This window comes from Acipenser ruthenus, chromosome 17 (assembly GCF_902713425.1).
Source record: "Acipenser ruthenus chromosome 17, fAciRut3.2 maternal haplotype, whole genome shotgun sequence".
NCBI classification, from domain to species: Eukaryota; Metazoa; Chordata; class Actinopteri; order Acipenseriformes; family Acipenseridae; genus Acipenser; species Acipenser ruthenus.
In genome coordinates this window covers 12,159,133-12,229,563 of record NC_081205.1, presented here as the reverse complement: position 1 = coordinate 12,229,563, position 70,431 = coordinate 12,159,133, and the positions used below count along the sequence as shown (strand labels likewise).

The following is a 70,431-nucleotide window of genomic DNA, read 5'->3' as shown; positions in this document are numbered from 1 at the left end:
TTTTGTGTAGATCGCCTCACCATTACCTACTGTCGAAGCAGTGGCCCTGGAGGCCAGAATGTTAATAAAGGTATGGAAATGGAAGTCTTTGTTCAAATATTCACAAGCATGTTTCAGTAGTTCGGGACAAACACCAATCACAAAATGTTTTAGTACAAATATTTATTGTAGAGAATGCGGAGTATGCGATTTAACAGAAGTATGCTGTATATACACATTAATTTGGCATCAAACCTAACTTGGTTTGAGGGTTCGCTGCCTGACCAACTGGACGAGGCTGAGACCCCCATTTGATAAAACATAAAAACTGTTATTAGGAAAGGTGGAGATGGGGAGGTGGTGGGTTACGATGAAATAAAAACGCAACTGAGAGATAAGTGAAGAGGGTATTTATAGTGCTAACAATTTAAATTAGCTAATGTGTAAATTGAATGATTCAATTTGGTGATGCGGAGATTGGTGTCTGACCCTCCTCCCGAACTTTAATTATAAATTTTATTTCAGTAGTTCGGGACAAACACCAATCACAAAATGTTTTAGTACAAATATTTATTGTAGAGAATGCGGAGTATGCGATTTAACAGAAAAGTATGCTGTATATACACATTCATTTGGCATCAAACCTAACTTGGTTTGAGGGTTCGCTGCCTGGCCAACTGGACGAGGCTGAGACCCCCAAAAAGAACAAGCCGGTCTCAATGCCACAGTTAGAATTGAATATAGCCCACTTGAAGGTTTAGCCAACCTTTAACAAATGATCATCAGCACGCAGGAGAGGAAAACAAAACCCATTTTTGGAAATAAACCTCTGGGAATCCATGGCTGATTCGATTGCCCTTCCTCCAGGCAGGTTACTAACACTTAAGAGCACATTTCTGTAAAAGCATTTTTAGGCTCCATAATATTTGTTATAATATAAACTTGGTAAGCACTGGAGGATCAACGACCTAACCGTTTGATAACAGAGTCTGGAACTCAGTGGGAAAAAGCTGCTACGATTCTGAAGGAAGGACCGGAAAACTGCTCAGCTGCGAATCCGGACCTGGAAATAAATCAGGTGAAAGAAGAACAAATGTTGGGTGACGATTGTTCAGTTTTCGTTAATAAACAGCGGGCCTGAGGGTGATGCGCCCTGAGAAAGATGGAGATGGACAAGAGAGAAAGGGGTCATATGGGCCAACATGGGAGTTTAATTTATAAACAAAATTGAAAAGCTTTCTCTAATCTTCCTGGTCCGTTTTACTTCTTTTGAGCAGGAAGGAAAGGGTATCAGATGAGGGGATTGCTAGGTCAGAGATTAAGGGGTGAATCTGGGGGTTGAATTTGAGAGCGATGTAGACTCCCAGCACCTATGGGAACCCAAGAAGGCTAAGAGAAAGAGCTGTAAGGTTTTATCTAAAACAGGCAGGAGTAGCTGGAGCAGATGAGAGGCACCAAGAGAGTACGTTGATGGCAATAGGTAGGCAAGCAGGAGGAGAAAGAGATTCTGATAGTTGAAGCCCTTTCAGGATTAGTGAAATTTGTGAGTTGCAGAGTGTAGAGCTGGGACAGTGAAATTGAGTTGAGTTTGTAGAAAAACTTTATGCTGGAAATTCAAATCTTATAGCTCTGTTCTTAAGGGACATAAAACAGGATGACACTACGGGCACTGAAAATGATGGAAAGGAATGTTGAATGCAAAGTGAAATTTTAAAGCAATTCCAGGATGACCGGTACATTTGCAGTGAGCGGGGAGTGATGCTGAGAAGAGTTGTTTCTTGAGCCTGCAGAAATCAGGGAATGCAGCAGGTGGCTCACATGAATGTCAGGTCTGAAAAATGAGGAATCTGAGTTTGCAGGAGGTCGTCTTCGGAAGCCAATGCTCTGAATCTCTGCGTTTGGAAACAAGAAAGAGAATCAATTATATTCAGGTGGCCGAGAATGTGTTGAGCTCTGAAAATGAACTGATGAGTAACAGATAAACAGGTAATCCTTCTGAATATTCTCATTATATGGTGGGAGAATGAACGATCTTGTTAAAGATTTAGACTGAAGGTGAATTGTGAGTGGAGAAGAATGGATTTTGAGCCCAGGAAGACCCCCAAAAGGAGTGCGGCTACAGCAAATGGACACACTTTGCGCAATGACGAGGAGTGATCGGTTATAGGAATAATGCTGAATTCGTTGGGCCATGGAGCAGAAAACCAATTTTCCCTTGTAGTATCCTCCAAAGCCAAGAGAGGGAGCTGCATCTTTGAACGGCTGAATGTCTTTGTGCAGCAGGAGACAGTTGTCGTAAAAGAAAGTACTGCCATTCCTTTCTTTTAGTAGGAGCACCCACAGGCGGAGTTCCTTGCGAAAAAAAAAAAAAAAAAACCAAACCATAAGTATGACATCATTGAGGGAATCGACAGAAAGGATCAAATAGAGAGAAGGTAGGAGATAAAAGCTCTGCCTCGAGGATTTATCCTCATTGCGTACAAATTGCAAAGCATATGACATGGTTTATTTAAAATTTCCAGAAAGCTTTTGACAAAGTCCCACATAAAAGATTAATTTCTCAAACTGAATGCAGTAGGGATTCAATGAAATGCATGCACGTGGATTAGGGAGTAGTTAACATGTAGAAAACAGAAGGCCTTCAGAGTATGCAGTATTGCGGCCCTGACTGATATTCAAAGAAATGGGAATGGTTTTGAAAGTGTTTGAATAAACTGCCGGTAAGCTGAAAGAAGAAAAGCATCTCACAGAGAAGAGACCACTATGGGGTCGTGCTGGACACCCATGGCGGCCGGGGAGGTCACTGCAGGGGCCTGCTGAATGCCTGCAGTGAGGGGAGGGTAACCTAAAAGGTTACATTTGGAAGACCGCGGAGGTAAGGAATAGAAGGGGGCAGTGGGGCCCTGTTGAAGCTCGCAGCTGGTAGAAAACCGTTTGACAGAGAAGGGAGCACTATGGGGGCCTGCTGGACGCCCATAGTGGCCAGCGAGGTCACTGCAGGGGCCTGCAGTGATGGGGGGTGGGGAATGCGGGAGCAGCCGCACCCAACTGTAATTACTGATTAGAGGAGACATCAAAAATAGAGCAATGTAACCAGTGGTGTATTACAGGGATCAGTATTAGGTCCTCTGCTATTCCTAATCTACATAATGATTTAGATTATGGCATAGTAAGCAGACTTGTTAAATTTGCACACAACACAAAAATAGGTGGAGTGGCAAACACTGTTGCAGCAGCGAAGGTCATTCAAAATGATCTAGACAGCATTCAGAACTGAGCAAGCACATGGCAAATGACATTTAATAGAGAAGTGTAAAGTACTGCACACAGGCAAGAAAAATGTGCATTATAAATATCATATGGAAGATACTGAAATTGAAGGAATCTTTGAAAATGACCTAGGAGTTTATGTTGACTCAGATATGCCTTCATCTAGACAATGTGGGGAAGCTGTAAAAAGGCCAACAAGATGCTCGGATATATTGTGAAAAGTTTTGGGGGGGGGGGGGGGGGACCGGACAGAAAAGTGGAAATATAAAAAATACAATCCCCTGAGGACAGGCTCAATGGGCATGATTTTAAATGTGTTTGATATATTGGCTTTAGCCAGTCATGCGTTTTTCCCAGCAATTTTGATTAAGAATATGGCGTGGTCGATTTGCATATTGCAGGGAGCAATCTTCGTGAGGGACTGTTGATGCTGGATGTGATGGAGTTACGGTGAGCGGAAATGAAGGAAGTTACAGGCAGAATAGCACAGGTTCCTTCAATGAAGTTATTACAAATCTGGCAAAACAATCTCTGGATACAAATGCTCAAAACTGCCGATGAGCAGTGAGGGAAGGGAACCAGAAAGGTTAGGGAACCTGCAGTGAGGGAAGTGAACCAGAAAGGTTATAGTTAGAGGTGAAGGGAGCACTATGGGGGCCTGCTGGATGCCCATAGTGGCCAAAGAGGTCATTGCAGGGGCCTGCTGGACGCCTGCAGTGAGGGAGGGGAACCAGAAAGGTTATAGTTAGAGGTGAAGGGAGCACTATGGGGGCCTGCTGGACGCCCATAGTGGCCAAAGAGATCACTGCAGGGGCCTGCTGGACGCCTGCAGTGATGAGGGGGTGTAACCAGAAAGGTTACAGATGCATATTATACAACAGTGGCGGGTGTCGAAACCCCCAGGATAGATCGCGGGAGCAGCCGCTCCTAACTGTAAAAACAATCTCTAGAAACAAATGCTCAAAACTGCTGAAGCGCAGAAAGAAAAGCATTTCACAGAGAAAGGATCACTATGAGGGCCTGCTGGACGCCCATAGTGGCCAAAGAGGTCACTGCAGGGGCCTGCTGGACGCCTGCAGTGAGGGGAGGTAACCTGAAAGGTTATAGTTGGAGCCAGAATGCTCAGGAACTGCTAAATGAGCCTTTGATTGACAGGTGCGATGGTCCTGCTTTCGGATTTTTCCGGTAGTAGAAGCGCTTCGTGGAGATGCAGTCGGTGCGGGCGAGGTGTTTCAAGTCCGCTTATAATACGCGGAAATTGGGCTAGCTTCTTGAGTCGCGGGTTGGAATTTGTAAAACACCCATACTGACATGGGTTGGGCTTGTTTTGTCGTTACACTTGGCAACACTGGGTAAAGCAACGATCAGTGCTGACGTCATAGCGCCTGCGACGGGAAGGATGAAATAAAGTAAACAAATTCTCCTTACGTGCTGTAGATTTGAATGGGATGTTGTTGCTACGAAGATAAAGCTGGATCCGGGAGATCGTCCAGTCTCTGATTTCAGGAGTTGCGGAGGAACAGTGGCCAGGCGGGAGCCACAGCAGACAGGAGAAGCTGACATCTGGGCAGAGAAGTTTGGAGTGGTAATACCGCCGACCAAAGTTGTGGTGGAGTTGGCCCGGGAAGGGCTGGTTGAACTGGTTGCGTGGATCTCGGCTCCGGGGAAACAGCAAACAGATCGTCATCCGTCGAAACGGAATAATCCAGAATGCAGACCATGATGCGTGCATGTACGATGAAATCAAAACGCAACTGAGAGATAAGTGAAGAGGGTATTTATAGTGCTAACAATTTAAATTAGCTAATGTGTAAATTGAATGATTCAATTTGGTGATGCGGAGATTGGTGTCTGACCCTCCTCCCGAACTTTAATTATAAATTTCATTTAATGTACAGGGTGATCAGGAGCACTGTTGTGGGGAAGTATTCTCCACAGAGTTAACTAGACAGGCAACAACATCACAGGTTATAGAGAGTCAGCTACTTTTGTGTTATAGTACATTTTTCACATTTTGTTCTAGTAAACACAAAAGCTGAAGTCCGGTTCCACATACAAACAGCTGATTGGATTCCTGAAGATGTGCGACAAAAGAGTATTTCTCAGGTAACATCAATACTAAGATTACATATTCACTTGAGCTGACTGCTAATAACATTGAAGAAATGTGAAAGTTAACTAACAGCTGGTGTGTAAAGGGTAAATATTTTAACTTGTAACTGAAATGAAAGCTTAACAAAAAACACCTCTATGAATCTGTGCTATACGATGAAAACATGAATAAAGTCAGACATTGGTCTAATTAGTTTGTTATAAGGCTATGATTTTGATGCAGTACTTTTTAGTTCGTTTTACTGGCAAGGTGCGGCAAAAAAACAAGAATTCACGGAAAGTTGTCCAAATGTAGGTTTAGCTACATCAACATACACAAGAGCATTTAAATAGTACACCAGAACCAATAATATAAAGACTTGCTTTTGACTGCTGGCAAGTTTAAATGTTACTTTAGAGTGAACCAGGATTTCGAGTTTTCCACGATTCGGAAATAGAATGTTGTAAAAAGAGCCTCTAAGTTGGAAAACTTCTGTTCTCCGATGCATTGTTGTTCTTTCTTTACAGAAAACAGCTCTCACAATTGTTTTTCTTTTAGCTGTCACCAATTTACATACTTGCTCGCTCAGTTATCTCATTCGCTGACCTACACAGCTACACATAAATGCTGCGTGAATACACAACCAAACAATTTACAGACACTCGCAGATTAGTATTTTCAGTACATTTTTTAAAGGAAATAAAGGAAGCGCCTCATCAAATGTGTTTCACATCCATTTTCAGGCGTCCAAGACTACATTCAAATTCACGATTTTCAGGATTTCCATGACCTCTGTGACAAAATCGTAGCCTTAGTTTTACTTACAAAAAAATACCATGAATTGCATACATCAGGGGATAGCAGCGTGACATAGTACACAGCTGCGTGACACTGGAACATTTACAAAATTGAGGAGGTGTGTGAACTTTTTTTTTTTGTAAGTAAATAAATATCAGGGACTTTAATATGTTCTACTGTTTTGAGCACTACATGTAATAGGTCAGGCCTCAGAACTGGCTGTTAAAACCCTGTTAGTTATGTTTTTATTTATTTATTTTGCATCTCAGCATACAAACCGAATAAACAGAAGTGGGGAGCTGATCGTCACCTCGGAAGTGAGCCGGTACCAGATGCGCAATCTGTCTGACTGTTTGCAGAAGATCCGAGACATGATCGCTGCTGCCAGCGTGAAACACAAGCAGCCTTCCCAAGAAGACGTGGCTCTCCGACGCTACAGGTAATCTTCCTGTGACACCAGGATCTGATCAGGGCTGCCAAGAGCTCATTTAAAACTGGGATCATTACCTTGTACCACGACACAGCAATGCACTAGCCCTCAATTATACTATTTCAGATGCTGATCCTTCCCGTAGCAAACAATCTAACCGCACTCTGCTCTAAGAGGGTTGTGATATTGGCGTCACTTCTTGGATTTTGGATGATAACAGATATTAGCTTCATGCTCATTTTCCCATATCCAGTTGTCTTCATGTTTACAAACTATTTGATCAGAGATGCCGTAACCTTACAATTTGCCTCCAGAGCAAATTAACATTGTTTCTCTTTTCAGGATGGACAAAATGAACCGAGAACGCCTGCAGCAAAAGAAAATGCACACTGCAGTGAAGCGAAGCCGACGCGAGGAGTTTGATTGAAGGTGATGCCAGGATATGAAGGCTGGCTGCATTGAAGCAATCTGTAAAGAATAAATGAATGACTTGTACAAAGTGTTGTTTGTTCCTCGTTTATTTTAATTTGTCGGCTGGTTTTGCTGGGTTGGGTAATTGGAAGTTATGAATAGTTTTCTAAATAGTTACTCGGATGTACCACATGTGTAAGAGTTGATCAGTTGAAAGAGGCATGATCAGTATGACTCTAAAATACTGGCTGGCACAGTGGACTGTAAATTAACATCTTAAAATACATCTGCACATTGCTGTGTGTTTACAATGGTTGTGGTGTTGGAAAGTTAGGTTACTTGTTTGCTGAGCAGTGTCAAAGTAGCCTCCTGACATGGTAATGGTAAACTGAGTGCGTGTTTCACATTTTTTTAATGCGTACAAAAGGCAGATAAGCAGCTTCTCTGGACCGCTGGTTTTCGTTCTCAAAGGGATTTATTTTAGCAAAGGGAAATTGGAAGTGTACATTAAAGCTCAACCACGCCTTCACCAATACCCAAGATTACCATATAACTCCATGTGAAACTCAAAATGGAGCGAGGTAACCAGTGGTGTACCACAGGGATCAGTATTAAGTCCTCTGCTATTCCTGATCTACATTAATGATTTAGATTCTGGTATAGTAAGCAAACAAAAAGTTAAATTTGCAGACGACACAAAAATAGGAGGAGTGGCAAACACTGTTGAAGCAGCAAAGGTCATTCAAAATGATCTAGACAGCATTCAGAATTGGGCAGACACATGGCAAATGAAATTTAATAGAGAAAAGTGTAAAGTATTGCATGCGGGCAATAAAAATGTGCATTATAAATATCATATGGGAGATAGTGAAATTGAAGAAGGGAACTATGAAAAAGACCTAGGAGTTTATGTTGACTCAGAAATGTCTTCATCTAGACAATGTGGGGAAGCTATAAAAAAGGCTAACAAGATGCTCGGATATATTGTGAGAAGTGTTGAATTTAAATCAAGGGAAGTAATGTTAAAACTCTGCAATGCATTAGTAAGACCTCACCTAGAATATTGTGTTCAGTTCTGGTCACCTCGTTACAAAAATGATATTGCTGCTCTAGAAAGAGTGCAAAGAAGAGCAACCAAAATTATCCCGGGTTTAAAAGGCATGTCGTATGCAGACAGGCTAAAAGAATTGAATCTATACAGTCTTGAACAAAGAAGACTACGCGGCGATCTGATTCAAACATTCAAAATCCTAAAAGGTATAGACAATGTCAACCCAGGGGACTTATTTGACCTGAAAAAAGAAACAAGGACCAGGGCTCACAAATGGAGATGAGATAAAGGGGCATTCAGAACAGAAAATAGGACGCGCATTTTTTACACAGAGAATTGTGAGGGTGTGGCACAAACTCCCCTGTAATGTTGTTGAAGCTGAAACCCTGGGATGCTTCAAGAAGCTGCTTGATGAGATTCTGGGATCATTAAGCTACTAACAACCAAACGAGCAAGATGGGCTGAATGGCCTCCTCTCGTTTGTAAACTTTCTTATGTTCTTATGTTCTTATAGAAACGTCAGCTCGATGAAACACTTTTTAATATCTTAAGAATAATAATGCTAAAATGATTGTCCTACGGGGATTTGAACTCAGATCACAGGATTGAAAGTCATGAGTGATAACCATTACACCATGGAAACCATATTTATGTATCGGCCACTTAACTGTAATAAATACATCATTTTATTATTATTCTATTTTTTGTAAGCGTTTCTACTGCTGTTGTTTTAATTTGATACGTTTAGGTTATATTTTAGACAATTTGGTGGATTCTTGATCTCCTTAGTTCGATCTAGGCAGTGGTGAAGAACTTCAGATATTTTCCACAAGGGGGCGATACACCATGGCAGCGGCTAACCACAGTAGTATTGGTGTGAACCAAGCAGAAACTCAATATTTTTAAAAGCGTGAATATGAATTTACAGAAAAGAACTTTTCCAAAATATATAAATGAAAAAAGATAAATTGGTTGGCCAAGAAATAAACTATGGTATGCATTCTCTAGATTGTGGAACATTCATAGAAATAAACTTCCTGCTGATTTCCAAATTTCCTGAAGGAATCAGAGCCAGACAGAAGCACCTGCCATCAACCAAGTGCCTGAATCAGCTCCCTGCACACTGTATTACATTCCTCCATTTCCCAGCCTGGGTCAGCTCTCTGCACACTGTACTGCATTCCTCCATATCCCTGCCTGAGTCAACTCTGTGCACACTGTACTGCATTCCTCCATATCCCTGTCTGAATCAGATCTCTGCACACTGTACTGCATTCCTCCATATCCCTGCCTGAATCAGCTCACTGCACACTGTACTGCATTTCTCCATATGCCTGCCTGAGTCAGCACTGCACACTGTACTGCATTCCTCAATATCCCTGCCTGAATCAGCTCTGCACACTGTACTGCATTCCTCCATATCCCTACCTGAATCAGCTCTTCACATTTTACTGCATTCCTCCATATCCCTCCCCGAATCAGCTATGCACATTGTAGTGCATTCCTCTATATCCCTGAATGAATCAGCTCTGCACACTGTACTGCATTTCTTCATATCCCTGCCTGAATCAGATCTTTGCACACTGTACTGCATTCCTCCATATCCCTGTCTGAATCAGATCTCTGCACACTGTACTGCATTCCTCCATATCCCTGCCTGAATCAGCTCACTGCACACTGTACTGCATTTCTCCATATGCCTGCCTGAGTCAGCACTGCACACTGTACTGCATTCCTCAATATCCCTGCCTGAATCAGCTCTGCACACTGTACTGCATTCCTCCATATCCCTACCTGAATCAGCTCTTCACATTTTACTGCATTCCTCCATATCCCTCCCCGAATCAGCTATGCACATTGTAGTGCATTCCTCTATATCCCTGAATGAATCAGCTCTGCACACTGTACTGCTTTTCTTCATATCCCTGCCTGAATCAGATCTTTGCACACTGTACTGCATTCCTCCATATCCCTGTCTGAATCCGCTCTCTGCACACTGTACTGCATTCCTCCATATCCCTGCTTGAATCAGCTCTCTGCACACTGTACTGGATTCCTCCATATCCCTGCTTGAATCAGCTCTCTGCACACTGTACTGCATTTCTCCATATCCCTGCCTGAATCCGCTCTCTGCTCACTGTACTGCCTTCCTCTATATCCCTGCATGAATCAGCTCTCTGTACACGGTAATGCATTCCTTCATATCACTGCCTGAATCAGCTCTCTGCACACTGTACTACATTCCTCCATATCCCTGCCTGAATCCGCTCTCTGCTCACTGTACTGCCTTCCTCCATATCCCTGCATGAATCAGATCTCTGTACACGGTAATGCATTCCTTCATATCCCTGCCTGAATCAGCTCTCTGCACACGGTACTGCATTCCTCCATATCCCTGTCTGAATCAGCTCTCTGCACACTGTACTGCATTCCACCATATTGCTTCCTAAAACAGCTCTCCACACTGTACTGCATTCCTCCATGTCCCCGCCTGAATCAGCTCTCTGCACATTGTACTGCATTCCTCCATATCGCTGCCTGAATCAGCTCTGCACACAGTACTGCATTCCTCCATATACCTGCCTGAATCAACTCTGCACACTGTACTGCATTCCTCCATGTCCCAGCCTGAATCAGCTCTCTGCACATTGTACTGCATTCCTCCATATCCCTGCCTGAATCAGATCTCTGCACATTGTACTGCATTTCTCCATATCGCAGCCTGAATCAGCTCTGCACACTGTACTGCATTCCTCTATTTTCCTGCCTGAATTAGGTCTGCACACTGTACTGCTTTCCTCCATATCCCTGCCTGAATCAGCTCTGCACACTGTACTGCATTCCTCCATATCCCTGCCTGAATCAGCTACCTGCACACTGTACTGCATTCCTCCATATCCCTGCCTGAATCAGCTCTGCACACTGTACTGCATTCCTCCATATCCCTGCCTGAATCAGCTCTGCACACTGTACTGCATTCCTCTATATCCCTGCCTGAATCAGCTCTGCACACTGTACTGCATTCCTCCATATCCCTGCCTGAATCAGCTCTGCACACTGTACTGCATTCTATTTCCCTGCCTGAATCAGCTCTGCACACTGTACTGCATTCCTCCATATCCCTGCCTGAATCAGCTACCTGCACACTGTACTGCATTCCTCCATATCCCTGCCTGAATCAGCTCTGCACACTGTACTGCATTCCTCTATATCCCTGCCTGAATCAGCACTGCACATTGTACTGCATTCCTCCATATCCCTGCCTGAATCAGCTCTCTGCACACGGTACTGCATTCCTCCATATCTCTGTCTGAATCAGCTCTCTGCACACTGTACTGCATTCCTCCATATTGCTTCCTAAATCAGCTCTGCACACGGTACTGCATTCCTCCATATCCCTGCCTGAATCAGATCTCTGCACACTGTACTGCATTCCTTCATATCCCTGCCTGAATCAGCTCAGTGCTCACTTTACTGCAATCCTCAATGTCCCTGCCTGAATCAGCTCTCTGCACACTATATTGAATTCCTCCATATTGCTTCCTAAATCAGCTCTGCACACGGTACTGCATTCCTCCATATCCCTGCCTGAATCAGATCTCTGCACATTGTACTGCATTCCTTCATATCCCTGCCTGAATCAGCTCTCTGCACACTGTACTGCATTCCTCCATATCCCTGCCTGAATCAGATCTCTGCACACTGTACTGCATTCCTTCATATCCCTGCCTGAATCAGCTCAGTGCACACTTTACTGCAATCCTCAATGTCCCTGCCTGAATCAGCTCTCTGCACACTGTACTGGATTCCTCCATATCCCTGCCTGCATCAGCTCTATGCACACTGTACTGCATTCCTCCATATCCCTGCAAAGGGTAAATATTTTAACTTCTAACTGAAATGAAAGCTTAACAAAAAACACCTCTATGAATCTGTGCTATACGATGAAAACATGAATAAAATCAGACATTGGTCTAATTAGTTTGTTATAAGGCTATGATTTTGATGCAGTACTTTTTAGTTAATTTTACTGGCAAGGTGCGGCAAAAAAACAAGAATTCACGGAAAGTTGTCCAAATGTAGGTTTAGCTACATCAACATACACAAGAGCTTTTAAATAGTACACCAGAACCAATAATATAAAGACTTGCTTTTGACTGCTGGCAAGTTTAAATGTTACTTTAGAGTACAAAACTTTACCGTACAGACTTCAGACTCCGACATCATTTCTTGTAAGAGTCGAGGGTCTCAGTGCGACAAATGTTTGAAATTCTCCCTTTCGGGTTTCCCTGTTGGTTGAGAGGACGGATGTACCAACGATGTCGCTTTTAAAACCTCTTGATAAGAGGTACAATCTCAGCACATTTACTTTAAATGTAAATGTATCCAATTTTGCGAATGCAATCTGTATTTAAAGTGTGAACAACAGCTGTGACCACTTTGCGCAGTCAAAAGTGCTGCGACACGACGCGTCCCGTACAGCAAATAGTGAAGCTGCACAGCTTGTAGTTGATTCATCTGCGATAGATTAAGATTTCCATTACACGAGAGTAGATGTTAAAAATTCATGCTGATTTGAACTCGGCTCTCGCCAAGATAAGCACCAACTAAGACGTAGCTTTACAGTAAACTAATGTGATCCATATGCGTCTCCATCCATTTACGTTTCCTTCCATATGATGATGTAGATATCCTTCTGTCTGGTGTTAATGGCTGAAGTGTAATGCTGGCTCCAGGGATCAGCTTATTTTGCCTCCCTGGCGCATCAGCACACACAACGGCTGCGATGCTGGCTCCGGGGATCAACCAAAGTGCGGCCTCCCCAGCGCATCAGCATGACAACCGTCTGGATTGAGCTAAGTAGGGTACATCTCTGGGGTTTTCAAGTGGGCACCTTCCATCCTCAGTGTTTCGTCGACTAGCCCACGACACCTCAAGAGGGCTCGACGGTGATTCTGGCGTCCCAGCATCACCCCCCTCCGTCCCCCACTCAACTCAGCCCAGCTTACTTACCTGTCCCCAGCCAGAATCTTTCCGTCTCAACCACAGCCAGTTGCTGGTCCTCTCTGCTGCTTCAGATAAGTTCTTCACTGTGCGACGCAACTCTTGGCCACTGAATCCGACGTCTCTGAGAAACCGGGTTGTAGAGTGTGCCACAAATCCTCGACAACCCACTTCCACTGGGTAAACCCGAACTCTCCATCCTCGCTGTTCCGCTTCAGTGGCTAGTTGAGCATACCGCAGTTTCTTCCTCTCATACGCCTCATCTACAGCATCCTCCCATGGCACTGTTAACTCTACCAGGTGAACAAGGCGTGCTGATCCAGACCACAAGACAATATCTGGTCGAAGGTTAGTGGTGGCAATCTCAGGTGGAAAAATAAGCCATTGACCAACATCTGCCAGCATTTTCCAGTCTCTAGCAGCATCCAGTTGTCCTGGGCGAGGATTGGTTTTAACACCTTTTCTTGGTGGTTGCTCTCCTGGGCGGAGGAATGTTGTCTTTTGTGTGTAATGTTTTGATGGAACAGGTGGCAACTTATTGGTCATGTTACGCTTGTCTTCCAATGCTAAGGCCAAACATCGCAGCACCTGGTCATGGCGCCAAGTAAACCGTCCTTGGCTAAGAGCCACCTTACATCCTGTCAAAATGTGCCTTAATGTTGCAGGTGATGAACACAAAGGACATGAGGGATCCTCTCCTACCCAGAGGTTTAGGTTCTGTGGTGATTGGAGAACATCATATGTTGACCTGATGAGGAAACTGATCCTGCTCTGTTCCATTGACCATAGGTCTTGCCAGCCAATCTTGCGTTGTTCCACACTCTCCCATCTCATCCATTCTCCCTGTTTGGCCTGGGAAATGGCCTTTATACACCTCATCCTCTCCTCCTGCTTTTGCACCTCGTTGACTACCAGCTTCCTTCTTTGAGCTGGGGCCGCCTTGTGCCATGTAGGAGGAGTTGAACTGAAACCAAGACCCCCTCTTCCATGCTGAACTTGCCCCATGATATCACCAATTCGAAGGGCAGCCTTTGCATCTTCCACAGCTTTCTTTGCCGCCCACTTTCTTCCAGTTTTCAACACAGGTGCTGCCTCCCTTACGCATTTATCGCGTGACTCTACTAATGTCATTTCCAATCTGACCTTGGCGCACTTAAACTCCTCGGTTAGAGCAGAGACTGGTAGCTGCAGTATTCCTTTACCATAAAGTCCCACTCTGCTGAGGCAGCGTGGAACTCCCAACCATTTCCTGATGTATGAACTGATTAAAGCTTCCAGCTTCTCTACTGTTGTCAAAGAAACCTCGTACACAGTCAGTGGCCACAGCAACCTCGGCAGTAGACCAAACTGAAAGCACCAGAGTTTTAGTTTACCTGGTAGAGCGCAGCTGTCTATGCTCTTCAACCCTTCCACTGCTTGTTGTCTAACTTCTCCCACACGAACTGTGTCCTTTAGATCCCCGTCGTACCATCTCCCAAGACTCTTCACTGGCTTCTCAGACACTGTTGGTATTGCCTCACCATTAATGAAGAATGTTTTATCTACTACTTTGCCTTTAATTATAGAGATGCTCCTTGATTTAGTGGGCTTGAATTGCATTCGTGCCCATTCAATGTTATTGGTTAATTTGCCCAATAATCGATTAGTGCAGGCGACTGTTGTAGTCATGGTTGTCATGTCATCCATGTATGCTCGAATTGGTGGTAGTCGCATTCCAGAAGCCAAGCGCTCTCCTCCTACTACCCATTTTGATGCCCTAATGATTACTTCCATTGCCATGGTAAAAGCCAGCGGAGAAATGGTGCATCCTGCCATTATTCCAACCTCTAGGCATTGCCATGTAGTGCTGAATTCTGAAGTTGAAAAACTGAATTGCAAATCTCCAAAATAGGCTTTCACTAAATTTGTTATTGTCATCGGTACACTGAAAAAATCAAATGCTGCCCAAAGTAGTTCATGTGGCACTGAACCATATGCATTAGCCAAATCCAGGAATGTCACATGGAGCTCCTTCCTCTCCTTTTTAGCTGATTGAATTTGTTGCCAGATCACATTGATGTGTTCGAAGCAACCTGGGAAACCTGGAATGCCCGCTTTTTGTATTGAAGTGTCAATGAAGCAGTTCTTTAATAGGTAAGCTGACAATCTCTGAGCAATAATGCTGAAGAAAATCTTGCCTTCTACGTTTAATAGGGAAATGGGACGAAACTGACTGATGCTTGTAGAATCTTTTTCTTTAGGTATAAAGACTCCACCTGCTCGGCGCCATGCTCTTGGTACAACCTGTTTTTCCCATGCCACTTTCATCAATTTCCACAGAATTCGTAGAACTCTTGAAGCACTCTTGTACACTCTGTACGGAACTCCATTAGGCCCTGGAGATGATGAAGCCCTTGCTTTTTTCACAGCTTGCTCTATTTCTTTCCACTTAGGTGCACAGTCCTCCATTTGGTATTCTGGTGGATTGATAGGTGGGATGTCTGACGGAATTGACATAGGCTCCTGCCTTTTTGAATCTGTATGTGTTTCCTCCAAATATCTCTCCAGCTCAACCTTAGATACTTTTAGTGTGCCATTCTTCTCACTGGTGAATAACTTCTTTACAAATTTGAATGGGTCTTTATAAAAGTTAGCTCTCGCACGCTCCTTCTTTTTGTAGCGTTTCCATAGGCGCTCAGCTCTGCGCAATGTTGCAAGCTTATCTTTTATGACCCTTTGTAAGAGATTGAGTCCCTCCTTCTGACTTTGTTCTGCTCTTCTCCATTGGTTCCTCAGCTGTCTCCTTTCTCTAACTAAGCGTTCAATCTCCTGCTGCCGTCTAGACTTTCCAGGAATAGTTTGTACTTTTTCCTTCCTTTTTTCAACTCCAAACCTCTCACTTCCATATGCGTAGATGATGTCCCCAAATTTATCCAGCTTCTTTTCAACTGTTCCACTTAATCTTTCCAATGCAACGCAGAGATCTGTGTTTACTGTGTCCCATGCAGTTTTCTCACAAGCTCTTGGCCATTTAACTCCAGGCTTGTGCCCGTTGAGGTTCTTTTCTCTCTTATGCTGGTTTGTCTGACCGGGTTCACAAGGATCATTATGTTCATCACTAACTGTGTCCATGCAAGTCCTCCTCACATCTATGACAGGGGTGCTGATATCCTGCGAACTGTGGTTTGCTTCCTGTCGCTGGATTTCATTCGACTGACTTGACTGACTTCGTAAGAAGTACTGATCAATGCGAGGCCCTTGTCCCTTCTCCCTCAAGCATTTCATTCTCCCTTGATGAATCTTCAAACCCCTGACCGTTGTCGCCTTGCTCCAGCCGCAGACACAAACCTGGAGTTCCATGTCTTTGTTAACTGCAGATCTTGAACTAGTCTTTTGTGAAGTACTCTCCATACTCATATCTGTTTCCGTTCCTAAGTCATTAACCGTGTTGTCCAACGTTGAGTCATCTTCCGCCCCAGCTCTCGCAGACTCTAGGGGTATTTTTCTCTTTAATTTCTTAGAAGCCTTGGGCGGGTGTCTCCAGCATCCTGTAAACACAGAGCTGGATACTGCCGACAAGGGTAGCTAACCCTTACCAGCCCCAATGGGGTCTCTTTCCTCCTGTCAGCTGTCTCTCCAGGCTGTCACAAGGTCTTTCCCTTGTTGCCAGCTGCACTATTCACAGCAGTCACTGGACGTATCCAGATCTTCATGATTTCCATTACACGAGAGTAGATGTTAAAACTTCATGCTGATTTGAACTCGGCTCTCGCCAAGATAAGCACCAACTAAGACGTAGCTTTACAGTAAACTAATGTGATCCATATGCGTCTCCATCCATTTACGTTTCCTTCCATATGATGATGTAGATATCCTTCTGTCTGGTGTTAATGGCTGAAGTGTAATGCTGACTCCAGGGATCAGCTTATTTTGCCTCCCTGGCGCATCAGCACACACAACGGCTGCGATGCTGGCTCCGGGGATCAACCAAAGTGCGGCCTCCCCAGCGCATCAGCATGACAACCGTCTGGATTGAGCTAAGTAGGGTACATCTCTGGGGTTTTCAAGTGGGCACCTTCCATCCTCAGTGTTTCGTCGACTAGCCCACGACACCTCAAGAGGGCTCGACGGTGATTCTGGCGTCCCAGCATCACCCCCCTCCGTCCCCCACTCAACTCAGCCCAGCTTACTTACCTGTCCCCAGCCAGAATCTTTCCGTCTCAACCACAGCCAGTTGCTGCTCCTCTCCTCTCTGAAGGAATCTACGTAAGGAATTGATCATTTGACATATACTGGACTATACATTAGGTACATTTCTAACGAGATCACACTGATGTAGAACATATTTCTATATTTAAGTTAAATTATTTTCCTTACCACACTAAAGGAAAAGAGCCTATATCACTTTTTAAAACGCAGAAACATGTACACTGACTTACATTGTATTATTTGATCTGAAATACAAGTTACACAATTAATAAATAAAATCTAAAATAAAAAACCGACCACGAAGGGACTCGAACCCTCAATCTTCTGATTCGAAGTCAGACGCCTTATCCATTAGTCCACGCGGTCTTTCACCGAAAGAGAGCTTTTCCGTAAATACTTTACTCTATAATTAGCGTAGTTTGTTCATAACGAAGCAAACAGATACAGCACTACCACAGTCCCAAAGAAGTACGGAATTAAAAAAGCAGCCAGTAGCCCCGCCCATACCCTAAAGCTATGTGCTTACCCAATTGGCGCTGCCTCTTGTCTGTTATTTTCCTATTGCTGAGTGATGCCCCGCCCCTCGTACTCAGGGCACAAATGGAATTGACTGACGCTTCTGTGATGTAATGGTTTTATAAACAATACATACCGGTATGTGATTGTTAATATGAAATATATATAAAAGCGGCTGAAATACAAACTGACAAAAAAAATCTAGCAGAGGATGGTTTCGATCCATCGACCTCTGGGTTACGGGCCCAGCACCTTCCGCTGCGCCACTCTGCTTTTGCTCAGTTGTCAAATGTTTAATAAGATACTGTTAAATTAATTAATATAATGGACTACTATTTAATCATAGCGGTTAACGTTACTTTAGGGTGGTAAGGTTAAATTGCCTTTACCAGACACCGTGTTTAAATGGTTACTGACGCTAACCATGTTGAAATATATGTTTATTTATTTTGATGAATAATAGCTGAAGAGAGGGGAAACGTCTGGAAAGTTTATTATAAAACAGTCGTGAGAAAAAAAAAACATACACGTTACACCCCAGATGGGACTCGAACCCACAATCCCTGGCTTAGGAGGCCAGTGCCTTATCCATTAGGCCACTGGGGCTCCTAAAGAAAATGCCGTTCTTGCTCATATTTGTGTACCTGACTATCGCTAAATACAGAATGGAAGGTAACCCAAAAAAAAAATATATTAACGCTTTACCTTTTTACCTGTACTGTACTCTGCAAGCTTTTTATGGTCACCTCGGATTTTTCAGTACAGGTTGCAAAAGCAGACAAAAGCAAATAAAAGTATTTCTGAGGGTTTTATACTTTAGATTTTATGGCTAAAAGTGCCATCCCACACCTTTGCAGTGAATTTCTCAGGATTTATTATGATAGAAACGTCAGTTCGACGAAACACTTTTTAATAACTTAAGAATAATAATGCACTGAAACGAAGGTCCCACCGAGATTTGAACTCGGATCGCTGGATTCAGAGTCCAGAGTGCTAACCATTACACCATGGAACCCATATTTACGCCGTGGCCACGTAACTGTAATAAATACATCATTTTATTATTATTCTTTTTTTTTGTTGTTGTTGTGTGTGTAAGAGTTTCTACTGCGATTGTTTTAATTAGCATTAATCTTGGACTACCTTACCCAGGGTAACATTACACAGTCCAAGATTGGTTTTAATCGGGCTGTGAAAGCAGCCGAATATGTTTACAATGACTTGGATCCGGGAATCCAGAGCTTTAAAAACTGTAATAAGTCCAGACTAGTTTGGAAAAGCTTGTCTTCGTTCAGACTGTATCACAATCCCCCATCCTTCACTGCTATGACATAATAGTGTTGCATTGAATTGCTACTTTTTATAAAGCATGTTATTGTGAAGCATGTTTACTGACGTGCACCTTTTGTTTTTGTGTAGATCGCCTCACCATTACCTACTGTCGAAGCAGTGGCCCTGGAGGCCAGAATGTTAATAAAGGTATGGAAATGGAAGTCTTTGTTAAAATATTCACAAGCATGTTTAATGTACAGGGTGATCAGGAGCACTGTTGTGGGGAAGCATTCTCCACAGAGTTAACTAGACAGGCAACAACATCACAGGTTACAGAGAGTCAGCTACTGTTGTGTTATAGTACATTTTTCACATTTTGTTCTAGTAAACACACAAGCTGAAGTCCGGTTCCACATACAAACAGCTGATTGGATTCCTGAAGATGTGCGACAAAAGATTATTTCTCAGGTAACATCAATACTAAGATTACATATTCACTGGAGCTGACTGCTAATAACATTGAAGAAATGTGAAAGTTAACTAACAGCTGGTGTGTAAAGGGTAAATATTTTAACTTCTAACTGAAATGAAAGCTTAACAAAAAACACCTCTATGAATCTGTGCTATACGATGAAAACATGAATAAAATCAGACATTGGTCTAATTAGTTTGTTATAAGGCTATGATTTTGATGCAGTACTTTTTAGTTCGTTTTACTGGCAAGGTGCGGCAAAAAAACAAGAATTCACGGAAAGTTGTCCAAATGTAGGTTTAGCTACATCAACATACACAAGAGCTTTTAAATAGTACACCAGAACCAATAATATAAAGACTTGCTTTTGACTGCTGGCAAGTTTAAATGTTACTTTAGAGTACAAAACTTTACCGTCCAGACTTCAGACTCCGACATCATTTCTGGTCAGAGTCGAGGGTCTCAGTGCGACAAATGTTTGAAATTCTCCCTTTCGGGTTCCCTGTTGGTTGAGAGGACGGATGTACCAACGATGTCGCTTTTAAAACCTCTTGATAAGAGGTACAAACTCAGCACATTTACTTTAAATGTAAATGTATCCAATTTTGCGAATGCAATCTGTATTTAAAGTGTGAACAACAGCTGTGACCACTTTGCGCAGTCAAAAGTGCTGCGACACGACGCGTCCCGTACAGCAAATAGTGAAGCTGCACAGCTTGTAGTTGATTCACCTGCGATAGAAGGAATCTACGTAAGGAATTGATCATTTGACATATACTGGACTATACATTAGGTACATTTCTAACGAGATCACACTGATGTAGAACATATTTCTATATTTAAGTTAAATTATTTTCCTTACCACACCAAAGGAAAAGAGCCTATATCACTTTTTAAAATGCAGAAACATGTACACTGACTTACATTGTATTATTTGATCTGAAATACAAGTTACACAATTAATAAATAAAATCTAAAATAAAAAAAACGACCATGAAGGGACTCGAACCCTCAATCTTCTGATTCGAAGTCAGACGCCTTATCCATTAGGCCACGCGGTCTTTCACCGAAAGAGAGCGTTTACGTAAATACTTTCATCTATAATTAGCGTAGTTTGTACTACAGTATCAACGAAATATTTTTTCATAACAAAGCAAACAAGTACAGAACTACCACAGTCCCAAAGAGGTTCGGAAATAAAAAAGCAGCCAGTAGCCCCGCCCATACCCTAAAGCTATGTGCTTACCCAATTGGCGCTGCCTCTTGTCTGTTATTTTCCTATTGCTGAGTGATGCCCCGCCCCTCGTACTCAGGGCACAAATGGAATTGACTGACGCTTCTGTGAAGTAAAGGTTTTATAAACAATACATACCGGTATGTGATTGTTAATATGAAATTTATATAAAAGCGGCTGAAATACAAACTGACAAAAAAAATCTAGCAGAGGATGGTTTCGATCCATCGACCTCTGGGTTATGGGCCCAGCACGCTTCCGCTGCGCCACTCTGCTTTTGCTCAGTTGTCAAATGTTTAATAAGATACTGTTAAATTAATTAATATAATGGATTACTATTTAATCATAGCGGTTAACGTTACTCTAGGGTGGTAAGGTTAAATTGCCTTTACCAGACACCGTGTTTAAATGGTTACTGACGCTAACCATGTTGAAATATATGTTTATTTATTTTGATGAATAATAGCTGAAGAGAGGGGAAACGTCTGGAAAGTTTATTATAAAACAGTCGTGAGAAAAAAAACATACACGTTACACCCCAGATGGGACTCGAACCCACAATCCCTGGCTTAGGAGGCCAGTGCCTTATCCATTAGGCCACTGGGGCTCCTAAAGAAAAAGCCGCTCTTGCTCATATTTGTGTGCCTGACTATCGCTAAATACAGAATGGAAGGTAACCCCAAAAAAAAAATTAACGCTTTACCTTTTTACCTGTACTGTACTCTGCAAGCTTTTTACGGTCACCTCGGATTTTTCAGTACAGGTTGCAAAAGCAGACAAAAGCAAATAAAAGTATTTCTGAGGGTTGTATACTTTAGATTTTATGGCTAAAAGGTGCCATCCCACAACTTTGCAGTGAATTTCTCAGCATTTATTATGATAGAAACGTCAGTTCGACGAAACACTTTTTAATAACTTAAGAATAATAATGCACTGAAACGAAGGTCCCACCGAGATTTGAACTCGGATCGCTGGATTCAGAGTCCAGAGTGCTAACCATTACACCATGGAACCCATATTTACGCCTTGGCCACGTAACTGTAATAAATACATCATTTTATTATTATTCTTTTTTTTGTTGTTGTTGTGTGTGTAAGAGTTTCTACTGCGATTGTTTTAATTAGCACTAATCTTGGACTACCTTACCCAGGGTAACATTACACAGTCCAAGATTGGTTTTAATCGGGCTGTGAAAGCAGCCGAATATGTTTACAATGACTTGGATCCGGGAATCCAGAGCTTTAAAAACTGTAATAAGTCCAGACTAGTTTGGAAAAGCTTGTCTTCGTTCAGACTGTATCACAATCCCCCATCCTTCACTGCTATGACATAATAGTGTTGCATTGAATTACTACTTTTTATAAAGCATGTTATTGTGAAGCATGTTTACTGACGTGCACCTTTTGTTTTTGTGTAGGTCGCCTCACCATTACCTACTGTCGAAGCAGTGGCCCTGGAGGCCAGAATGTTAATAAAGGTATGGAAATGGAAGTCTTTGTTAAAATATTCACAAGCATGTTTAATGTACAGGGTGATCAGGAGCACTGTTGTGGGGAAGCATTCTCCACAGAGTTAACTAGACAGGCAACAACATCACAGGTTACAGAGAGTCAGCTACTGTTGTGTTATAGTACATTTTTCACATTTTGTTCTAGTAAACACACAAGCTGAAGTCCGGTTCCACATACAAACAGCTGATTGGATTCCTGAAGATGTGCGACAAAAGATTATTTCTCAGGTAACATCAATACTAAGATTACATATTCACTGGAGCTGACTGCTAATAACATTGAAGAAATGTGAAAGTTAACTAACAGCTGGTGTGTAAAGGGTAAATATTTTAACTTCTAACTGAAATGAAAGCTTAACAAAAAACACCTCTATGAATCTGTGCTATACGATGAAAACATGAATAAAATCAGACAATGGTCTAATTAGTTTGTTATAAGGCTATGATTTTGATGCAGTACTTTTTAGTTCGTTTTACTGGCAAGGTGCGGCAAAAAAACAAGAATTCACGGAAAGTTGTCCAAATGTAGGTTTAGCTACATCAACATACACAAGAGCTTTTAAATAGTACACCAGAACCAATAATATAAAGACTTGCTTTTGACTGCTGGCAAGTTTAAATGTTACTTTAGAGTACAAAACTTTACCGTCCAGACTTCAGACTCCGACATCATTTCTGGTCAGAGTCGAGGGTCTCAGTGCGACAAATGTTTGAAATTCTCCCTTTCGGGTTCCCTGTTGGTTGAGAGGACGGATGTACCAACGATGTCGCTTTTAAAACCTCTTGATAAGAGGTACAAACTCAGCACATTTACTTTAAATGTAAATGTATCCAATTTTGCGAATGCAATCTGTATTTAAAGTGTGAACAACAGCTGTGACCACTTTGCGCAGTCAAAAGTGCTGCGACACGACGCGTCCCGTACAGCAAATAGTGAAGCTGCACAGCTTGTAGTTGATTCACCTGCGATAGAAGGAATCTACGTAAGGAATTGATCATTTGACATATACTGGACTATACATTAGGTACATTTCTAACGAGATCACACTGATGTAGAACATATTTCTATATTTAAGTTAAATTATTTTCCTTACCACACCAAAGGAAAAGAGCCTATATCACTTTTTAAAATGCAGAAACATGTACACTGACTTACATTGTATTATTTGATCTGAAATACAAGTTACACAATTAATAAATAAAATCTAAAATAAAAAAAACGACCATGAAGGGACTCGAACCCTCAATCTTCTGATTCGAAGTCAGACGCCTTATCCATTAGGCCACGCGGTCTTTCACCGAAAGAGAGCGTTTACGTAAATACTTTCATCTATAATTAGCGTAGTTTGTACTACAGTATCAACGAAATATTTTTTCATAACAAAGCAAACAAGTACAGAACTACCACAGTCCCAAAGAGGTTCGGAAATAAAAAAGCAGCCAGTAGCCCCGCCCATACCCTAAAGCTATGTGCTTACCCAATTGGCGCTGCCTCTTGTCTGTTATTTTCCTATTGCTGAGTGATGCCCCGCCCCTCGTACTCAGGGCACAAATGGAATTGACTGACGCTTCTGTGAAGTAAAGGTTTTATAAACAATACATACCGGTATGTGATTGTTAATATGAAATTTATATAAAAGCGGCTGAAATACAAACTGACAAAAAAAATCTAGCAGAGGATGGTTTCGATCCATCGACCTCTGGGTTATGGGCCCAGCACGCTTCCGCTGCGCCACTCTGCTTTTGCTCAGTTGTCAAATGTTTAATAAGATACTGTTAAATTAATTAATATAATGGACTACTATTTAATCATAGCGGTTAACGTGTCTTTAGGGTGGTAAGGTTAAATTGCCTTTACCAGACACCGTGTTTAAATGGTTACTGACGCTAACCATGTTGAAATATATGTTTATTTATTTTGATGAATAATAGCTGAAGAGAGGGGAAACGTCTGGAAAGTTTATTATAAAACAGTCGTGAGAAAAAAAACATACACGTTACACCCCAGATGGGACTCGAACCCACAATCCCTGGCTTAGGAGGCCAGTGCCTTATCCATTAGGCCACTGGGGCTCCTAAAGAAAAAGCCGCTCTTGCTCATATTTGTGTGCCTGACTATCGCTAAATACAGAATAGAAGGTAACCCCAAAAAAAAAATTAACGCTTTACCTTTTTACCTGTACTGTACTCTGCAAGCTTTTTACGGTCACCTCGGATTTTTCAGTACAGGTTGCAAAAGCAGACAAAAGCAAATAAAAGTATTTCTGAGGGTTGTATACTTTAGATTTTATGGCTAAAAGGTGCCATCCCACAACTTTGCAGTGAATTTCTCAGCATTTATTATGATAGAAACGTCAGTTCGACGAAACACTTTTTAATAACTTAAGAATAATAATGCACTGAAACGAAGGTCCCACCGAGATTTGAACTCGGATCGCTGGATTCAGAGTCCAGAGTGCTAACCATTACACCATGGAACCCATATTTACGCCTTGGCCACGTAACTGTAATAAATACATCATTTTATTATTATTCTTTTTTTTGTTGTTGTTGTTGTGTGTGTAAGAGTTTCTACTGCGATTGTTTTAATTAGCACTAATCTTGGACTACCTTACCCAGGGTAACATTACACAGTCCAAGATTGGTTTTAATCGGGCTGTGAAAGCAGCCGAATATGTTTACAATGACTTGGATCCGGGAATCCAGAGCTTTAAAAACTGTAATAAGTCCAGACTAGTTTGGAAAAGCTTGTCTTCGTTCAGACTGTATCACAATCCCCCATCCTTCACTGCTATGACATAATAGTGTTGCATTGAATTACTACTTTTTATAAAGCATGTTATTGTGAAGCATGTTTACTGACGTGCACCTTTTGTTTTTGTGTAGGTCGCCTCACCATTACCTACTGTCGAAGCAGTGGCCCTGGAGGCCAGAATGTTAATAAAGGTATGGAAATGGAAGTCTTTGTTAAAATATTCACAAGCATGTTTAATGTACAGGGTGATCAGGAGCACTGTTGTGGGGAAGCATTCTCCACAGAGTTAACTAGACAGGCAACAACATCACAGGTTACAGAGAGTCAGCTACTGTTGTGTTATAGTACATTTTTCACATTTTGTTCTAGTAAACACACAAGCTGAAGTCCGGTTCCACATACAAACAGCTGATTGGATTCCTGAAGATGTGCGACAAAAGATTATTTCTCAGGTAACATCAATACTAAGATTACATATTCACTGGAGCTGACTGCTAATAACATTGAAGAAATGTGAAAGTTAACTAACAGCTGGTGTGTAAAGGGTAAATATTTTAACTTCTAACTGAAATGAAAGCTTAACAAAAAACACCTCTATGAATCTGTGCTATACGATGAAAATATGAATAAAATCAGACAATGGTCTAATTAGTTTGTTATAAGGCTATGATTTTGATGCAGTACTTTTTAGTTCGTTTTACTGGCAAGGTGCGGCAAAAAAACAAGAATTCACGGAAAGTTGTCCAAATGTAGGTTTAGCTACATCAACATACACAAGAGCTTTTAAATAGTACACCAGAACCAATAATATAAAGACTTGCTTTTGACTGCTGGCAAGTTTAAATGTTACTTTAGAGTACAAAACTTTACCGTCCAGACTTCAGACTCCGACATCATTTCTGGTCAGAGTCGAGGGTCTCAGTGCGACAAATGTTTGAAATTCTCCCTTTCGGGTTCCCTGTTGGTTGAGAGGACGGATGTACCAACGATGTCGCTTTTAAAACCTCTTGATAAGAGGTACAAACTCAGCACATTTACTTTAAATGTAAATGTATCCAATTTTGCGAATGCAATCTGTATTTAAAGTGTGAACAACAGCTGTGACCACTTTGCGCAGTCAAAAGTGCTGCGACACGACGCGTCCCGTACAGCAAATAGTGAAGCTGCACAGCTTGTAGTTGATTCACCTGCGATAGAAGGAATCTACGTAAGGAATTGATCATTTGACATATACTGGACTATACATTAGGTACATTTCTAACGAGATCACACTGATGTAGAACATATTTCTATATTTAAGTTAAATTATTTTCCTTACCACACCAAAGGAAAAGAGCCTATATCACTTTTTAAAACGCAGAAACATGTACACTGACTTACATTGTATTATTTGATCTGAAATACAAGTTACACAATTAATAAATAAAATCTAAAATAAAAAAACCGACCACGAAGGGACTCAAACCCTCAATCTTCTGATTCGAAGTCAGACGCCTTATCCATTAGGCCACGCGGTCTTTCACCGAAAGAAAGCGTTTACGTAAATACTTTCATCTATAATTAGCGTAGTTTGTACTACAATATCAGTAGTAATAGTACTATAGCTTATGTCAAAAGTCTAATTTATGACCCTTTTGACTTTTTTTTTTTGACCTTATAGGTATGAATTTATGAATATATAATGAGGGGCATGGATTTATGAATTTATAAATATATAATGAGGGGCGGGGATTTTATGGTTGTTACAAGACAGATATGCTTATTGAATATAGGTTTATATATATATATATATATATATATATATATATATATATATATATATATATATATATATATATATATATATATATACCTATAAACTTATGGCACATCTTTTTATAAGATATGGACAAAAAAAATCATGTTTAATATGTTTATTTATGTAATCGGAATAGTGGGATACCCATGTTTTTATAAATGCTTATGTTAACTTATGCTTTGTGCAGACAACGTTAAAGTTTTTTTTTTTTTTTTTTTTTTTTTACATAAGACACACATAATGAAAAGAAAAAGTTTAAAAAGAAATTATTAAAAAACATAAAGAAAAAACAAAAACAAAAAGAAAAGAAAACACATTATTCCCCCCTTTAAAAGCATGTAATCAAACATTATACACAGTAAAACTTGGAGTGTTTTGGCGTTTTAAAAAAGGGGTCACAGAAATACAATATATTTATATATAGACAGTTTATGAAAAGAGAACGTTTAAAAAGAGGGTATTAAAAGCATAAAGAAAAACAATTTATATTTAAAATGCGTTTAAACATTACACATATAAATCACGGAATAACTGAGCATTAGTCGTTTTGAAAGTGTATCGCTAAAACAAAATAAATTAGATATTAAATTAAATATTTATAAAAAAGAACAAAAAACAAAACAAAATCTACCCGAGGACAAGTTCTGAAAAAAAGCTCTTTCTCTCTCTCTCTCTGTCTCTTACCGTTTTCAATAAAAACTCCCCAGGACAAACGCTTAAGTACAGTGTGAATTCTCTCCCTCGCAGACAACCGCAACCAACCGCACTCATCAAACTTTAGCAGAAGAATGACTTCAAACTCGCTCTATGACTTAAATAGGGGGCGGATCCTTTGGCTTAGAACATGCGCACACCGTCCTATAGGTACACTTACATGCACGCGCACATGACCACAGGCAAGGGGTCCTCCCCCAGCCCCCACAGACACAGACACTCACAGACCCTTAACCACCCGCTATGAACAGACAAGCGTCTCGATGTAATAAAAAGCACCGATACCTATTTGTTAGAGGAAGGTCCCCTGCAGAGAAGGCTTGTGAAATGTGTGATTTGTAATGCCTTAAGGTTTGTTCTCAGCATGGTAGACACATCTAGGACTATTTCAAATGAATATACCGTCTTTATACTTCTGTTAAGATTAAAAGTGCATACTTCTGTTAAGATTAAAACCTGGAATCAATTCTATAAATAAAAACTGTTTATGCGTGTTTGGTTGTTTGTATGCTTTTTTTTAAAAAGATAAATGAGAGCCTTTTTATCCTGACGCTAGTAAAATTAAAAATGCTCAAATGAAAGACGTATTAAAAATATATTGCATGAACATTTTACGCCTGTAATACAGCGTAAAGAAAGTATATTTAACTAAGCATACGTTCACCTATAAACAAACAAACAGGTATGAGTATATGCTTGATTATTCGCTCCATACCAATAAAACTTCAGGAATTGCATATAACTGAATAAAACAAAAAATAATGAATCTATAGGAAACAAATGAGTGAAAATTAAACACTTATGTAAATGAATAAAACAGAGTTAAACATGTCTTAAGGAACAAGGGTTACGGTTTTTGTAGGGTATTTTGCGTGTCTGAAAAAAACCGAAAATCATTTGTGAGGTGAGAATCGTGGCACCATTTAGTCTAATTCTTTAACATATCAGACTTAGGTTGGCTGTATGGCTGCTGATGTTGGAAAGCACGATGTTATCTCAATGTGAACATATATATATATATATATATATAGGGGATAAATATTTTTTATTCAATTTTACACGTTAGGAGCAGATTGGAGCCCCTGGTGTATTAAAAGTACAGATAGCACATGTTAGAGGAAGACACCCCGCTGAGAAACATGGGTCGCTGATCACAGCGGCGTCATGTAGTCTGCTAGGGGCAATAAGACTCCTGGTATTTCAAAACTGGATATATTTTGGGGCATGACGATTAGAAAATAAAATAAGAGAAAATTCTGTGTTATATTGCAAATAAAATAAGAGAACCTATTTAAGTGCTTTATCAATGCCCATTTTTGAATAGCATACCTTCAGGATAATCTCCAATAACTTCTCATACACGGGCAAACTATTCTGACGATCGTTCCATACTATTCGCCGCGTTGTATAGGTAGCGCTCAGGTGTCGTGTTTATCTCCCATAGGATAGTTTTTCCTGATCCGGCCCCCTGTCGTTACAAAAGCATTTACCGCGATCTTTGAGAGTATAAATCGTTCACATACAGAGCTATGTATTACACTTCTGGAAAGCACGCTTCCTCTCAAGAAACCTTATCCCGTAAGAACCACTTCAGCTAAATGGACGGAGAATCAAGCCACAACAATGAGGATCTAAACGGTAAGGCCTATGTTTAATGTTTGAAACGCTGTTTATTTCTGTTTGAGCGAACACTGTGCGGCGTGTCTGTGATGTAAGGTAATCGGTGGTCTTTTTTTTTTGTTGTTGAACGGTCTGTTTTTAAAAATGGCGGTTAAGGGTCTATGTACTGTAAAATGTTTGAAACGCTGTTTATTTCTGTTTGAGCGAACACTGTGCGGCGTGTCTGTGATGTAAGGTAATCGGTGGTCTTTTTTTGTTGTACGGTCTGTTTTTAAAAATGGCGGTTAAGGGTCTATGTACTGTAAAATGTTTGAAACGCTGTTTATTTCTGTTTGAGCGAACACTGTGCGGCGTGTCTGTGATGTAAGGTAATCGGTGGTCTTTTTTTGTTGAACGGTCTGTTTTTAAAAATGGCGGTTAAGGGTCTATGTACTGTAAAATTTTGAAACGCGGTTTATTTCTGGTTGAGCGAACACTGTGTGGCGTGTCTGTGATGTAAGGTAATCGGTGGTCTTTTTTTTTTTGTTGTTGAACGGTCTGTTTTTAAAAATGGCGGTTAAGGGTCTATGTACTGTAAAATGTTTGAAACGCTGTTTATTTCTGTTTGAGCGAACACTGTGCGGCGTGTCTGTGATGTAAGGTAATCGGTGGTCTTTTTTTTTGTTGTTGTTGAACGGTCTGTTTTTAAAAATGGCGGTTAAGGGTCTATGTACTGTAAAATGTTTGAAACGCTGTTTATTTCTGTTTGAGCGAACACTGTGCGGCGTGTCTGTGATGTAAGGTAATCGGTGGTCTTTTTTTTTTTTTTTTTGTACGGTCTGTTTTTAAAAATGGCGGTTAAGGGTCTATGTACTGTAAAATGTTTGAAACGCGGTTTATTTCTGTTTGAGCGAACACTGTGCGGCGTGTCTGTGATGTAAGGTAATCGGTGGTCTTTTTTTGTTGTACGGTCTGTTTTTAAAAATGGCGGTTAAGGGTCTATGTACTGTAAAATGTTTGAAACGCTGTTTATTTCTGTTATTACTGTTTAGGAATGAGGCCCTATGTGCGGTATGGATGTGATGCTGGTTTTATTTTAAGAGTTAAGATGAGGCATGTAACTCAGATATATGATCACTATAAATACACATTTTAACACGGTGAATTTTAGGCATGTATTTTATTTTATGTGGTCATTAATATTATTTAAAATTATATATTTTCATTTTTACAGATATCCAGGAATTTATTGAAGAACATTTAATTTCACATCAGGAGGAAGTAATTGAGCAGCCTCCTATGCTCATTCCCCTCTCACCTATAATCATTCCATTGTCCCCAACATGTTTTTTGGAGAGTCAGAATGGTGAGTTTTTTCATTTGCTAAACCAAAATATTGCGATGTTTTTTTTATTTATTTATTTATTTATTTATTTATTTATTTATTTTTTTTCTGGTCAAACTATAAATACCTCCATTTAAATTGCAGATACAATCCCGGGTCATAGCATTTCCCTTGAGCTACCATGCGATCTAATCGTGCCTGAGGACTTTTTAAATAATTTCTCAGTGATACCAGAAACGCGTGAAAGTGAGTAAAATAGTAGACATATTTGTCTGTTTGTTTTATTAATAACAAATACATAAATGTACTTATGATATATATATATATATATATATATATATATATATATATATATATATATATATATATATATAGTGCATGAATGATATTACATGTTAGACATTATTTTTTATCTTATTATGATTTCCTTTTAAAAACATAACTGATTCATTCTGTTTTTAGAAGCTGAATATATTGAAGATTCTGAGCTTTTGGAACAGTACTTCAAGACATCATTCAGCGACCTAGCGTCAGACTCTGAATTGTCTAAAAGTATGAACCGTATTGTTTTTTATAGATTAATAAAATATGTTTGAGCGTTTTTCATAATATTAATTATTTGTAGGTTAAAACATTCATATTCAACCGTTTATTATTTTAGATCTTGAAAAAGCCGAAAGGAACGACGTGGCCTGTACTTCGGAGGAGGGACAGGTTATACAGGCGTATACCCCCTTGGAGCCTCACAATAAACCTCAAAAATCTGCAAAAAGACCTCTCAAAAGTAAGTGTATTTAAAATGAAGTTTGTTTGTTTTTTTTTTTTTTAAAGTGTGTTAAATATTTCAAACATCTGTTAAGGCATTTTGGGCTGATTGTATATTTTGGCATATTTTCATTTAGAACGGCCCACTAGACGTACACTTCTTGTGGAAAGCGAATCTTCCGAGGACGACACCTCCTTCAGCAGAGACCCAAAGTCTAAAAGGCCGCGTAAATTTTCCGAAAGGTTTCATACTTCGCTACAATCAAGAGGCACCCCCACCGTCTCCAAAGTATCACAAAGGCTAAAACCGACGCGCCCCTCAACTTCAACTACTGTTAGGTATCACAGCTCTGAGCTATTGAAACATGTACATCTGACTATAGAGCAGATCATTTACAGACACCCCGCTATAAGGGCCCTCGTTTCTGACCCTGAAGTGTCTCAGAATATACTTACATTAATTACCCTATTGAAAACGCTGGGTTTCTTAAAACAGTAACAGTGTATTTGTAGAGCTACAATGGAACCACATCGCAAAAAAACATGTAAAAGGAAACACATTGAAATTACTGTTGATGATTCTGACAATGATGAGGCTGTGAATGGTGTTCGAAAAAATAAAAAGGGTTCAATTGATCTGAGTCAAACTGTGTCAAATTCTGTGTTTAATTCTAGAAGCGTCCCCCGAAATACCTTAAATTCTGTTCCCTCAATAGGTTCCCATACACATAGTATGTCTCCAGACCCCTGTTGCATACCACATACTGTTCACCCCCAAAATTTAAACGGTTTTGAGAATTTTGACTATCTAGACAAACTACTAAATGATTTAAATTATAATGCAGATATTTTACCGTCAATCAGGGCTCTGATTGATGAAATTTCTACAGTTTCTCCCCCTATAAATGACAACTCCACTAATACCGACACCAATAATTCCCAGGGCCCAGGGTTTGTTAATGATGCTAAATTGACTCAGATCAATTTTGACTCTTTGGATATGCTTTTGCATGAAATGTATAGAGAGAATCATGATACTCTAGAGAGTGTAGGTGCTATGGAAAAACAAATAGGGGGAGGCTTAAACGAAGGGGGTTGCCTTGATGATTCTTTTAGCATAAAAGTCCCGGGGGGTGGAGTAATACATGATGATCAAGTGGCGGGTCCTTCTGGTTTACAGGACCCTAGTGATAGTGACGGTGGTAGAATTGGGGGGGCAGGTGTACAGCGTAGACATAGACATATGTTTAACAATTTCGAATTGAAGCAATCTCTTAACTTTACACATCTGTATGATCTGGATTCCTACGCTGAAGTTTTTACTGTGCTGCATGAAACGTTAGAGAATATGTTGAGTGAGGTTTCTAGAACGCTAAGACCTGCAGACGTAGTTCAGCTTGAATTACGAGCAGGATCCTTAGATATACCAGTGTATGTAAAAATGACTGGAGACAATTTAAGTCTAGACGATTTTCTCAGTCAGATTGAAGCTCTCCTTCAAAGTCATAGTGAAATTTTAGCTGATGACTCTTTGATGTTGATTGTCCAGGTTGTTAGGTGTCCAGAAGGAGGTGGTGTTAGGAGAGGTTTGCAGACCTTAATGAAAAGTGAGCTTATTAGAAAAAAAGCCAAGCATCTGATTATATGTTACAACAGAGACAATCAATTATGTTTTGCCAACAGCGTTCTGAGCTTGTTATTTCCAGAATTTAGGGAGGCCAATGATACGTGTATGGCTGAGGCTTTAAAACTTCAACAGAGTGTGGGATTAAGTGAACATCAAATGGTTTCGTTTGTAGACATAGATAAATTTGAACAGGTCCTAGATGTTAAAATTGTGGTGTGGTACAGATGTCCTCAAAAGGATGTGTTCCTGAAACATCAAACAGATACTCGAGCAAAAAACAAAACTGTATTTCTGTTTCTTCATGAGAATCATTTCTATGGTATTGTTAACTTGAAAGGTTTTCTGGGTGTTGCCTATCTATGTAATTACTGTTACACAGCCTACAGTAACCGATCTGGACATCGCTGTGAAGGACACTGTAATGTGTGTTTTTCACCAGCCTGTAACAGCGAGTCACCTGTAAAGGTAAAATGTAACGACTGCAATCGTTATTGTCGATCGCAGCTCTGTTATGATGAGCATAAGATTCTCCGAGATAAAGCCAACAGTGAAAAACAGGTTTCTATGTGTGACATTTTAAAACTTTGTACAAGGTGCTATTCTCTCTATAAATGTGACCCGACAAAGCCCCAGACTCATAAATGTCTTACTCCATACTGTAAGCTATGTAAAGCCGTGTTGTTACCTCACAGTGATCATAAATGTTTCATTCAAACGCTTAAACCTAAGGAACCCACAGACAAATATGTGTTTTATGATTTTGAATGTCGGCAGGAAGCTGGTGTGCACATTCCTAATTATTTGTACTGCATGCATATGGGTGGTGAATCATGGTTTTGGGAGGGCGAGGAATGTGTGAAAAAAATTTTTGAGCGGTATCGTAGACCTTGTTATGCAGGATATACTTTCTTGGCACACAATGCAAAGTCTTATGACAGTTATTTACTGATGAGTTATTTAGTAACCAATGGAATTAACCCAAATATCATAGCTCAGGGTAGCAAGTTGATGTGTTTTACAGACGAGGCTTTTAAGATGCGTTACATTGATTCCTTTAACTTTTTGCCTATGAAGTTAAGTGCCCTGCCTGCAGCTATGGGGTTTGAAGCCAGAAAAGGATATTTTCCTCATTTTTTCAATACTGCTGAAAACCAGAATTATGTGGGGATATATCCAGAACCACGCTACTATGGTGTTCAGCAAATGATGTCTAAAGATCGTGAGGACTTTTACAAATGGTATGATTCGATTAAGAATGGTGTTTTTAATTTCAGAGACGAAATGGCGTTCTACTGCAAAAATGATGTTGAAATTTTGAGAGAGGCATGTATCAAATTTCGTACCGAGGTTTATGCAATAGGGCAGATAGACCCCTTCCAATGTACAACCATTGCTTCACTGTGCATGGCTATGTATAGAAGTAAATTCCTGCCTAAAGACACAATAGCTGTCATTCCTCCCGACAATTACAGTGCCCAGCAAAAAAACTTTTCAAATGCCTCGATACAATGGTTAATGTATGTCGCAGAAACTGAAAATGTTTTCATTCAACATGCTTTAAACTACGGAGAGCTTAAAATAGGCCTCTTTTTCTTGGATGGTTATGCTGTGATTAATGGTAAGCGTACGGCTTTTGAATTTGCAGGGTGTTTTTTTCATGGATGTCCCTTGTGCTATGATTCGGCCGATGTAAACCCCTTAAGCAAAGTTTCGTGTGGTACGATGCGGCATCACTTTGATGAAAAGATTGAAACATTGCAAAAGGTTTACGGGTTGGAAGTCAGAGTTATTTGGGAACATGAATGGAACACACTGAAAAAACAGCCTAAAGTGCACGATTTTCTGGTTCGTTCTGATTTTCCAGAACGCATCAGTCCTCGCGAGGCTCTGTTTGGGGGCCGTACAAATGCCATTACATTACATTATGTGGCCCAGGAAAATGAAAGGGTGGAATACTTTGATTTCACTAGCTTGTATCCTTTTGTTAACAAGACAAAATTGTACCCAGTAGACCATCCTACCATAATTTACCATAATTTTCAAGACTTGAGCCAGTACTTTGGATTGTTCAAATTAACTGTTCTGCCTCCTAGGGGTCTTTATTTCCCTGTACTGCCTGCCCGCATCTGTGGTAAATTAATGTTTACCCTCTGCCGTTCATGCGCGGAAACACTAAACCAGACGGGGGTGTGTAATCATACCTCTGGAGAAAGAGCCTTGACCGGGACATGGTGCAGTGTAGAGGTAGTCAAAGCTCTTGAGAAAGGTTACAAAGTGTCTAAAATACACGAAGTTTGGCACTTTCCTCAGAAATCTGACACTCTCTTTACAGGTTACATTAACAGTCATCTCAAGGGGAAACAGGAAAGTTCAGGTTACCCGGCTCATTGTACCGATGAGGAGCGTAAAGAGCGTTATATTGCTGAATATTTTCAGAAAGAGGGGGTTCAATTAGATCCTCAAAACATCAATGTTAATCCTGCTAAAAGACAAATCTCCAAACTATCCCTCAACAGTTTATGGGGGAAGTTTGCCCAGAGAACTAACCAGCTCTCTACAAGCTTGGTAAAGGATCCTGACCAGTTTTTCCATTATCTCTTTTCAAAAAGATATCAGGTTTCGCATTTTTGTTTTGTAAGTGATACTGTGGCTCAGGTTCAATGGCGTTACGCTTCTGATACCTATACTCCCACAGGTAATGTAAACGTATTTATAGCGGCATTTACAACGGCGTACGCCAGGCTAGAGCTTTATAACCTCTTGGATCGGCTGCAGGATCGATGTCTGTATCATGATACGGACTCTGTAATCTTTGTCAGCAGGCCCCAGGCTTGGCGTCCCGAACTAGGCGATTATCTTGGTGACTTAACTAGCGAGTTAAAGCCGGGGGAATACATTACCGAGTTTGTGTCAGGGGGCCCTAAAACATATGGTTACGTTACAAACAGCGGAAAAACATGTCTCAAAGTAAAGGGGATTACCCTAAACTATGAGAATTCCAAATTAATTAACCTCGCTTCGTTAAAAGACCTTGTACAAAACTTTGTGAATCATGATAGAAACACCCCCACTGAGCATATCATGATTCGCGGCTCCCAGATTCACCGTAATAAAAAAGAATTTCAATTGGAAAACAAACCACTCCAGAAAACCTTTCAAATAGTATACAATAAGCGAGTCTTGCGTTCTGATTTCACATCGCTTCCTTATGGATTCTGAAGAAGGTTTTGATATTAGACTAGCCGTGCCTTTTGCAGCTATAATATCGGGACCCTCCAATTCAGGCAAAAGTTACTTTGTGAAGCAGCTTTTAGAAAACTCTCAACAGATCTTTTCCAAACCCCCTGAGAATATCATTTGGAGTTATAGTTGCTGGCAGGGAATATACAATGAATTGTCACTTAAATTTAAAAATATCAAATTTATTGAAGGCATACCAGATTCATTAACCGATGATAATTTAATGCCTCCTAACAAAATCAATTTACTCATTATAGATGACTTGATGGAAGCAGCTAGCGAAAATGATGAAATACAGAAAGCTTTTACAAAATACGTTCATCATAGGAATTTATGCGTACTGTATTTGGTTCAAAATTTTTTTTTTCAAGGAAAAATGAGCCGCACAATAAACTTGAATGCCAATTACCTTATTCTGTTTAAAAACCCTCGAGATAAACTTCAAATCAACACACTAGCCCGTCAGATGTACCCCGGGAACTCCAAGTTTTTCTTAGAAGCGTTTGAAGATGCGACAAAAAAACCCTATGGTTATCTTTTAATAGACTTAAAGGCCCAAACCCCTGAAGCCTTTCGTCTAAGAACTGGTTTATTTACTCCTGATTGGCCTGTTGCGTACATCCTGAGAAATACCAAATCAAAACACCTATAAACGGCCGGTTATTGCTCTAAAACTTTTATTTATCTAGGCTATGCAACAGCGCAGCATGTCGGCTAGAATAAAACGTAACCTCCATCTCTTAAAGAGCATAGTTCATAGCTCTGCTCATCAGAGAAGAGCAATTTTACGAAACGCCTCAGACGATTTTATCAAATCGATTGGGGAAATAGCCTTAAATGCCTTAAAGGGTCACATCCCCTTAACTTCGAGTCAGTTAAACACTCTCAAAAAGCAGCGACGTGTTATAAAGAGCCTATGCAATAAGAAGCATTCAATTAAAAAGAAGAAAAAAACTGTGAATCAGAGTGGTGGTTTTATCGGAGCTTTAATAAGGATTGCATTGCCTTTTTTATCAGGACTCTTATCGCATCAAAGTTAATTTGTAATAATGACTCACTCCCAGAAAATGTTTCTGATACCCCAGCATCAACTTGATAGACTTCGGCAGCCTGAGCCCCAAAACCCCGAGCCTATTAAAAAAGCCGTTGAAAGCCGACTTGACTCTGAAATGAAAAGCATTCTACTTAGAAGCGACATCAGTGACCATGAGAAAGTTAAGCTATACACCAACTCCTTACAGAGATATCTAACCCTGCTTAAACAGAGTGAAAAAGAGTTTAATACCCTGTGGCAAAGTGCCCCGCCCCTGTGTGCATTTGTGTGTTTTGTGTATGTATGCGTGCGTATGTTAATGTTGGTGTATAGATTGGTACACGGGATATAAACAGGTCTGTGTTTCACGTGTGTTTAAAGTGTATATTTGTATTTAGGCACGGGATTGCACATCACGCACGTGCATTTAAAATATAATATGTGAACACGGGGTTTCACGTAATGAATTCACGTGCTGGGATTCAAGTGAATAATTAATTAGTAATTGAATCCCAGCACAACAGTATATATAGATGCACGTTTAGTCACTCGTGGTTGGTGTTCGGTGAGTGGAGAACGGGTGTGGAGAAGGAGAAACTAAATAGTGAAAGAACGTAAATATTAGTGTTATCTGCTCACCGTGTTTTGTTCGTCTGTCTGTGCACTGTCTAGTCCGTTTTGTTCGTCTGTTTATTTTGGCGTGTAGTGCCGTGTCCCGTGTTTTCTGTTTAAACCTTTTATTTTCTGTGCTGTTTTATTAAATGCTGAGCGAAACCATTCGCTCAGCTCCACCAAACTCCAAGTCTCTGTCTGTTTACTCCCTGCTTCTGGTCTGACGCCACCCACTCCGGCCGTCTTTGTGACACGTGGTGTCTTCGTGGGATAGCCGCGCCTCCAAACGTCAGACCAGGAGGGGTCTGGATTACAAAAAAAAAAAAAAAAAAAAAAAAAAAAAGTAGTAAGAGCAAGAAGAGGTATGGGGAGAAAGAGCTGCAGGAAGCAGCAGAAGCAGCGGTCACCCCAACCAGCAGTAGCCACCCCACTGCCACCGGGTTCCCCACCGTCCCGAGAAATATGGGACTGGTTGGTGCACCCCGAGGGGAAAATGGAAGGCTGGAGAGACGGCTGCCGGGACCTGGAGGACCTCCTCGGGGCCCTCGAGGACCAAGGCTGGTGCATGGCCTGTGGGGTCCAAGGACACACGGTGGCGATCTGCCCCTTCCAAGGTGAGGAGGAGGAGGAACAGCAGTCCGGGTGTTACTGCTGTGCTGAGCCTGGGCATTCCCGCACCAACTGCCCCTGGTACCCCCTCGGACAGCTACCCCAACGATGCCCCATCTGCGGAGGTGAGCACTTCGTGGCCCACTGCCCTGTCCATCAGGAGAGGGAGGAGCAGGGGTCGCCTCAGTCTCCACCACCAGCAGGGGGAGGTAGACTGCTGCTCCCACCGCCCCAACCACAACTGCAACAGCGGCCAGAGGAGCCAGAGAACCTGTTCCCCTGGTGCACCTGGTGCGGAGAGGTGGATCACCGCTGGAGGGACTGCTCCGAGGTGCCACCGAGCTGGTGCGGGCGATGTGAGGAAGGGGGACATGACTGGTCAGGATGCCCCTATGCCAGCTCGCCAGTGCCCAAGCGGAAGGAGCCTGAACGTCCTACGCCTGAGTGGGAGGAGCCCGAACGTCCTACGCCTGAGTGGGAGGAGCCCGAACGTCCTACGCCTGAGTGGGAGGAGCCCGAACGTCCTACGCCTGAGTGGGAGGAGCCCGAACGTCCTACGCCTGAGTGGGAGGAGCCCGAACGTCCTACGCCTGAGTGGGAGGAGCCCGAACGTCCTACGCCTGAGTGGGGGGAGCCCGAACGTCCACAGCCTGAGTGGGGGGAGCCCGAGCGTCCACAGCCCAAGAGGGGGGAGTCGGTGCGTCCACAGCCCAAAAGGGAGGAGTCTGTGCGTCCACAGCCCAAAAGGGAGGAGTCGGTGCGTCCACAGCCCAAAAGGGAGGAGTCGGTGCGTCCACAGCCCAAAAGGGAGGAGTCGGTGCGTCCACAGCCCAAAGGGAGGCAAGTCGGGGCTTCCACAGCTCTGGGACCCAAGCCACCAGCAGAGGGAAAATGCCTGCTGGTTCAGCCCCAAGAGCCGGAAGGGGAGGGGTTACAGGCCCAACCCCCTGGAAATTTTTGGGGGGGAGAGGGGCAGGAGGCTGGTGTCCCCCAGCAGCCTCTATTCATGCTGCTGAAGGCAGCATGGCGCGCACCAGCCCAGCCGCCACAGCGGAGGGAGCCAGCGCCGCCAGGAGCAGAGGAGCTGCCTCTGCCTCCGCCACCTCCACCGCTTCCTCCACTAGGAGCAGAGGAGCAGGAGCTGCCTCTGCCTCCACCAGGAGCAGAGGAGCAGGAGCTGCCACTGCCTCCACCACCGCCAGGAGCAGAGGAGCAGGAGCTGCCTCTGCCTCCACCACTTCCAGGAGCAGAGGAGCAGGAGCTGCCTCTGCCTCCACCACCGCCAGGAGCAGAGGAGCAGGAGCTGCCTCTGCCTCCACCACTTCCAGGAGCAGAGGAGCAGGAGCTGCCTCTGCCTCCACCACCTCCAGGAGCAGAGGAGCAGGAGCTGCCTCTGCCTCCACCACCGCCAGGAGCAGAGGAGCTGGAGCTGCCTCTGCCTCCACCACCGCCAGGAGCAGAGGAGCTGGAGCTGCCTCTGCCTCCACCACCGCCAGGAGCAGAGGAGCTGGAGCTGCCTCTGCCTCCGCCACCGCCCGGAGCAGAGGAGCAGGAGCTGCCTCTGCTGCCCGTACCTCCGCAGGGAGTACGGTGGCCGGAGCCCCAGAAAGGGGAGCTGCCGGCCACGAAGAAGGGGGAGGAGGTCTGGAGACCCCTTTCCCCAGCAGCAGTTTCGCTGCAGGAGTTCTTGTGGCCGGAGCCCCACAGGAGGGAGCTGCCGGCTACGAAGAAGGGGGAGGTCGGGGGACCACCTGCCCCCGCAGCTTTTTTGCTGCAGGACGGGACCAACAGGCTGTCAGCCGTGCCACTACCGGCAGGGGTGCTGACAGCATTGCCAGCCAAGGGCCCACTGAAGCCTCCCTTCCCAGCCCGAGACTTTGTCCTGGACTGCTGGGTTTTTAAGGGGGGAGGTGGCCGTTGAGGCCATGTGTGCTGTGCACAAGGGGGGGTATATGTGGCAAAGTGCCCCGCCCCTGTGTGCATTTGTGTGTTTTGTGTATGTATGCGTGCGTATGTTAATGTTGGTGTATAGATTGGTACACGGGATATAAACAGGTCTGTGTTTCACGTGTGTTTAAAGTGTATATTTGTATTTAGGCACGGGATTGCACATCACGCACGTGCATTTAAAATATAATATGTGAACACGGGGTTTCACGTAATGAATTCACGTGCTGGGATTCAAGTGAATAATTAATTAGTAATTGAATCCCAGCACAACAGTATATATAGATGCACGTTTAGTCACTCGTGGTTGGTGTTCGGTGAGTGGAGAACGGGTGTGGAGAAGGAGAAACTAAATAGTGAAAGAACGTAAATATTAGTGTTATCTGCTCACCGTGTTTTGTTCGTCTGTCTGTGCACTGTCTAGTCCGTTTTGTTCGTCTGTTTATTTTGGCGTGTAGTGCCGTGTCCCGTGTTTTCTGTTTAAACCTTTTATTTTCTGTGCTGTTTTATTAAATGCTGAGCGAAACCATTCGCTCAGCTCCACCAAACTCCAAGTCTCTGTCTGTTTACTCCCTGCTTCTGGTCTGACGCCACCCACTCCGGCCGTCTTTGTGACATACCCTTACATTAATTACACCCCCCTCTGAGGAAACGGACCAACCGGCAGCAGAATCTGAATCTAAGATAGTGACTGCTGTTATGAGTAGTGTGCCCTCCAGATCTAAGAAAAATGCTAATTTTATTTTAAACGCTATGTCTCAGAATGCTTTGGTTACCTCATGGAATGATCAAGGGGAATTCCTTCTTAGGGGCAAGAACATTAGAGGGTCGCATATGGTTGATTTAATCAGGCCTGCAACGGGGCATACCCATATCCCTGAACATAGGTTGCCTGTAGGATGGTCCGAATTCATCAAAGGTTTGTCTGTAATAAATGTCCCCTATTCTACAGTACCTAATTCTCAAACACGACAACTCATAGAAGCTTATAAAAAACGACCCTTAGAGACTCCCATGCAAAAGAAGCAGAAAAAAAGACAGCAGTTATGGGAAAGTTATTAAGATGTTACTGTTTTTATTGAGTTTACATATTTGTACATTTTGTTGTATATTCATGCATATGTTGTGTAAATATTGTCTGATACATTTTGTTGTATATTCATGCATATGTTATATAAACAATGTCTGATATATTTACAGCAATAAAAATATTTATTCACCATTTACAATGTCATAAGTTTTTTTTTTTTTTTGAAGATTAACATGTATAACATTTTTTAAAATCATGATGAGTCTTGACACACTGCACACATGAAAATATATTTATACAATTCTGTTTTTTAGGGTTAGACATACAATGTATAAATTGGGACACCATCAGATCATTTTTGTTTAAATCAGAGCTGTAGAGACCCATAACCTCAGGGTAAGTAAGTCCTTTGGATCGATGATGTACAAAGAAAACACAGTGATGGCCGCATGTCGTGGTCATAAGACCTTGTAGAGGCTGATTATTGTACACTGTTTGTTTGACGTTGTTGTCTAAAAAGTTTGAGATAGTCTTAGGAAAATAAATAAAATCTGGGGGGTTACCGTAAGAATCAAAAAACTCTCCCTTTCCCTCTTCTTTTAGATAAATCCCTAGCCAGTGTTCTCCCGGATAATTCTGGGGGTCCGTGTTGACAATGAGTATTGCAGGCAATTTTTTTATTTTTCCTTTAGGTAGTTGATCACTAGCTAGAACCCCATAAAAATACTTTGCAGTCAATGGGTTGCTGGTTAGCAGCGCTGTAAGCTGAGTGGTATTCATTTTAAAAGGATCAATGTTGTATCAAACTTTTCAGTAATCAAAGAGAACAGCTCTTTGGTGGGAAACCTCAATCACGTTCTCAAAAACAGCATATACAATCATATTCACCGTCTCTGGCAGAGCATTGGCAAAACGCATTTCAAGGCGCATATTACCATTTTTCACTAAGGAAAAATGATCTCCACATTCTTGATCAGGGGTCAAATCAAATGCATAGAGCGTATAGCCTCTAATAAAGTCTGACCTATCAATTATCAGCGGTTTGTCTTTGAGATGTCTACCTGTGGCCTGTATTAGACTGTAATATTCCCTGACTGGGTTGTGTCTTGCTGTATAGTGGGGTTGTAAAGGTTTTGAGGGGACTTGTTCACCATCGACGTACATAGCTATAAAGTTCCCAGCAAAGTGTTTAAAGTTAAATGGGTTTTTAGCGTAGGAACCACTAAATGCATCATTATCTGTTAAACCAATAACCACAAACTTTGGTAGCTGCCCCAGAAACAAATTCTCCTGATTACAGACCCTACTCCCTCTAGGAATACTAAAAACTTTCATAGACACTCTATCAATAGGATATCGGGCATTAGAGGTCATCAAGGCCTGAGCTTGGGCAATTCTGACCTCAGGGGACACTTTTACTTTTTTAATATAGAGAGATGCTTCTAAAATTTTAAGTTTGAACTCTTCTGCAGCATCAGACATTAAACAGAAAGTGTCATTGGCCCTCACCATTTTAATTTTCAGGTCAATCCCATTCAGCATGAGTTTCTCTTGAAAAAATATATCCGCATGCAGAGGTCCTAAAAGTTCAACAGTATGACTCATTCTGGTAAACGCATGCCGTTTAACTAAACCTTCATTAGCCCCTGCAGGATCAGTCTCATCCATATGTCCTGGGGTATCTTTGTAAAACAAGCCGGCAGTGAACTGTGATTCTAGAGTGTCCTTACTAAAGTTTAGCATTGCTTCTATAATGCTTCTGTAAGGATAAGTATTACTGCTTTGACTGATTAAGCGATTTCCTGAAGTTACATCCACTTGTGAAAACATGGTAGCTACAGGGTAATTGATAATACCGACTATACTACCTCCAACTAAATCGGAGCCATCAGCCCTAGTAATTTTGCATGAAAGTCTTAAAAGAGTATTATTCAAATCAAGATAATCTTCCCCATTTCCCGCTATGTAAAATTCGATGGGGCCCGTGTCAGACAAGGCCGACAGGGGGGGAATTTCCACATAAAGGTTTTTTTCAATACTTGTCTGGGTATAAGGTACAGTAAACAGATCCAATTCTGATTTCACACATTCTTGAGACATATGATGTACCAGCGTCATGATTTAAAAGATGTTTCTCTTTTTCGCTGTTCTGGGAGTCTTTGGTTTCTTACTCCTTCTCCGGTTACCCTTACTAAATGACCTCAATGTAGCTGGTTTAGAATTTTTGTGTGGATGATAGCGAGATCCTGGGGGTTTGCTACGTTTTCTCTTGTATCCTCATCAAGCCCTCACCTGACTGGCTCTTGTTATGGCTATGAGGGTTATGACTTGTTAGGACATTTGACACCACGTCACTAACAATATTTTTAGCTGCTGATTTAAAATGAGGTTTAACTATTTCAAAACCCCTTCTAAGTAACGGTAAAGCTTTTCTGAAAAGACTTCTAAAAATACCCCCTATACCCGCCCCATACATTACTGGAGCTCCAGAAAATCCTGGCAATCCATTACCAGTCTGATTTTTGTAATAATTAATATAAGGATTGACATATCCATTAGGGCCCATTTTCAATTATGTGTAAAAAAGAGGCTTTACAGGTCGGAAATGCAACTTCACTACAACCTTCCCAAAATGGAATGGCACTAACTTGTTTTGGTCCGTCTTAATTTGTATAGTTAATGTGTCAAAGGTGGTCTTGCTGAGTGGCACATAATGAGGTCTGTCGTAAGTTACCGTGATTATATCGTTGTTTTTGCCTTTAATAGGAACACATCTTAGAAGAGGCACGTAACTATCTCCAACGGCTTGATGTGTAATGATATCAGTATAGACATACAGGGTATAAAATCCCGCTCTGATGTCAGCTGGGTAGTTGGTCCTCAAATAAGCAGAATACACTTTAGCCTCAATAGGACCTAATAGGCTAATAGTTTCACCCTTTATAGTCTCACGAAATCCCAACATTTGTCCGAGGTGTTCTTTGGTAAAAAGCATATACGGTTTAGTACTTTTTATATAAATTCGTCTTTCTATAGGTTTATAGAATAATTTCAAATCATTATTATTTTGTTCATCGGGAGTCTTGTCACCTTTCTGATCTAGTCCTTTTCCGAGCAGGACATCGTTCATGGTCGTTATTACATCCTGAAGGGTCTCATAATATCCTTCTGGTATAGTATATTCACGTTTTATCGCATTTTCTATATCATTGGTAATAAAAGTGCTGTCTTTAAGGCTAATATTATCCCAGGTATGGGGATATTGAATCTCTGCTAAGCAAACTTCCCATTTTCCCGGTAGATTCAATGTTTTAACCAATTTGATAGTAAAATTTGATATTGCATTTTTAGGGAAAACCTCCTGTGAAGCATTACTAGGCAGAGTTACATAAAAAGAGTCTTGAGACATCTTGAATAATGTTTTAAGTGTAATTAAATACACTCTGTACTTGTTAACTCTTTAGATCCACCACCTGCTGCTCTGCGACCCAACTGTTAAATTTTTCAGGCCAACCGGCCCATTTTATGAGATAAGACTTTTTACCATTTTCCTTTTTCTCGGCAACTATCTTCTCTATCCTAAACAGCCTATCAGTCTTAACATTTATTTTCTGTAATTCTGGTTCATAAAATGTGCCCATTATAGGCTCTCCATCATAATCACATAGTTTATACACCGGTGGAAATCTTGGTATACATTCTGTTATAGTAAAAATCTCTGATGTAAACGTCTGTTCATATCCTTTTATAAAGGGAGCTCTTAACTTTGAAATTCTTACGCTGTCACCGACGGCAAACTTAAACTTTATATGTTTAGGGCTTTTCTTCTTAGAGTATAAAGTTTTAAACACTTTAAATGAATTATCTTCATTAACTTCTGAAGGTTTCATTTGAATACTACGGTGGAAGGAGTTGTTATATGCATGTACCATTTCTTGTAGTTTATCCATATACTTATGCGTGTTAAAAGCGGTGAAATATTTCCACATTCTTGTTTTAAGAGTCCTGTTGTATCTCTCAACAATAGATGCTTTTAGTTCATTCCCCGTGGTAAAGTGTAGAATATTATGTTTTTTAGCATGTTCTGAAATGCTTTGTTTAGAAATTCGGCCCCTTTATCAGTTTGTAGTTTTTTAGGTTTCCTACCAGCGCCGATGATCCTCTTGAACGCCTCTGTCACCATCTTAGATGACTTATTTTTCAATGGTAAGACCCATGCATATTTGGATAAGATATCTATACATGTTAACATGTACTTATAACCTCCATTTTCTTTTGACAAGCTAGACATATCCACTAAATCAGCTTGCCACTGTGTGTCGATATTAGATACAAATACAGTGTTTCTTTTAAAGGTTATTTTAGAGGGCTTATGCAACGTATATGAGTCTTGCTCTGATAAAAAGTCAGTTACGACCCTCTCAGAGACTTTAGGTCCATCAGACCTCAGAGCTCTTTGAAGAGTCTGTAAACCCCCTAAACCTCCAGGATTTGAGGGATCGTAGTATATTTTTTTCATACGCTGGTGTGTCATCTTTAACCAAAATAACACAACTGAGAACAATATGACTTTCAAAAAGTTTTTTATTCAAAGGTTATCATAACACTTCAGAGACATGTGGGACGTTCAAAAGTTTTATTCACAGTTTATCAAGAAGATTAGGACATTTTAGAAGAGCTATAAAGTTTTTACACAAACATTCATGATTAGTCACTAAATAATCCACGACATTTTGCACAACTATTGATATATCTTCATCTCTTAAAAACCTGGCCATGTTATAAAAACATACATCAGTCACATAAGCATACAAAACAAGGATATGTGTACATTTGCAATCTTCTATTTCATCAAACATTATAGGTAATATATTCATAAAAAATGCATTTAAGGGTTTACAGTGTTTTACATGGGTAATTACCAACTCTGACCATTCTTTAGTATCAATATCTTTACGGATTAAATCAGTTACACTTTTTAAATTGCTAAACATTTTTACATTTACGGGGATCAGGTTTTGAAAGAGTCTCTTGCAAGCCACTTTCTCAGCTAATAACTCAAACAACAGCCCCTCCATGGTTTTCCTCAGTTTTGCTGGAGTCTGGACGTTCCCCATTTTCAAAGTCACAGGCCCCGTAATATGCTAATGGCGCGCGCGGGTTAGTAAAACTGCGATGGTAGAAAGCTTTGGTAATTTTGTTAACAATGTCTCGGGTCTTGTCATCCAGGGTTTCTTGTAGATGAATCAGTTTACGTCTAATGCTGTGTTCTGGTCTTAGCTCTGTTAAAATATCTTCCACCAGTTTCTGAAGTTTTGTTAAAGACGGATGAAAATTGAAACACGCTAGAGCTTTAGCTATCAGAAGCTTCAGCCACGGGATGTGTATTTTTTCTAGTATTTCTTCAAAATGTTGATCAAAATAATTGGGGGCCGCATCAAAAAGGCAGCTGTGTCTCAGTTGGCTCGGGTGGTCAATTTCACAACCCCGGCAATTTTTCACCATATCACGGTCAATGATCACTTCCAATAGAGAAGCCACGAGACCCATAGAGATCTTTAATACTTTTTCAAAAGAGATGCCTAGGCCCCCGTCAACGTCGTCAGACTCTGCAGGATTGAGGAGCGGGACATTTTCAAAGTCTTTTATAAGCTGTGTCATTTCTTCACTGGTCCAATCCATCTCAAGATCGCAAGGTTCAAGAACGGCATTTTCAGAGAAGTATCTAAAGTTTGCAGAAGCCATGGTGTCAGACTCCTTCAATCAAAAGGACATGTGGGGAGCCCCTTTAGTATGCTCCCCAAGATTATTTTTCGGCCTATGAGGGTGTTGACGCCTCAGGCACCGCGGGGGATCCTTTGAGATGACCTATCAGAGATCCTTGAATGGGTGGTCCTTGAGGCGCCGCCCCTGTGGGCGTTTTCAGATTTACCCTATTACATCCGCCCCTCTCTCTCTCTCATTGATGTTTGTTTTCAGTTCAGTCCACAGAGGAGATTGTACAGTACACAGACGATCCTTGGGAAGAATGCTTGAAGGCCCCATGCTTGGACTCTCTCTTGAAACTTTTTTTACAAGCCGTAGTTTCTTTTGTATCTGTGGAGGGGCTAATGTGCATTTTTTTAAAAGCTTTTATAAGTTCAGACATTTCCCAATCCTCAAGATCCACTTTCTCTGAGCAGCAACTAACAACGGTATGAGACATCTTGTGTAACACTCTAATAAGTTGGCAAAATATTTTCCTCCTTTTTATAAGGTCTGAAAAACATGCCCAGACATGCCCCTTTAAAAAAAAAAAAAAAAAAAAAAAAAATTATAAATATTTAATGTTTATAAGCACTTATTAAATACAAAGGGCTGATTTATATATATATATATATATATATATCATTACCCATATTCCAAATGTTTATATAAAATCCCCGCCCCTCATTATATATTCATAAATCCATGCCCCTCATTATATATTCATAAATTCATACCTATAAGGTCAAAAAAAGGTCAAAAGGGTCATAAATTAGACTTTTGACATAAGCTATAGTACTATTACTACTAATATCAACGAAATATTTTTTCATAACAAAGCAAACAAGTACAGAACTACCACAGTCCCAAAGAGGTACGGAATTAAAAAAGCAGCCAGTAGCCCCGCCCATACCCTAAAGCTATGTGCTTACCCAATTGGCGCTGCCTCTTGTCTGTTATTTTCCTATTGCTGAGTGATGCCCCGCCCCTCGTACTCAGGGCACAAATGGAATTGACTGACGCTTCTGTGAAGTAATGGTTTTATAAACAATACATACCGGTATGTGATTGTTAATATGAAATATATATAAAAGCGGCTGAAATACAAACTGACAAAAAAAATCTAGCAGAGGATGGTTTCGATCCATCGACCTCTGGGTTATGGGCCCAGCACGCTTCCGCTGCGCCACTCTGCTTTTGCTCAGTTGTCAAATGTTTAATAAGATACTGTTAAATTAATTAATATAATGGACTACTATTTAATCATAGCGGTTAACGTTACTTTAGGGTGGTAAGGTTAAATTGCCTTTACCAGACACCGTGTTTAAATGGTTACTGACGCTAACCATGTTGAAATATATGTTTATTTATTTTGATGAATAATAGCTGAAGAGAGGGGAAACGTCTGGAAAGTTTATTATAAAACAGTCGTGAGAAAAAAAAACATACACGTTACACCCCAGATGGGACTCGAACCCACAATCCCTGGCTTAGGAGGCCAGTGCCTTATCCATTAGGCCACTGGGGCTCCTAAAGAAAATGCCGTTCTTGCTCATATTTGTGTGCCTGACTATCGCTAAATACAGAATGGAAGGTAACCCCAAAAAAAAATTATTAATGCTTTACCTTTTTACCTGTACTGTACTCTGCAAGCTTTTTATGGTCACCTCGGATTTTTCAGTACAGGTTGCAAAAGCAGACAAAAGCAAATAAAAGTATTTCTGAGGGTTTTATACTTTAGATTTTATGGCTAAAAGGTGCCATCCCACAACTTTGCAGTGAATTTCTCAGCATTTATTATGATAGAAACGTCAGTTCGACGAAACACTTTTTAATAACTTAAGAATAATAATGCACTGAAACGAAGGTCCCACCGAGATTTGAACTCGGATCGCTGGATTCAGAGTCCAGAGTGCTAACCATTACACCATGGAACCCATATTTACGCCTTGGCCACGTAACTGTTATAAATACATCATTTTATTATTATTCTTTTTGTTGTTGTTGTGTGTGTAAGAGTTTCTACTGCGATTGTTTTAATTAGCACTAATCTTGGACTACCTTACCCAGGGTAACATTACACAGTCCAAGATTGGTTTTAATCGGGCTGTGAAAGCAGCCGAATATGTTTACAATGACTTGGATCCGGGAATCCAGAGCATTAAAAACTGTAATAAGTCCAGACTAGTTTGGAAAAGCTTGTCTTCGTTCAGACTGTATCACAATCCCCCATCCTTCACTGCTATGACATAATAGTGTTGCATTGAATTACTACTTTTTATAAAGCATGTTATTGTGAAGCATGTTTACTGACGTGCACCTTTTGTTTTTGTGTAGATCGCCTCACCATTACCTACTGTCGAAGCAGTGGCCCTGGAGGCCAGAATGTTAATAAAGGTATGGAAATGGAAGTCTTTGTTAAAATATTCACAAGCATGTTTAATGTACAGGGTGATCAGGAGCACTGTTGTGGGGAAGCATTCTCCACAGAGTTAACTAGACAGGCAACAACATCACAGGTTACAGAGAGTCAGCTACTGTTGTGTTATAGTACATTTTTCACATTTTGTTCTAGTAAACACACAAGCTGAAGTCCGGTTCCACATACAAACAGCTGATTGGATTCCTGAAGATGTGCGACAAAAGATTATTTCTCAGGTAACATCAATACTAAGATTACATATTCACTGGAGCTGACTGCTAATAACATTGAAGAAATGTGAAAGTTAACTAACAGCTGGTGTGTAAAGGGTAAATATTTTAACTTCTAACTGAAATGAAAGCTTAACAAAAAACACCTCTACGAATCTGTGCTATACGATGAAAACATGAATAAAATCAGACATTGGTCTAATTAGTTTGTTATAAGGCTATGATTTTGATGCAGTACTTTTTAGTTCGTTTTACTGGCAAGGTGCGGCAAAAAAACAAGAATTCACGGAAAGTTGTCCAAATGTAGGTTTAGCTACATCAACATACACAAGAGCTTTTAAATAGTACACCAGAACCAATAATATAAAGACTTGCTTTTGACTGCTGGCAAGTTTAAATGTTACTTTAGAGTACAAAACTTTACCGTCCAGACTTCAGACTCCGACATCATTTCTGGTCAGAGTCGAGGGTCTCAGTGCGACAAATGTTTGAAATTCTCCCTTTCGGGTTCCCTGTTGGTTGAGAGGACGGATGTACCAACGATGTCGCTTTTAAAACCTCTTGATAAGAGGTACAAACTCAGCACATTTACTTTAAATGTAAATGTATCCAATTTTGCGAATGCAATCTGTATTTAAAGTGTGAACAACAGCTGTGACCACTTTGCGCAGTCAAAAGTGCTGCGACACGACGCGTCCCGTACAGCAAATAGTGAAGCTGCACAGCTTGTAGTTGATTCACCTGCGATAGAAGGAATCTACGTAAGGAATTGATCATTTGACATATACTGGACTATACATTAGGTACATTTCTAACGAGATCACACTGATGTAGAACATATTTCTATATTTAAGTTAAATTATTTTCCTTACCACACCAAAGGAAAAGAGCCTATATCACTTTTTAAAACGCAGAAACATGTACACTGACTTAGATTGTATTATTTGATCTGAAATACAAGTTACACAATTAATAAATAAAATCTAAAATAAAAAAAAAACCGACCACGAAGGGACTCGAACCCTCAATCTTCTGATTCGAAGTCAGACGCCTTATCCATTAGGCCACGCGGTCTTTCACCAAAAGAGAGCGTTTACTTAAATACTTTCATCTATAATTAGCGTAGTTTGTACTACAGTATCAACGAAATATTTTTTCATAACAAAGCAAACAAGTACAGCACTACCACAGTCCCAAAGAGGTACGGAATTAAAAAAGCAGCCAGTAGCCCCGCCCATACCCTAAAGCTATGTGCTTACCCAATTGGCGCTGCCTCTTGTCTGTTATTTTCCTTTTGCTGAGTGATGCCCCGCCCCTCGTACTCAGGGCACAAATGGAATTGACTGACGCTTCTGTGAAGTAATGGTTTTATAAACAATACATACCGGTATGTGATTGTTAATATGAAATATATATAAAAGCGGCTGAAATACAAACTGACAAAAAAAAGCTAGCAGAGGATGGTTTCGATCCATCGACCTCTGGGTTAAGGGCCCAGCACGCTTCCGCTGCGCCACTCTGCTTTTGCTCATTTGTCAAATGTTTAATAAGATACTGTTAAATTAATTAATATAATGGACTACTATTTAATCATAGCGGTTAACGTTACTTTAGGGTGGTAAGGTTAAATTGCCTTTACCAGACACCGTGTCAAAATGGTTACTGACGCTAACCATGTTGAAATATATGTTTATTTATTTTGATGAATAATAGCTGAAGAGAGGGGAAACGTCTGGAAAGTTTATTATAAAACAGTCGTGAGAAAAAAAAAACAACATACACGTTACACCCCAGATGGGACTCGAACCCACAATCCCTGGCTTAGGAGGCCAGTGCCTTATCCATTAGGCCACTGGGGCTACTAAAGAAAATGCCGTTCCCTTTCACGTCGAAAATAACCATCAACATGAGATATTGCCGTCAGGCAGCACTGGTAGGCTGAGCTTTTATAGCAATATAGCTGCAGTGTAAGCCCGCCCCCCTGGGAGCTTACTTAACTGCGCGCGCGGGGATGCACTTCCTCTTTTGTCTTCAGCCTTGATACGGTAGGTAATAGATAATAGAGCTTGTTAACTGATTGTACTCGATAATCTTTACGCTTGAGAAGCTGGTTAATTACCCCTTCTCTGAGTTTATTTCAGTTATTGTGTTATTAGGATTATATATATTTCTTTTATATATATTTTCCTTTCGCTTTGCTTTGGCATCGCGTCTTCGTGGTCTCCCGTCTTCCTTTTCTTATTGTTATTATTATAATATATAATTTTATTATATTTATTATTTGGGTTTTTTGTGTATATATATTGTTATATATATTTTTTATTGTATATTGTTTGGGACGCGTGTTGCGTTGGCCTTAGGCCACGCGCATTATTGCAGCCTCGGTCTTGCTTAGGCAAGACCGCGTGTGTGTGTGTGTGTGCGTGCAGCCTGCATTGCAGTCTCCCCCCCCACCGCGGCGCGTTCTACCCCCACGTGGCTGCTATTGAGTATAGCCCCACTGTTTTACACTATACGTAGTGTCTGCTGCAGCGTCCAAACAAAAGAAAAAAAAAAAAAAAAAAAAAGTTTTTTTCCCATACAGTATAAGGAAGACGACCACCAAGTGCATTAACTGTTGCCCTTATAAGCAACACAACACCTTGTCTTTCGAGACTCAGACACACAGACACTTTCGGTGTCAGCGCTTAGGCGCCTGGTGTAGCGCTTCGGCGCCTAGTGCTTGGGCTCAGTGCACGCAACGCACCTGTGCACGCACCTCGACGCTCGGTGCTCGGTGCACGCACCTCGACGCTTGGTGCTCGGTGCGTCTGTGCACGCACCTCGAAGCTCGGTGCTCGGTGCCTCGGTGCACGCACCTCGACGCTCGGTGCTCGGTGCCTCGGTGCACGCACGTCGACGCTCGGTGCTCGGTGCGTCGGTGCACGCACCTCGACACTCGGTGCTCGGTGCCTCGGTGCACGCACCTCGACGCTCGGTGCTCGGTGCCTCGGTGCACGCACCTCGACGCTCGGTGCTCGGTGCCTCGGTGCACGCACCTCGACGCTCGGTGCTCGGTGCCTCGGTGCACGCACCTCGACGCTCGGTGCTCGGTGCGTCGGTGCACGCACCTCGACGCTCGGTGCTCGGTGCCTCGGTGCACGCACCTCGACGCTCGGTGCTCGGTGCCTCGGTGCACGCGCCTCGACGCTCGGTGCTCGGTGCCTCGGTGCACGCGCCTCGACGCTCGGTGCTCGGTGCCTCGGTGCACGCACCTCGACGCTCGGTGCCTCGGTGCACGTACCTCGACGCTCGGTGCTCGGAGCCTCGGTGCACGCACCTCGACGCTCGGTGCTCGGTGCACGCACCTTTGGTGCACGCACCTCGACGCTCGGTGCTTCAGTGCACGCACTTGGCGTTTGCCTTTTCAGTGCTTGGTGCACGCGCCTCAACGCACCTTAAAGCTGTTCGCTTGGTGCTCAGTGCTTAACGCTCGACGCTCCTATTACTGGCACGGTACGCTTCGGCATACAACGTGCTGCACCATGTCATTTCACCGCTGTGTCACCTGTGGGACGAAGTTACCGGCTAATGACCCGCATGAGGACTGCGTGTCCTGTCTGGGGCCGGAGCATGCGGCATCTGCTTTGGCAGACAAAGCCTTTTGCACGTTATGTGCAAGCTTTCAGACGCGCACTCTGCGTCATAGGGCGAGGAGAGCAGTCGGGGATCGCTCCCCTTCATCTGGGTCGTCACACACCCTTTCCGCCCCGCAGCCTTCTTTGGCTTCCCCGCCAGCGAAGCTGCCTTTTTCCAGGAGTTCGCCTTCCCAGGTTACCCCTGGTCAACGATCTCCTGACGTTAGGCGCAAGAGAGACCGCTCCCACAGCCTTTCTGTAAGGCGAGGCCCTTCTCCTCGCGGCGAACGCTCCCGTCAGATCTCGAGATCCCGCTCTAGATCGCCCCAAAGGAGAGGACGTTCCCGTTCTCCTCGTCGCGACAGGCGAGGTGGTGTAACTGAGCTTACTAATAAGATGTCTCAGTTTATGGACCTTATGATGGGGCAGCAATCGCTGCTCATGTCCCTGGCCACAGCTCGGGCCGCAGAGGAGCCAGTCAGACCAGCTGTCAACCAGCCGATCATCCTACCACAACCCCTGTCCGTTCCAGTTGCGCAACAGGACGCATGGGACGTGGATGCTATCTCTCGAGATGCATCAGAGGGTGAGCCTCTCCACGGAGAGGATAGTGTGGAGGCAGAGCTCACGTCCCACCACTCAGAGTCTGAGATGGAGGTAGGCGTAGATGACTCTTTATGGTCCCTAGTAGAGCGGGCGACTCGCCACCTGGGCTTAGAATGGCCTGCCACTGAAGAACCTAGGCGCTCTCTTTTTGAGTCGCCTTTGGCACAGGGCCAGCAGTCTAGGATGCTTCCGGCCTTCCCAGACTTTGTTAAGGAGGTGATGTCCACTTGGGGGACTCCAGCCTCCGCCCCGGCAACCTCGCGTAAGGCGGCTGCCTTTACCATGCAAGGTGCGAGTGAAGCGGGTCTGGCGTCATTTCCGCCAGTTGGCGCTGCGTTCGCAGCGTTGGTGAAGTCACCAACACTCTCTGGGTTGGTGAAAGACCCCACCTGCCCTAACAAGCAGTGCAGGATCACTGAGGTGCACCTCAAGAGGGGCTATTCGGCGGCTACAGAGGCAGTTAGGCTGTCCAATCTGGCCAGCCTCCTCTCAGTTTATCAGGCTGCGCTAATAAAGGATCTCCCAGACTACCCTTCGGTGTCTCTGAGAGTGGAGTTGGGGCTAGTTGCCCAGCTGCTGGTCAAGCTAGCCCAGCTTAACGCGCGGGCCCAGGGCAGGAGCATCGCGTCTCTGGTGGTGGCCAGACGACAGCTCTGGCTCTCGCAGGCGAGAGTCGAGGAGCATGACAAAGCTCCCTTGTTGGATGCCCCAATTACACTGGGGCACACATTTGGCACAGCGGTGGAAGAGATGCTGCAAAGCTCAGCTAAGGCTAGAGAGGCATCACAGCAGTTGGCTACAATATGGCCGCGTAGGCCTTTCCAGGTCAAACGCCCACAAGAACATCAGTGGCGTAGAACACCACCGCAACACCAGCCCCGTCCAGGGGGTACTAAGACCTCCCCGGCGGATACAGCAGCGCGTGGCCAAATCCCAAGGGGACGACTGCAGCGCACAGGGTGGCGACCTAGAGGAGGCGGCAGACCACGCCCTCGTGGCTCTGGCCAGGCCCCTCGTGAGCGAGCGAAGCCTAAGCAGCCCTGAGAAAACCAGGCAGCCATTAGCCCAACCCTACACTGTTCCACAGCTTCTGTTTTGGCAACAATGCACCAGCGATATCTGGGTGCGCAAAACTATACTCACCGGGTACACCCTTCAGTTCCGGTTAAACCCCCCCCCCCTTCAGGGGGGTGGTGGTAACTGTGGTGAAGGACGTGGTTCAGTCCTCAGCTCTGAATGTGGAAATACAGGCATTGCTCAGGAAGCGTGCCATTCAACTAGTAGACCCTGCTCTGACCGACCAGGGGTTCTACTCCAAGTACTTCCTTGTGCCAAAGAAGGACGGCGGGCTCCGCCCTATTCTAGACCTGCGTGTACTGAACAAATACCTACGGGTGTTGTCGTTCAAGATGCTCACGCACAGGCACATTGTCCAGTCTGTCCGGCAGGGCGACTGGTTTACCACCATAGATCTGACAGATGCGTACTTTCACGTTCCCATCTATCCGGGTCACACGAAGTATCTACGATTCGCATTCCAGAGCAGGGTCTACGAGTTTTGCGTCCTGCCATTCGGCCTGTCTCTAGCTCCTCGAACCTTTTCGAAGTGTATGGACGCCATTTTAGCTCCTTTGCGGGCTCAAGGCGTCCGACTGCTGAACTATCTGGACGACTGGCTCGTCTGCGCGCAGTCAAAGGAGCAGCTGGCACAGCACACAGTGATGGTTACAGACCATCTTCAGCAGCTAGGTCTGAAGGTCAATCCAGACAAGAGCCGCCTCGTGCCCAGCCAACAGACCGAGTTTTTGGGTCTGCATCTGGACTCAGTGTCCATGGCAGCGACCCTATCGACACAAAGAGTTGCCTCATTAGAGCGGTGTCTCTCCCTATTCAGGTTGAGAGAAACAGTCAGCATGGAGCTCTGTCAGCGCATGCTGGGGTTGATGGCTGCCGCCTCGCAAGCCCTTCCTTTGGGCTTACTACACCAGAGACCTCTGCAGGCCTGGTTCAATGCCTTCGCGTTGCACCCGCGGAGAGACAAGCACCGCAGGTTGAGGGTATCCCGAACCTGCTGGGAAGCATTACGCTGGTGGAAAGTTCAGTCGAACATCCGCCAGGGCGTGCGCTTGGGTCCCATCTTCCGAAGGGAAGTTATCACGACCGACGCTTCCAACCAAGGTTGGGGGGCAGTCTGGAACGGGACAGGGACCCGTGGAGTGTGGTCAGGACCCTGGAGGTCAGCCCACATCAACGCTCTGGAACTCAGAGCAGTGGACCTCGCCCTTCGGCACTTCTTGCCAGTGCTTCTAGACAAGCACGTGTTAGTGCGGTCAGACAACACCACAGTAGTGGCGTATATCAATCGCCAGGGCGGATTGCGGTCCACCGGTCTTCACCGGATGGTAACGCGGCTGTTGCTCTGGGCTCAACCGCGTTTAGCCTCTCTGCGTGCAGTTCATCTGCCGGGCAGAGTCAATTACGCAGCGGATCTCCTGTCCAGAGGAGGTCCTCTTGTGGGCGAATGGCGTCTTCACCCTCGGGTGGTAGAGCGCATCTATATCGACCATCCAGAGTGCGAGAGTGCCCTCTACTAGGTCGCAGTATGCGTATAAGTGGCAGTTGTTTCAGAGTTGGTGTCTGGCTGAGAGCCACGACCCAGTCTCCTGTCCTATGGCAGTAATATTGCAGTTTCTGCAGAAACTGCTGGATGAAGGGAAATCTCCTTCTACACTTAAAGTGTATTTAGCCGCCATTTCGGCTTGTCATGTACGCATTGACGGTTTATCACCTGGTTGCCATTTTTTGGCATCTCAGTTTCTGAAAGGCGCAAGACGCTTGCGGCCTCCAAGAACGACCAGTTTACCGTCGTGGAGCCTTGATGTGGTGCTAGAAGCCCTTACCAAGGCACCGTTTGAGCCTCTCCACAGCGTGGATATGAAGCTCATATCTATTAAGACTGCATTTTTGCTGGCTGTGGTATCAGCAAAACGCGTGAGCGAGTTACATGCACTTTCAGTGCATCCTTCTTGTACTCGTTTTGCAGGAGACGGTTCTAAGGTCTCCATGCGCCCTAATCCGGCCTTTTTACCAAAGGTTATATCCCCGTTCCACATGAACCAGTCAGTCGAGTTGATGGCGTTCCATCCTCCTCCTTTTTCTTCCCCAGAGGAAGAGCGGTTACACATGCTCTGCCCCGTGAGGGCATTGAGGTGTTATATTGACCGTACAAAGACTGTGAGGCAGACAGAACAGTTGTTCATATGCCATGGTTCTAGATCTTTGGGTCAGCCGCTGTCTAAACAGCGCCTTTCCCACTGGATAGTGGATGCTATTAAATTAGCGTATGAATCTGCAGGCCTTCCACCACTAGGGCAGTTGAAGGCGCATTCTACCAAAGGTATGGCGACATCCTGGGCCCTCTTTCGAGGGGTGCCGGTGTCTGATATTTGCACGGCAGCCAGTTGGGCTACGCCGCATACTTTCATGAGGTTTTACAGGTTAAATGTACTGGATTCCTCTGCTCCACTGTTTGGAGCATCTGTTTTACACTCTACGACGCCTCAGGATGCGGACGTATAGAGTGGTTGATAGCATGGTGTTGACTGTTCCACCTTTAAGACAGGTGTCATTACGAGCATAGACGCTGAGGCGCAGCTCCGCATATGCCTAGATGTACTGCCTACGCAGTTGCGTAATGACGTAAGTCTGTCCTACTGCCGAGAATCCTCCCTCGCGACAGCTAGGGTTCACTGTATCCCATGTTGATGGTTATTTTCGACTTGAAAGGGAACGATAGGTTGCGGATGCAACCCCGGTTCCCTGAAAGAGAAAATAACCATCAAGCTGCGAGGTCGCTCTGGAGGCCTTCACGGCCTGAAGAGCAAAAGAGGAAGTGCATCCCCGCGCGCGCAGTTAAGTAAGCTCCCAGGGGGGCGGGCTTACACTGCAGCTGGCGTGGGGGCCTATCGGCAGCTTTGCTATAAAAGCTCAGCCTACCGGTGCTGCCTGACGGCAATATCTCATGTTGATGGTTATTTTCTCTTTCAGGGAACCGGGGTTGCATCCGCAACCTATCGTTCTTGTTCATATTTGTGTGCCTGACTATCGCTAAATACAGAATGAAAGGCAACCCAAAAAAAAATTATTAACGCTTTACCTTTTTACCTGTACTGTACTCTGCAAGCTTTTTACGGTCACCTTGGATTTTTCAGTACAGGTTGCAAAAGCAGACAAAAGCAAATAAAAGTATTTCTGAGGGTTTTATACTTTAGATTTTATGGCTAAAAGGTGCCATCCCACAACTTTGCAGTGAATTTAACAGTATTTAACGAACTGAGAAACGTCAGTTCGATGAAACACTTTTTAATAACTTAAGAATAATAATGCACTAAAACGAAGGTCCCACCGAGATTTGAACTCGGATCGCTGGATTCAGCGTCCAGAGTGCTAATCATTACACCATGGAACCCATATTTACGCCTTGGCCACGTAACTGTAATAAATACATCATTTTATTATTCGCTTTTTTTTTTTTTTTTTTTTTTTGTTTGTGTGTGTAAGCGTTTCTACTGCGATTGTTTTAATTAGCACTAATCTTGGACTACCTTTCCCAGGGTAACATTACACAGTCCAAGATTGGTTTTAATCGGGCTGTGAAAGCAGCCGAATATGTTTACAATGACTTGGATCCGGGAATCCAGAGCTTTAAAAACTGTAATAAGTCCAGACTAGTTTGGAAAAGCTTGTCTTCGTTCAGACTGTATCACAATCCCCCATCCTTCACTGCTATGACATAATAGTGTTGCATTGAATTACTACTTTTTATAAAGCATGTTATTGTGAAGCATGTTTACTGACGTGCACCTTTTGTTTTTGTGTAGATCGCCTCACCATTACCTACTGTCGAAGCAGTGGCCCTGGGGGCCAGAATGTTAATAAAGGTATGGAAATGGAAGTCTTTGTTAAAATATTCACAAGCATGTTTAATGTACACGGTGATCAGGAGCACTGTTGTGGGGAAGCATTCTCCACAGAGTTAACTAGACAGGCAACAACATCACAGGTTATAGAGAGTCAGCTACTGTTGTGTTCTAGTACATTTTTCACATTTTGTTCTAGTAAACACACAAGCTGAAGTCCGGTTCCACATACAAACAGCTGATTGGATTCCTGAAGATGTGCGACAAAAGATTATTTCTCAGGTAACATCAATACTAAGATTACATATTCACTGGAGCTGACTGCTAATAACATTGAAGAAATGTGAAAGTTAACTAACAGCTGGTGTGTAAAGGGTAAATATTGTAACTTGTAACTGAAATGAAAGCTTAACAAGAAACACCTCTATGAATCTGTGCTATACGATGAAAACATGAATAAAGTCAGACATTGGTCTAATTAGTTTGTTATAAGGCTATGATTTTGATGCAGTACTTTTTAGTTCGTTTTACAGGCAAGGTGCGGCAAAAAAACAAGAATTCACGGAAAGTTGTCCAAATGTAGGTTTAGCTACATCAACATACACAAGAGCATTTAAATAGTACACCAGAACCAATAATATAAAGACTTGCTTTTGACTGCTGGCAAGTTTAAATGTTACTTTAGAGTGAACCAGGATTTCGAGTTTTCCACGATTCAGAAATAGAATGTTGTAAAAAGAGCCTCTAAGTTGGAAAACTTCTGTTCTCCGATGCATTGTTGTTCTTTCTTTACAGAAAACAGCTCTCACAATTGTTTTTCTTTTAGCTGTCACCCATTTACATACTTGCTCGCTCAGTTATCTCATTCGCTGACCTACACAGATTAGTATTTTCAGTACATTTTTTAACGGAAATAAAGGAAGCGCCTCATCAAATGTGTTTCACATCTATTTTCAGGCGTCCAAGACTCCATTCAAATTCACGATTTTCAGGATTTCCATGACCTCTGTGACAAAATCGTAGCCTTAGTTTTACTTACAAAAAAATACCACGAATTGCATACATCAGGGGATAGCAGCGTGACATAGTACACAGCTGCGTGACACTGGGACATTTACAAAATTGAGGAGGTGTGTATACTTTTTTTTTGTAAGTAAATAAATATCAGGGACTTTAATATGTTCTACTGTTTTGAGCACTACATGTAATAGGTCAGGCCTCAGAACTGGCTGTTAAAACCCTGTTAGTTATGTTTTTATTGATTTATTTTGCATCTCAGCATACAAACCGAATAAACAGAAGTGGGGAGCTGATCGTCACCTCGGAAGTGAGCCGGTACCAGATGCGCAATCTGTCTGACTGTTTGCAGAAGATCCGAGACATGATCGCTGCTGCCAGCGTGAAACACAGGCAGCCTTCCCAAGAAGACGTGGCTCTCCGACGCTACAGGTAATCTTCCTGTGACACCAGGATCTGATCAGGGCTGCCAAGAGCTCATTTAAAACTGGGAGCATTACCTTGTACCACGACACAGCAATGCACTAGCCCTCAATTATACTATTTCAGATGCTGATCCTTCCCGTAGCAAACAATCTAACCGCACTCTGCTCTAAGAGGGTTGTGATATTGGCGTCACTTCTTGGATTTTGGATGATAACAGATATTAGCTTCATGCTCATTTTCCCATATCCAGTTGTCTTCATGTTTACAAACTATTTGATCAGAGATGCCGTAACCTTACAATTTGCCTCCAGAGCAAATTAACATTGTTTCTCTTTTCAGGATAGACAAAATGAACCGAGAACGCCTGCAGCAAAAGAAAATGCACACTGCAGTGAAGCGAAGCCGACGCGAGGAGTTTGATTGAAGGTGATGCCAGGATATGAAGGCTGGCTGCATTGAAGCAATCTGTAAAGAATAAATGAATGACTTGTACAAAGTGTTGTTTGCTCCTCGTTTATTTTAATTTGTCGGCTGGTTTTGCTGGGTTGGGTAATTGGAAGTTATGAATAGTTTTCTAAATAGTTACTCGGATGTACCACATGTGTAAGAGTTGATCAGTTGAAAGAGGCATGATCAGTATGACTCTAAAATACTGGCTGGCACAGTGGACTGTAAATTAACATCTTAAAATACATCTGCACATTGCTGTGTGTTTACAATGGTTGTGGTGTTGGAAAGTTAGGTTACTTGTTTGCTGAGCAGTGTCAAAGTAGCCTCCTGACATGGTAATGGTAAACTGAGTGCGTGTTTCACATTTTTTTAATGCGTACAAAAGGCAGATAAGCAGCTTCTCTGGACCGCTGGTTTTTGTTCTCAAAGGGATTTATTTTAGCAAAGGGAAATTGGAAGTGTACACTAAACCTCAACCACGCCTTCACCAATACCTAAGATTACCATATAACTCCATGTGCAGCGGGACAGTTCAGGCTTTTCACCTCGCACCCACTGCAATCTGCTCCCTGTCTCGAGTATCTGTCGCAGCAGGACTACACTTACTAGAAAACGTTGGGATGTGAGGTCAAAAGCCTCAAGTTTAGACAATTTAACAACAAAAAAGCTGTCGTGCTTGCAATTATGACAGCGCAATAACTTTTAAAACAAGTAAGAACTTAATAGAAAAGAAAATGTCAATGTATGTTGAGATATGTTTATGTAGTTATTTTCTGTTAAATATTCCGTTTTATATATCTGGAATGTTCTCCCAAATACAAACTGCTGTTTGTTTAAAACATTCCCACAATTATGTCAATAAATCAATCAGTACACAAACTGGATGCATTTAAGGTGGCAAATAAATGGCTTCACAGATTTACACTAATTTTGAATTAATCTACGTAAGGAATTGATCATTTGACATATACTGGACTATACATTAGGTACATTTCTAACGGGATCACACTGATGTAGAACATATTTCTATATTTAAGTTAAATTATTTTCCTTACCACACTAAAGGAAAAGAGCCTATATCACTTTTTAAAACGCAGAAACATGTACACTGATTTACATTGTATTATTTGATCTGAACTACAAGTTACACAATTAATAAATAAAATCTAAAATAAAAAGACGACCACGAAGGGACTCGAACCCTCAATCTTCTGATTCGAAGTCAGACGCCTTATCCATTAGGCCACGCAGTCTATTTTTTCATAATATAGAAAACAAGTACAGCACTACCACAGTCCCAAAGAGGTACGGAATTAAAAAAGCAGCCAGTAGCCCCGCCCATACCCTAAAGCTATGTGCTTACCCAATTGGCGCTGCCTCTTGTCTGTTATTTTCCTATTGCTGAGTGATGCCCCGCCCCTCGTACTCAGGGCACAAATGGAATTGACTGACGCTTCTGTGAAGTAATGGTTTTATAAACAATACATACCGGTATGTGATTGTTAATATGAAATATATATAAAAGCGGCTGAAATACAAACTGACAAAAAAAATCTAGCAGAGGATGGTTTCGATCCATCGACCTCTGGGTTATGGGCCCAGCACGCTTCCGCTGCACCACTCTGCTTTCGCTCAGTTGTCAAATGTTTAATAAGATACTGTTAAATTAATTAATATAATGGACTACTATTTAATCATAGCGGTTAACGTTACTTTAGGGTGGTAAGGTTAAATTGCCTTTACCAGACACCGTGTTTAAATGGTTACTGACGCTAACCATGTTGAAATATATGTTTATTTATTTTGATGAATAATAGCTGAAGAGAGGGGAAACGTCTGGAAAGTTTATTATAAAACAGTCGTGAGAAAAAAAAAAACATACACGTTACACCCCAGATGGGACTCGAACCCACAATCCCTGGCTTAGGAGGCCAGTGCCTTATCCATTAGGCCACTGGGGCTCCTAAAGAAAATGCCGTTCTTGCTCATATTTGTGTGCCTGACTATCGCTAAATACAGAATGGAAGGTAACCCAAAAAAAAAAAATTATTAACGCTTTACCTTTTTACCTGTACTGTACTCTGCAAGCTTTTTATGGTCACCTCGGATTTTTCAGTACAGGTTGCAAAAGCAGACAAAAGCAAATAAAAGTATTTCTGAGGGTTTTATACTTTAGATTTTATGGCTAAAAGGTGCCATCCCACAACTTTGCAGTGAATTTCTCAGCATTTATTATGATAGAAACGTCAGTTCGACGAAACACTTTTTAATAACTTAAGAATAATAATGCACTGAAACGAAGGTCCCACCGAGATTTGAACTCGGATCGCTGGATTCAGAGTCCAGAGTGCTTACCATTACACCATGGAACCCATATTTACGCCTTGGCCACGTAACTGTAATAAATACATCATTTTATTATTATTCTTTTTTGTTGTTGTTGTTGTTGTGTGTGTAAGAGTTTCTACTGCGATTGTTTAATTAGCACTAATCTTGGACTACCTTACCCAGGGTAACATTACGCAGTCCAAGATTGGTTTTAATCGGGCTGTGAAAGCAGCCGAATATGTTTACAATGACTTGGATCCGGGAATCCAGAGCTTTAAAAACTGTAATACGTCCAGACTAGTTTGGAAAAGCTTGTCTTCGTTCAGACTGTATCACAATCCCCCATCCTTCACTGCTATGACATAATAGTGTTGCATTGAATTACTACTTTTTATAAAGCATGTTATTGTGAAGCATGTTTACTGACGTGCACCTTTTGTTTTTGTGTAGATCGCCTCACCATTACCTACTGTCGAAGCAGTGGCCCTGGAGGCCAGAATGTTAATAAAGGTATGGAAATGGAAGTCTTTGTTAAAATATTCACAAGCATGTTTAATGTACAGGGTGATCAGGAGCACTGTTGTGGGGAAGCATTCTCCACAGAGTTAACTAGGCAGGCAACAACATCACAGGTTACAGAGAGTCAGCTACTGTTGTGTTATAGTACATTTTTCACATTTTGTTCTAGTAAACACACAAGCTGAAGTCCGGTTCCACATACAAACAGCTGATTGGATTCCTGAAGATGTGCGACAAAAGATTCTTTCTCAGGTAACATCAATACTAAGATTACATATTCACTGGAGCTGACTGCTAATAACATTTAAGAAATGTGAAAGTTAACTAACAGCTGGTGTGTAAAGGGTAAATATTTTAACTTCTAACTGAAATGAAAGCTTAACAAAAAACACCTCTATGAATCTGTGCTATACGATGAAAACATGAATAAAATCAGACATTGGTCTAATTAGTTTGTTATAAGGCTATGATTTTGATGCAGTACTTTTTAGTTCGTTTTACTGGCAAGGTGCGGCAAAAAAACAAGAATTCACGGAAAGTTGTCCAAATGTAGGTTTAGCTACATCAACATACACAAGAGCTTTTAAATAGTACACCAGAACCAATAATATAAAGACTTGCTTTTGACTGCTGGCAAGTTTAAATGTTACTTTAGAGTACAAAACTTTACCGTCCAGACTTCAGACTCCGACATCATTTCTGGTCAGAGTCGAGGGTCTCAGTGCGACAAATGTTTGAAATTCTCCCTTTCGGGTTCCCTGTTGGTTGAGAGGACGGATGTACCAACGATGTCACTTTTAAAACCTCTTGATAAGAGGTACAAACTCAGCACATTTACTTTAAATGTAAATGTATCCAATTTTGCGAATGCAATCTGTATTTAAAGTGTGAACAACAGCTGTGACCACTTTGCGCAGTCAAAAGTGCTGCGACACGACGCGTCCCGTACAGCAAATAGTGAAGCTGCACAGCTTGTAGTTGATTCACCTGCGATAGAAGGAATCTACGTAAGGAATTGATCATTTGACATATACTGGACTATACATTAGGTACATTTCTAACGAGATCACACTGATGTAGAACATATTTCTATATTTAAGTTAAATTATTTTCCTTACCACACCAAAGGAAAAGAGCCTATATCACTTTTTAAAACGCAGAAACATGTACACTGACTTACATTGTATTATTTGATCTGAAATACAAGTTACACAATTAATGAATAAAATAAAAAATAAATAAAACGACCACGAAGGGACTCGAACCCTCAATCTTCTGATTCGAAGTCAGACGCCTTATCCATTAGGCCACGCGGTCTTTCACCAAAAGAGAGCGTTTACGTAAATACTTTAATCTATAATTAGCGTAGTTTGTACTACAGTATCAACGAAATATTTTTTCATAACAAAGCAAACAAGTACAGAACTACCACAGTCCCAAAGAGGTACGGAATTAAAAAAGCAGCCAGTAGCCCCGCCCATACCCTAAAGCTATGTGCTTACCCAATTGGCGCTGCCTCTTGTCTGTTATTTTCCTATTGCTGAGTGATGCCCCGCCCCTCGTACTCAGGGCACAAATGGAATTGACTGACGCTTCTGTGAAGTAATGGTTTTATAAACAATACATACCGGTATGTGATTGTTAATATGAAATATATATAAAAGCGGCTGAAATACAAACTGACAAAAAAAAATCTAGCAGAGGATGGTTTCGATCCATCGACCTCTGGGTTATGGGCCCAGCACGCTTCCGCTGCGCCACTCTGCTTTTGCTCAGTTGTCAAATGTTTAATAAGATACTGTTAAATTAATTAATATAATGGACTACTATTTAATCATAGCGGTTAACGTTACTTTAGGGTGGTAAGGTTAAATTGCCTTTACCAGACACCGTGTTTAAATGGTTACTGACGCTAACCATGTTGAAATATATGTTTATTTATTTTGATGAATAATAGCTGAAGAGAGGGGAAACGTCTGGAAAGTTTTTTATAAAACAGTCGTGAGAAAAAAAAACATACACGTTACACCCCAGATGGGACTCGAACCCACAATCCCTGGCTTAGGAGGCCAGTGCCTTATCCATTAGGCCACTGGGGCTCCTAACGAAAATGCCGTTCTTGCTCATATTTGTGTGCCTGACTATCGATAAATACAGAATGGAAGGTAAACCAAAAAAAAATTATTAACGCTTTACCTTTTTACCTGTACTGTACTCTGCAAGTTTTTACGGTCACCTTGGATTTTTCAGTACAGGTTGCAAAAGCAGACAAAAGCAAATAAAAGTATTTCTGAGGGTTTTATACTTTAGATTTTATGGCTAAAAGGTGCCATCCCACAACTTTGCAGTGAATTTCTCAGCATTTATTATGATAGAAACGTCAGTTCGACGAAACACTTTTTAATAACTTAAGAATAATAATGCACTAAAACGAAGGTCCCACCGAGATTTGAACTCGGATCGCTGGATTCAGAGTCCAGAGAGCTAACCATTACACCATGGAACCCATATTCACGCCTTGGCCACGTAACTGTAATAAATACATAATTTTATTATTATTCTCTGTGTGTGTGTGTGTGTGTGTAAGCGTTTCTACTGCGATTGTTTTAATTAGCACTAATCTTGGACTACCTTTCCCAGGGTAACATTACACAGTCCAAGATTGGTTTTAATCGGGCTGTGAAAGCAACCGAATATGTTTACAATGACTTGGATCCGGGAATCCAGAGCTTTAAAAACTGTAATAAGTCCAGACTAGTTTGGAAAAGCTTGTCTTCGTTCAGACTGTATCACAATCCCCCATCCTTCACTGCTATGACATAATAGTGTTGCATTGAATTACTACTTTTTATAAAGCATGTTATTGTGAAGCATGTTTACTGACGTGCACCTTTTGTTTTTGTGTAGATCGCCTCACCATTACCTACTGTCGAAGCAGTGGCCCTGGGGGCCAGAATGTTAATAAAGGTATGGAAATGGAAGTCTTTGTTAAAATATTCACAAGCATGTTTAATGTACACGGTGATCAGGAGCACTGTTGTGGGGAAGCATTCTCCACAGAGTTAACTAGACAGGCAACAACATCACAGGTTATAGAGAGTCAGCTACTGTTGTGTTCTAGTACATTTTTCACATTTTGTTCTAGTAAACACAAAAGCTGAAGTCCGGTTCCACATACAAACAGCTGATTGGATTCCTGAAGATGTGCGACAAAAGATTATTTCTCAGGTAACATCAATAGTAAGATTACATATTCACTGGAGCTGACTGCTAATAACATTGAAGAAATGTGAAAGTTAACTAACAGCTGGTGTGTAAAGGGTAAATATTGTAACTTGTAACTGAAATGAAAGCTTAACAAGAAACACCTCTATGAATCTGTGCTATACGATGAAAACATGAATAAAATCAGACATTGGTCTAATTAGTTTGTTATAAGGCTATGATTTTGATGCAGTACTTTTTAGTTCATTTTACTGGCAAGGTGCGGCAAAAAAACAAGAATTCACGGAAAGTTGTCCAAATGTAGGTTTAGCTACATCAACATACACATGAGCTTTTAAATAGTACACCAGAACCAATAATATAAAGACTTGCTTTTGACTGCTGGCAAGTTTAAATGTTACTTTAGAGTGAACCAGGATTTCGAGTTTTCCACGATTCGGAAATAGAATGTTGTAAAAAGAGCCTCTAAGTTGGAAAACTTCTGTTCTCCGATGCATTGTTGTTCTTTCTTTACAGAAAACAGCTCTCACAATTGTTTTTCTTTTAGCTGTCACCCATTTACATACTTGCTCGCTCAGTTATCTCATTCGCTGACCTACACAGATTAGTATTTTCAGTACATTTTTTAACGGAAATAAAGGAAGCGCCTCATCAAATGTGTTTCACATCTATTTTCAGGCGTCCAAGACTACATTCAAATTCACGATTTTCAGGATTTCCATGACCTTTGTGACAAAATCGTAGCCTTAGTTTTACTTACAAAAAAATACCACGAATTGCATACATCAGGGGATAGCAGCGTGACATAGTACACAGCTGCGTGACACTGGGACATTTACAAAATTGAGGAGGTGTGTATACTTTTTTTTTGTAAGTAAATAAATATCAGGGACTTTAATATGTTCTACTGTTTTGAGCACTACATGTAATAGGTCAGGCCTCAGAACTGGCTGTTAAAACCCTGTTAGTTATGTTTTTATTGATTTATTTTGCATCTCAGCATACAAACCGAATAAACAGAAGTGGGGAGCTGATCGTCACCTCGGAAGTGAGCCGGTACCAGATGCGCAATCTGTCTGACTGTTTGCAGAAGATCCGAGACATGATCGCTGCTGCCAGCGTGAAACACAGGCAGCCTTCCCAAGAAGACGTGGCTCTCCGACGCTACAGGTAATCTTCCTGTGACACCAGGATCTGATCAGGGCTGCCAAGAGCTCATTTAAAACTGGGAGCATTACCTTGTACCACGACACAGCAATGCACTAGCCCTCAATTATACTATTTCAGATGCTGATCCTTCCCGTAGCAAACAATCTAACCGCACTCTGCTCTAAGAGGGTTGTGATATTGGCGTCACTTCTTGGATTTTGGATGATAACAGATATTAGCTTCATGCTCATTTTCCCATATCCAGTTGTCTTCATGTTTACAAACTATTTGATCAGAGATGCCGTAACCTTACAATTTGCCTCCAGAGCAAATTAACATTGTTTCTCTTTTCAGGATAGACAAAATGAACCGAGAACGCCTGCAGCAAAAGAAAATGCACACTGCAGTGAAGCGAAGCCGACGCGAGGAGTTTGATTGAAGGTGATGCCAGGATATGAAGGCTGGCTGCATTGAAGCAATCTGTAAAGAATAAATGAATGACTTGTACAAAGTGTTGTTTGCTCCTCGTTTATTTTAATTTGTCGGCTGGTTTTGCTGGGTTGGGTAATTGGAAGTTATGAATAGTTTTCTAAATAGTTACTCGGATGTACCACATGTGTAAGAGTTGATCAGTTGAAAGAGGCATGATCAGTATGACTCTAAAATACTGGCTGGCACAGTGGACTGTAAATTAACATCTTAAACTACATCTGCACATTGCTGTGTGTTTACAATGGTTGTGGTGTTGGAAAGTTAGGTTACTTGTTTGCTGAGCAGTGTCAAAGTAGCCTCCTGACATGGTAATGGTAAACTGAGTGCGTGTTTCACATTTTTTTAATGCGTACAAAAGGCAGATAAGCAGCTTCTCTGGACCGCTGGTTTTTGTTCTCAAAGGGATTTATTTTAGCAAAGGGAAATTGGAAGTGTACACTAAACCTCAACCACGCCTTCACCAATACCTAAGATTACCATATAACTCCATGTGCAGCGGGACAGTTCAGGCTTTTCACCTCGCACCCACTGCAATCTGCTCCCTGTCTCGAGTATCTGTCGCAGCAGGACTACACTTACTAGAAAACGTTGGGATGTGAGGTCAAAAGCCTCAAGTTTAGACAATTTAACAACAAAAAAGCTGTCGTGCTTGCAATTATGACAGCGCAATAACTTTTAAAACAAGTAAGAACTTAATAGAAAAGAAAATGTCAATGTATGTTCAGATATGTTTATGTAGTTATTTTCTGTTAAATATTCCGTTTTATATATCTGGAATGTTCTCCCAAATACAAACTGCTGTTTGTTTAAAACATTCCCACAATTATGTCAATAAATCAATCAGTACACAAACTGGATGCATTTAAGGTGGCAAATAAATGGCTTCACAGATTTACACTAATTTTGAATTAATCTACGTAAGGAATTGATCATTTGACATATACTGGACTATACATTAGGTACATTTCTAACGGGATCACACTGATGTAGAACATATTTCTATATTTAAGTTAAATTATTTTCCTTACCACACTAAAGGAAAAGAGCCTATATCACTTTTTAAAACGCAGAAACATGTACACTGATTTACATTGCATTATTTGATCTGAACTACAAGTTACACAATTAATAAATAAAATCTAAAATAAAAAAACGACCACGAAGGGACTCGAACCCTCAATCTTCTGATTCGAAGTCAGACGCCTTATCCATTAGGCCACGCGGTCTATTTTTTCATAATATAGCAAACAAGTACAGCACTACCACAGTCCTAAAGAGGTACGGAATTAAAAAAGCAGCCAGTAGCCCCGCCCATACCCTAAAGCTATGTGCTTACCCAATTGGCGCTGCCTCTTGTCTGTTATTTTCCTATTGCTGAGTGATGCCCCGCCCCTCGTACTCAGGGCACAAATGGAATTGACTGACGCTTCTGTGAAGTAATGGTTTTATAAACAATACATACCGGTATGTGATTGTTAATATGAAATATATATAAAAGCGGCTGAAATATAAACTGACAAAAAAATCTAGCAGAGGATGGTTTCGATCCATCGACCTCAGGGTTATGGGCCCAGCACGCTTCCGCTGCGCCACTCTGCTTTTGCGCATGATTTAAATGTTTAATAAGATACTGTTAAATTAATTAATATAATGGACTATTTGTTACTATTTAATCATTGCGGTTAACGTTACTTTAGGGTGGTAAAGTTAAATTACCTTTACCAGACACCGTGTTTAAATGGTTACTGACGCTAACCATGTTGAAATATATGTTTATTCATTTTTATGAATAATAGCTGAAGAGAGGGGAAACGTCTGGAAAGTTTATTATAAAACAGTCATGAGAAAAAAACATACACGTTACATCCCAGAAGGGACTCGAACCCACAATCCCTGGCTTAGGAGGCGAGTGCCTTATCCATTAGGCCACTGGGGCTCCTAAAGAAAATGCCGTTCTTGCTCATATTAGTGTGCCTGACTATCGC

The 70,431-nt window shown here is 41.9% G+C and overlaps 2 protein-coding genes and 22 non-coding genes across 24 annotated transcripts; 2 read left to right on the top strand and 22 right to left on the bottom strand.

The window, feature by feature from the left end:
- The first annotated feature begins 6,126 nt into the window (after positions 1–6,126).
- LOC131697997 (large ribosomal subunit protein mL62-like) lies at positions 6,127–7,062 on the top strand. Its single transcript, XM_058990482.1, has 3 exons — positions 6,127–6,135; positions 6,409–6,578; positions 6,912–7,062. The coding sequence occupies exons 1-3, from the start codon at positions 6,127–6,129 to the stop codon at positions 6,994–6,996; spliced, it is 264 nt and encodes an 87-aa protein (XP_058846465.1). The 3' UTR covers positions 6,997–7,062.
- A 10,454-nt stretch (positions 7,063–17,516) lies between these two features.
- Positions 17,517–17,589, bottom strand: trnar-ucg (transfer RNA arginine (anticodon UCG)). The gene has a single exon. It is a non-coding gene; the product is annotated as a tRNA-Arg (tRNA).
- A 683-nt stretch (positions 17,590–18,272) lies between these two features.
- trnar-ccu (transfer RNA arginine (anticodon CCU)) lies at positions 18,273–18,345 on the bottom strand. Its single transcript has one exon. It is a non-coding gene; the product is annotated as a tRNA-Arg (tRNA).
- Positions 18,346–18,682: 337 nt separating this feature from the next.
- trnaq-cug (transfer RNA glutamine (anticodon CUG)) lies at positions 18,683–18,754 on the bottom strand. The gene has a single exon. It is a non-coding gene; the product is annotated as a tRNA-Gln (tRNA).
- Positions 18,755–20,471: 1,717 nt separating this feature from the next.
- trnar-ucg (transfer RNA arginine (anticodon UCG)) lies at positions 20,472–20,544 on the bottom strand. Its single transcript has one exon. It is a non-coding gene; the product is annotated as a tRNA-Arg (tRNA).
- A 707-nt stretch (positions 20,545–21,251) lies between these two features.
- Positions 21,252–21,324, bottom strand: trnar-ccu (transfer RNA arginine (anticodon CCU)). The gene has a single exon. It is a non-coding gene; the product is annotated as a tRNA-Arg (tRNA).
- Positions 21,325–21,659: 335 nt separating this feature from the next.
- Positions 21,660–21,731, bottom strand: trnaq-cug (transfer RNA glutamine (anticodon CUG)). The gene has a single exon. It is a non-coding gene; the product is annotated as a tRNA-Gln (tRNA).
- Positions 21,732–23,447: 1,716 nt separating this feature from the next.
- trnar-ucg (transfer RNA arginine (anticodon UCG)) lies at positions 23,448–23,520 on the bottom strand. Its single transcript has one exon. It is a non-coding gene; the product is annotated as a tRNA-Arg (tRNA).
- A 707-nt stretch (positions 23,521–24,227) lies between these two features.
- trnar-ccu (transfer RNA arginine (anticodon CCU)) lies at positions 24,228–24,300 on the bottom strand. The gene has a single exon. It is a non-coding gene; the product is annotated as a tRNA-Arg (tRNA).
- A 335-nt stretch (positions 24,301–24,635) lies between these two features.
- On the bottom strand, positions 24,636–24,707 carry trnaq-cug (transfer RNA glutamine (anticodon CUG)). The gene has a single exon. It is a non-coding gene; the product is annotated as a tRNA-Gln (tRNA).
- A 1,719-nt stretch (positions 24,708–26,426) lies between these two features.
- trnar-ucg (transfer RNA arginine (anticodon UCG)) lies at positions 26,427–26,499 on the bottom strand. The gene has a single exon. It is a non-coding gene; the product is annotated as a tRNA-Arg (tRNA).
- A 22,002-nt stretch (positions 26,500–48,501) lies between these two features.
- On the bottom strand, positions 48,502–48,574 carry trnar-ccu (transfer RNA arginine (anticodon CCU)). Its single transcript has one exon. It is a non-coding gene; the product is annotated as a tRNA-Arg (tRNA).
- A 337-nt stretch (positions 48,575–48,911) lies between these two features.
- trnaq-cug (transfer RNA glutamine (anticodon CUG)) lies at positions 48,912–48,983 on the bottom strand. Its single transcript has one exon. It is a non-coding gene; the product is annotated as a tRNA-Gln (tRNA).
- A 1,716-nt stretch (positions 48,984–50,699) lies between these two features.
- On the bottom strand, positions 50,700–50,772 carry trnar-ucg (transfer RNA arginine (anticodon UCG)). The gene has a single exon. It is a non-coding gene; the product is annotated as a tRNA-Arg (tRNA).
- A 712-nt stretch (positions 50,773–51,484) lies between these two features.
- trnar-ccu (transfer RNA arginine (anticodon CCU)) lies at positions 51,485–51,557 on the bottom strand. Its single transcript has one exon. It is a non-coding gene; the product is annotated as a tRNA-Arg (tRNA).
- Positions 51,558–58,317: 6,760 nt separating this feature from the next.
- trnaq-cug (transfer RNA glutamine (anticodon CUG)) lies at positions 58,318–58,389 on the bottom strand. The gene has a single exon. It is a non-coding gene; the product is annotated as a tRNA-Gln (tRNA).
- A 420-nt stretch (positions 58,390–58,809) lies between these two features.
- LOC131697894 (large ribosomal subunit protein mL62-like) lies at positions 58,810–60,773 on the top strand (the record flags this gene model as incomplete). The annotated part of the gene is made up of 4 exons (XM_058989638.1): positions 58,810–58,861; positions 59,040–59,122; positions 60,120–60,289; positions 60,623–60,773. Coding segments are annotated over 4 exons (390 nt in total), but the record flags the coding sequence as incomplete, so codon positions are not given.
- Positions 60,774–61,913: 1,140 nt separating this feature from the next.
- On the bottom strand, positions 61,914–61,986 carry trnar-ucg (transfer RNA arginine (anticodon UCG)). Its single transcript has one exon. It is a non-coding gene; the product is annotated as a tRNA-Arg (tRNA).
- A 635-nt stretch (positions 61,987–62,621) lies between these two features.
- Positions 62,622–62,694, bottom strand: trnar-ccu (transfer RNA arginine (anticodon CCU)). Its single transcript has one exon. It is a non-coding gene; the product is annotated as a tRNA-Arg (tRNA).
- A 339-nt stretch (positions 62,695–63,033) lies between these two features.
- Positions 63,034–63,105, bottom strand: trnaq-cug (transfer RNA glutamine (anticodon CUG)). Its single transcript has one exon. It is a non-coding gene; the product is annotated as a tRNA-Gln (tRNA).
- A 1,719-nt stretch (positions 63,106–64,824) lies between these two features.
- trnar-ucg (transfer RNA arginine (anticodon UCG)) lies at positions 64,825–64,897 on the bottom strand. The gene has a single exon. It is a non-coding gene; the product is annotated as a tRNA-Arg (tRNA).
- Positions 64,898–65,606: 709 nt separating this feature from the next.
- On the bottom strand, positions 65,607–65,679 carry trnar-ccu (transfer RNA arginine (anticodon CCU)). The gene has a single exon. It is a non-coding gene; the product is annotated as a tRNA-Arg (tRNA).
- Positions 65,680–66,014: 335 nt separating this feature from the next.
- trnaq-cug (transfer RNA glutamine (anticodon CUG)) lies at positions 66,015–66,086 on the bottom strand. The gene has a single exon. It is a non-coding gene; the product is annotated as a tRNA-Gln (tRNA).
- Positions 66,087–69,599: 3,513 nt separating this feature from the next.
- trnar-ucg (transfer RNA arginine (anticodon UCG)) lies at positions 69,600–69,672 on the bottom strand. The gene has a single exon. It is a non-coding gene; the product is annotated as a tRNA-Arg (tRNA).
- Positions 69,673–70,431: the final 759 nt, after the last annotated feature.

Excerpts from the sequence above, each read along its gene's own strand:
- LOC131697997 (XM_058990482.1), top strand. Across the intron at positions 6,579-6,911 it reads GTGGCTCTCCGACGCTACAG|GATGGACAAAATGAACCGAG; the intron begins GTAATCTTCCTG and ends TTCTCTTTTCAG.